Source organism: Gymnoscopelus microlampas (assembly GCF_963454915.1).
Source record: "Gymnoscopelus microlampas genome assembly, chromosome: 19".
Taxonomy (NCBI): domain Eukaryota; kingdom Metazoa; phylum Chordata; class Actinopteri; order Myctophiformes; family Myctophidae; genus Gymnoscopelus; species Gymnoscopelus microlampas.
Window position 1 is genome coordinate 36,645,939 of NC_139956.1, and position 72,089 is coordinate 36,718,027.

A 72,089-nucleotide genomic window follows, 5' to 3' on the forward strand; every position below is an offset into this window, starting at 1 on the left:
TAATTTGATTGCATCGCTATATGATAATACAGCGGAGGATTTGCACCTTCAAGTCTCGGTACTTACAGTATTGAGCCAGTATATACAGTATACTGTACTTACAGTATTGAGTCATTTTATACAGGACAAGTTATCTATACTGAACAACATCTGAGATGATGTTCGTCAATTTTGTTCTCCTATAGGCCTTTTACACAAATAACTGTTTTTTTCTCTGTTTCAAAGAAGGGGAGCTAAAATGATGTACCAAGTTTCTTTCTTTCTTTCTTTCTTTCTTTCTTTCTTTCTTTCTTTCTTTCTTTCTTTCTTTCTGTCTTTCTGTCTTTCTTTCTTTCTTTCAGGGTGGGGGGTAGTCCATTCTTACTCCATTTCTACTGATAGTTTCTCTTCCTTTCTCTGCTACATCCGAGACTAACACAATGTCACCCACTGTTATTTGCACATAATTATGTGAAATGTATCATCTGCATTTACCCATCCTAACTATTAGGAGCAGTGGGTGATATTAATACATTTAGCCATCCTAACTATTTGGAGCAGTGGATGTTATTAATACATTTACCCATCCTAACTATTGCAGTGTATTGCTCAGGGACACATAGACTCTGAATATGATGACGTTTGAATAAACCTTCTAAACTCTGTTTCATCTAGTAGTGAAAAATTCAACCTCCAAAAGGTGGTGCTAGAGTACTACTATCATTTACATGGTGTTAACAAATCTCCATGACAAGAGAGATTAATGCTCAAATGTGTACAAACAGTAATTCTGTTACTTCTGTTGAGTTAAAAATAATAATAATTCAATGTGAGAATAGTATGTATTTATAATCTGCTATATGCCCATGACCTATACTAACATTGATAAAAGATGTCTTGCATGATTATAAACATACTGTATGAGAGCATTATCTCATGAATGTGTTTATAATGCCTACAGACATAACAATAATGAATGTGTATATCACCTGTAATGCTAGTGCTTTACATTAAATATATTAAATATTGGAAGAGAACAATTATTAAGAGGAAAATCTTAACCAAAAAATAAAAATAGCATTTGATGTATTGAATACTTTATTAACTGTTGGCAAATAGTACAGTGGTATGATTTTACAATGATGCTACAAGAATAACACAAAACCCCCTATAGGGGCTTGTTTTCATTGTGGTCCTGTAGCAGATCTACAACCTCACAACACATTGCCATGAGCTTGTAGATCTGCTATTTTCCGATATCCAAAGTATAAAATAGGGCTTAAGTGGTTATGTAAAGCACATAATCAATCAATAAGAAAGTTAAATGGCAAATAAAATGAAATACAATGCTTAAAACTGGTGAGAAATAGATGAGAACTGCACTGTTTTAAGACAACAGAACACACATGATATTAATCTACATGAAACATGGTATTAAAATGGAACAGATGGCTGTTAGATTAATGTTATTCACATTCTAATAGGCTCCCTTTAACTAAATAATGAAAATGTGAATATAAATTGTAATATAATGTCTACAGTGCATATTGGGTAGAACTGCAGGGCAGACAAACCAAAGCAAACACACAAACTACCACATGTAAACACAGCCATCATGTAGCTGTACCAACACACCAGCTAACTGTTACATGGTGAATATGATGCTCTCAGCACACAACTCTTTCACAGATCCAGTTGTTCTTAGAGATAGAACACGTTGCATCGCTCCATCCTCTGCTAGGAGCGGAAGACTGAGACCCATCATAATACTCAACACAGTCTGTTTCTGTATTAAGGTACATGCCTTTTTCAGGGTCCCTGCGTTCATGTTCAATATCAGGCTGACCAGGGATCCAGTACCTGTAGAAGTAGGAACATATAATTATAACAATACTTTTACAAGGATGGTGTTTGACTCAAAATCATTTGTTTTTTAATCATGACTTCATTTTATATTCAGTGGTTTTCAAACATATTCATTGCTTAATTAGCCGATCTACAAGCTCACAACATCACAATGTGTTGTAAGCTTGTACATCGGCTATTTTTGCCACTTTTGAAAATGTGTGGGATAAATGAATGAATGAATAGTTAAAATATTTGTTTGTATATATGTTTTAGGATTATGAAATCAGTGCACACAAAGTACTGATATAGTAAATAAAATAAAGATTATAATTAGCCATATATTTAATATATTTCAGTAATAATGAGTGGTTGCCACAAAATCCCAAGGTTCACCTGGATCTCATGACCAGTGTTGGTTATAATTACTCAGGAACAGTATTAAATTACTAGCTACTTATTACTCCTTAGTAATTATATAAGTTATTAGTTGGTATCAAGAGGTATCAATAAGTTATTAGTTGGTAATAATAAACAGGAAGCATCATGCTGCCGCCTTATGTTTGGCTGCCACACGGCTGCAGGAGTTTGCTGTTTCTTGATTGTTTCAAGCCAGCAGATGGCACTGTTGGGACTGCTGATGCACTAGAGCAGTGGTTCTCAACCAGTGGTCCAGGGACCACCAGTGGTCCTTGAGGGGGTTCCAGGTGGTCCCCAGCTAAATGATGGCGAGTTAGAAACCAAATGGACCATTATTAGATCGGTAACTCTTGAACGTGTAAAATGAAACCAAATGGACCCATAAGGGTCCATTTGGTTTCATTTTACACGTTCAAGAGTTACATTATTGTTAAACATCTGCATTACTTAATTTACAAGAAGTCTACACAAATAGAATATGTACAAGAATTGTTATTTTTGATCAATGTTTGCCTGTTATCTCTCCTACAATACCAATCAATACAGCATGGATGGAATTGTGGAGAAAATCTTATCCAATGATAACAAAATATTCAAAGTTTTGGGTCTGACAGTCCAAATCTCATCAAACGGTGGTCCGTTGCTCAAATGCCAAATAAAAATGGACCTTGATATGAAAAGGGTTGAAAACCACTGCACTAGAGGGGTAGAGGTGCTGCATGACGATATGTGAGTTATTTTATTCATTTTGTATTTAATAACTTCAAAACGTAATAATCTGAGCAGTGACATCATGTTTTGAAAAGCAGCAGATCAATTTAACAGTTGTTGGGCTACCAGTTGTTTGCTAACAGTATACAACTAGTAGATGATTATATAACTGGTTAGATAAACCTACTAGACTATAGTATCATTTATACCAAACTAGAAGCAAAGCTTCACAATCAGGCTGTATTCCATATGAACAACAATATAAATGGTTGGCTACTTCTAGAGCATAAATACTGAAAGGTATTATCATGTAGCCTTTAGCATTATGATTTGATATGGTAGGTATAGAGGTGAAAATAACATCCAATATGCATCTGGTAGTGGAGGATAAGCTCCGTTATGACTTTTCTCTATTGTCCAGTTCAATAGTCATTATGTTCACATTTTTAATAAAGGTCTACTGTACCTTACCTGATTACCCTAGCAATTATAATTACAGCATGTATAACCTATTCATTTTAAGATAGCTACACATTACATGTCGTAGGGATGTTAACATGAAGTCAGTTATTAGCCAATTATTATTATTATTATTACATTTATTATTAAATAATGATAATACTAATACATTTTGTTTAACTGCCTGTTTAAACACATTCTAAAGGGTCTCAAAAGAGACAATTCAAAACGTTAAAAATAAAACCTATAGTAGCGTACTCTTTTCCAAAAGGGAGGGGGTTGTAGTCCAACAAATGACAGCGACGACGAGCATAAGGACAACTTCTACAATAGATTGCAGAGCATCCTGGAACAACTGAAAAGTAAGGACATCAACATCCTCATGGGGGACTTCAATGCGAAGATTGGAGGAGACAACACAGGATACGAAGAAGTGATGGGAAAGCAAGGGTTAGGGGAGATGAGTAAGAATGGAGAGAGGTTCTTGGACACCTGTGCCCTGAACAACCTAGTTATTGGAGGAAGTGTCTTTCCCCACAAGAGGATACACAAGGCAACCTGGATTTCACCGGACGGGGTGACCGAAAACCAGATTGACCACTTCTGCATAAACAGGACATTCAGGAGATCAATGCAGGGTGTACGAGCAAGGAGGGGAGCAGATGTGGCATCAGATCACCAACTCGTAGTTGCCACACTAAAGCTGAAGCTGAAGAAACACTGGACACAGACGACAACATCGAGACAGAAGTTTAACGTCTGCCTCTTGAAAGACACAGAGAAAAGGATGGAGTACACACTGACTCTAAAGAACAGATTTGAAGCCTTACAAGAACTGAACAGTGAAGAAGAACATACACTAGATAGATGGGGAAAGATACAAGAGGCCATCATAACAACCTGTCAGGAAGTGCTCGGACCAAAGAAGAGGCAGCAGAAAGACTGGATATCACCAGAAACGCTGCTCAAGGTCCTGGAGAGGAGACAAAAGAAGTCCAAAATGAACAACTGCCGAACACGGGCAACGAAGACAAAAGCCCAGAAGGAATACTCGGAGAGCAATAAACAGGTGAAGAAAAGTGCCAGAAAAGACAAAAGGGACTTCATCGACAGCTTGGCCAAAGAAGCGGAAGAGGCAGCAGGGAAAGGAAACATGGCGGACCTGTACAACATCACCAAGAAACTGTCAGGCAGGAGTAGCAAACCAGAGCGACCAGTGAAAAACAAGGAAGGGAATACAAGCAAAGAACCACAACAACAACAGGAAAGATGGGCAGAGTACTTTGAGGAGCTCCTGAATAGACCGACACCATCAAACCCTCCGGATATTCAAGCAGCGGAGGCAGACCTTCTCATCCACTGTGGAATCCCAACCAAGCTAGAAATTAAGAAAGCCATCACTCAACTGAAAAACGGAAAGTCGACGGGACCAGATAACATCCAAGCAGAGGCACTGAGGGCAGACATAGATGCTTCGGTAGAGATGTTACATCCACTGTTAAAGGAGACCTGGGAGAAAGGGGAAATTCCAACAGACTGGAAGGAAGGATACCTGGTCAAACTCCCCAAGAAAGGAGACCTCAGTCAGTGCCATAACTACAGGGGAATCATGCTGCTCTCAGTGCCAGGAAAAATATTCAACAGGATTCTCCTGGAACGAATAAAGAAAGCTGTGGACCCACTGCTAAGAGACCAACAAGCAGGGTTCCGGCAGAATAGATCCTGTGTCGACCAAATTACAACTCTCCGTATCATAGTTGAGCAATCAGTGGAATGGAACTCTCCGCTCTACATCAATTTCATAGATTACGAGAAGGCGTTTGATAGTGTTGACAGAGACACCCTCTGGAAACTGCTCAGACACTATGGCATCCCAGAAAAACTGGTCAACTTGATAAGGAACTCCTATGAAGGGATGACATGCAGAGTCATCCATGGAGGTCAGCTCACTCGAAGCTTCCACGTGAAGACTGGAGTCAGGCAGGGCTGTCTACTGTCCCCTTTCCTCTTCCTCTTAGCCATCGATTGGATAATGAAGGTCACAACAACACAGAGGAGACACGGGATCCAGTGGACAATGACATCACAGCTGGATGACCTAGACTTTGCGGATGACATCGCTCTGCTCTTGCATAGTCAAAAGCAGATGCAAGAGAAGACAAGAGTGCTGGCAGACACCTCATCACAAGTTGGCCTCACCATCCATAAAGGGAAAACAAGAATCCTCAAGGTCAATATAACAAACAGAGACCCAGTGATGCTGGAGGGAACAGCACTTGAGGAAGTAAAAGCCTTTACATACTTAGGCAGTGTCATAGACAGTCAGGGCGGCACGGATGCAGACGTCAGAGCCAGAATCGGCAAGGCAAGAGCCGCATTCATCCAACTAAAGAACATCTGGAGCTCTAAAGAAATCAGCCAGCGGACAAAGCTCAGACTCTTCAGCTCAAACGTCAAGCCAGTACTACTGTACGGATCAGAGACGTGGAGGACAACAAAGACCACAACTATGAAGGTACAAACATTCATAAACAGCTGCCTGAGGAGGATCCTGAGCATTCGCTGGCCAGACACCATCAGCAATATCGATCTCTGGCAGAGAGCGGGTCTACCACCAGTGGAAGAGGAGATTAAGAGAAGAAGGTGGGGATGGATTGGCCACACACTCCGGAAGCCCATTACCAGCATCATGAGACAAGCCCTTAGATGGAACCCGCAAGGCAAAAGAAAGAGGGGAAGGCCAAAGAACACCTGGCGCAGGGACCTTGAGACTGACATCAAGCAGTGTGGACTGACATGGAAAGAGCTGGAAAAGAAGGCCCAGGATGGAGGACTCTGGCGGACTGTAGTCAACGGCCTATGCTCCATGAAAAAGAGCGATAGGCATAAGTAAGGGGTTTGTAGGCCTATGGGTCAGAAGACCGTGCACGTTGGTGTGAGTGCACGTCTGGTTTTGTGCACACTTTGTGTGCTACTAGGAGTGTGATGTTGGATGAGACAACTAACTAGATAGGCTAGAAAACATTGCAGAGCATATGCTGTGTAAAGTTCAAACTATATCACACATACGTCTGTCATTAAATTAAATCACCAGATGCAACGTGTTGTGAGCTTGATCGGCAATGATACCATCATTAGACTTAATGAATTCACTTACTATATTAATATAATAAGTATTATATGACGGGTGACGACAATGACAAGACGTGGAGGATAAAACGTTGAGTTTGCAATCAGCGTCCAACTAACACGTTATGGATTATAATAACCTACTTTCAATATAAGCTACCATTTTATGCAGAAATCCTCCCAGTGTCCGATGACAGAGCAAGGAGGAGAGAGTCGGGTAGGAAAGAACACCTCCCCATAGCATTTAAACAGCGTCTTCAAGCAGATGATATTATCAGACAGATCAAACTCATAACTAAAACACTGGGGTCAATGCTAATTTACTTGGGGGATGCAGTGTTAATTTACAAAGAAGTATAAAAAGTCAAAATATGGAGATACTGCCAGACAGTTAAAAAATAATTATCCTTACAGAAGGAGTCAAAAACTTCCTAAAAGCAGCACTAAACACAATGAAGCCCCTCAAACATGCACATACAACGTGTATAATGGACAACTATGTTTGTATCTTTGACTGAAATAAACTAATGATGACTTGCAAATGTTGAAAGTATTCCTGTATGTGTGTACTATACATGCCTGGCAGTGGCTTCATGTTTGAGCTACACACTGACCTGCCCCAGACCATATATCCACAGATCTGCACATAGGCTGCGTCATTGATCAATTGATTGATTGAATACTTTATTAACACGATTGTTAACAGTACAGGTAGTACAGTCAAAGGTTATGCTAAAAGGATAACACTAGAAGCCCGTAGGGGGTTGTTTCCATTGTGGTCCATTGTACTCAATTCATCAGTAACTTCATCAGTACTGCGCTCGTAACTTTGCGTGATGGTGCATGTTTAAAAAGAACAGTTCTACAAGCTAATCATATGTAGCATCGCAAAGTGTTGGTAGCTTGTAGATATGGTAAAATGAAGATGATAAGTCTTACGTTGGTGTGGTCAGTGGCGTTCCATCTACCCACTGGAACGATCCTTCGCTGTCTCTGTCGGTCAAACCCAGCCATATCCTCTTGTTGAAACTGGCAACAAAGTCCTGGACAGAAAAGCTGCTGGTTACTGATATACAAACTGTACAATAGATTTGTGTCTCCACTAAGTGGAATAGGATACAATGCACACATGTGTATGCACACATGCATGAAGCCATGCACACATGCAAACATACAAGCATGCACAAACACGCACGCACGCACGCACGCACGCACACACACACACACACACACACACACACATCAGTACACGCACGCACGCGCACACACACACACACACACACACACACACACACACACACACACACACACACACACACACACACACACACACACACACACACACACACACACACACACACACACACACACACACTCAAACGCGCACGCACACACACACACGCACACACACACACACACACGCACACGCACACACTACCTGTTTTTCTTTGCTCTTTATGACAATCAGGTCAGATTGTCTGTCTCTACACCACTGTCTGCTCTCCTCCCAGGTTTTCATCTCAGTAGAGATGTAATAACAACCTCTGTCAAATTTCTGCCATCCAGGTGATTCTAACAACAACAAATAAAGTTAGCCATTTTTTGTTATTTACTTTGTAATATATTATGAACAACAAGATATAACAACAATGAAGAAATAGTGATGTCTCACTCACCACAGCTCTGTCTGCTGCAGAGCTGGTTAAAACTGGTCTGTAGCTGCTCTTTCTGTTTAGTCAGGTGGTTATATCTAGTCATCAACTGGTCAGAACTGTACTGTAGCTGCTCTTTCTGTTTAGTCAGGTGGTTATATCTAGTCATCAACTGGTCAAAACTGTTCTGTAGCTGCTCTTTCTGTTTAGTCAGTTGGCTATGTCTGGTCTGTAGCTGGTCAAAACTAGTCTGTAACTGATCTTTCTGATCAGTCAGTTGGCTATGTCTGGTCTGTAGCTGATCAAAACTGGTCTGTAACTGATCTTTCTGTTTAGTCAGTTGGCTATGTCTGGTCTGTAGCTGATCAAAACTAGTCTGTATCTGGTTATGTCTGGTCTGCAGCTGGTCAAAACTAGCCTGTAGCTGATCTTTCTGCTTAATCAGTTGGTTATGTCTGGTCTGTAGGTGGTCAAAACTAGTCTGTAGCCGGTCTTTCTGTTTAGTCAGGTTACTCTGGCTGGTCTGTAGCTGGTCAAAACCATTCTGTAACTGATCTTTCTGTTTAGTCAGTTGGCTATGTCTGCTCTGTAACTGGTCAAAATTAGTCTGTAGTTGGTTATGTCTGGTCTCTAGCTGGTCAAAACTAGTCTTTAGCTGGTCTTTCTGTTTATTCAGGTTACTATGGCTTGTCTTTAGCTGGTCAAAATTAGTCAGTAGTTGGTCTTTCTGTTTATTCAGGTTACTATGGCTTGTCTCTAGCTGGTCAAAACGAGTCTGTAGCTGGTCTTTCTGTTTAGTCAGGTTACTATGGCTGGTCTGTAGCTGGTCAAAATTAGTCAGTAGTTGGTCTTTCTGTTCAGTCAAGTTGTTATATCTGGCCTGTAACTTGATAAAACTGGTATGACACTGCTCTTTCTCTTCATTTGGGCTATTATGTCTGGTCTGTAACTGGTCAAAACTGGTCTTTAATTGGGCTCTCTCTTCAGTCAGGTTATTGTTCCTGGCCTGTAGTTGGTTGTAACTGGCCACTAGTTGCTCTCTCTCCACCATGTTAGACTGATCTGTATGGAAACAATATTTACAAAATGTGAGATCCACTATTTAAAGGTACGGTAAGTGATTTACTTTGGTTAAAATAAGTGTTAAATAGCTCTATATTCTGATATATTCATTGCTATAGAGTGTTTGTTCAGTAAAAGGAGTCTCCCATGTATCTGCAGCTCTTTATTAAACAGAAAATGCATTTTCAGTGCTCTCTCCTGATTGGCTTAAATGTTGTCACCTACCTGAAAATGTACTATATTCTGTTAACTAAAGAGTTGGAGAGACCCCTGTGACCGAACAAACGCTCTGTAGCAATGATTACTATCAGAATATAGTACTTTAACCTTTTTAACAAAAACATATATATATATATCACTTACCCTACCTTTAAATAAATGCCAAAAGTCAATTGCTATCATTAAAGTGTATATGTTATGGAAGCATATGTATCAGTCATAAAAAGTAAATAATATATATCCTGGAAAATGTATTTACAAAACACTTGGTCAGTGGTTGGCACTGTTGCTGCAAACAGAAAGAAAGTCCTGGATTCAAACCAGACTGAGGTCTTTCTGTGTGGAGTTTTTATGTTCTAGAAACAAACAATAAAGCATATCCAAAGGTCAGACTCAGAATCCAAAAATCTGTCTGCACACAGGGCCATGTTCCAAAGCTTAAAGAGGTGGTGCCATGGTTTTGCACTTTTTCTGTTTTCCATGTGTCTATGAGGTTGATAGAACTTCATTAAGCCCCCTGGTGATGTTTTTATGGTGTTTTATGTCTTCTCTGACTATTTTGAGTTTCTTCCTGGAGGCTGAAACCTTGAGGGTCAAACGTGCCAATAGAAAAACAGCGCTTTAATGACACAGTAAAAATATACCCTCCCCCTCATTATCATAACACAACAGGTGTGGGCATGAGGAGGGGGAGGGACTAGGACAGGTGGGTGGTGCTAAGGTGGTGGAGGAGTTGCTAAGGTGAGAACCAGGTATACTTAATGAGCTGGAGGCGTGTCCACATAAAAACATAATTTTAACACTTTCTGTACACTTTGTTTTTTTAAATCTTCCTCCTAGTATAACCATAATACCTGATGATTATGTTTTAGGGGGAGAAAAATCACTGAAAATCACGGCACCCTGTCTTTAAAGATGTATTTGTTCCTTTACACCATCATTGGATGTGACTATTCGAGCCATTACCGGCTCATTATCAGTCTGATGAAAAGCTGGTAGGGCTAGAATCGTCACGTCCAATGATGGTGTAAAGGAACCAATACATCTTAATGGCCAATCCACACAAATGCATTTACTTGCAACAAAACCTTTTTAAGGCCAGTCCACACCAATGCAATACTTGCAACTGTCATTTTGCAAGGAGTTGCAAGGAGTTGCATTGGTGTGGACTGGCCTCTAAGCTTTGGAGCATGACCCAGTGTGCAGACTTTATTATTTTTGGAGTTTGCATGTTCTCCCAGTGTTCACTTGTGTTTCCTCCCACACCAAAACACATGCATGTATTAGGGACAAACTCCTGCCAGTGCCCTTGAGCAAGGCACTGGCCTTAGAGCTGGAGCTGCATGGTATTCCCTGGGTTCTGCTTAGTGGCTGCATGCTCACTGCTCCCAGAAGTTACAATGGATCAAATGCAGAGGATGCATTTTCACACAGGGATAGAATAAAGTATACCTTAACTTGAATGTTGTATGATGTGGGTGTCCTACATATTAATCAGTGGATATCAATATCATTGAAAATGCACTGATCCGAACATTGTCTCTGGCCACACCCAAACTGTCAACCCTCCTCTCACCAACACCATGTGACCATGAGAGTTGAATACAATCTGGGCCCTATCTTATCCCTTATGCCTATAATCTTATTAGGCTTTTATTCGTTGTTTCGGTACATTTTAAAATTGTGAAAATAGCTGATACAAGCTCAGATGTCAATTTTAATTTCAACAATCCAACCATATCGATATGCAAACAGCAATATATCGTACCTATCGTTTGAGATCGCATCGTATTGTTTTGCAATGCAAATAATCGATTGTACTTGTGTATGTTAAGCAATTTTAAGAATAAATTAAGAAATTTCAAGAAAAAAAATTAGGAAGAGGGGTTTAATTATTTCTATTCTACCTACGACTGAAAAATCTGATTGTGAAATCGTTGAATCATTGAATTATGATTGATTTGATCATCACAGATATTACCCATTTGGTATCACTTTACTTAAAGTTTGCGTCTGTAATGCATTATAATAACATTTATAACGCATTATAATGCACTTATAAGGCATAATAACACTTGTTATAGATTTTATAATTATGGGTAACAACTTACAACAAGGGTTATGATGTATTATAACTTATAATAAAATAATTCATAAATGCTAGTCATAATGCATTATAAACTCAGTGAAACAGCACATTATCACTATCAGGTACTGCTTTACTTAAAGGTCTTGTTTATAATGCATTACAATGCAGTTATAATGCTTCATAACACCTGTTATACATGTTTATAATTAAGCATAACAACTTCTAACAAAGACACTTTATAACTAACTAAGTTAATGTAGCTATAGTGTAGGCTACTGTTCCACTGAGCTTGTAATGCATTATGACCAGCACTTATAATATGTTATAAAAGTTGTAATAAGTTGTAATAATTTATAACAAGTGTTATAATGCCTTATAAGTGCATTATAATGCGTTATAAATGTGATTATAATTCATTAGACACGACCTTTAAGTAAAGTGTTACCAAACAGGGTAATAAAATGCATTATTATTATACTTGACTTACAGAGATAGAGTGGTACTGCAATGTTGAGGAGAGCTAGAACAGCACAAAGCAATCCAACACCGACTCCAACCCGGCTGCACCGTCTTATGTCTGGAGCACACACACACACACACACACACACACACACACACACACACACACACACACACACACACACACACACACACACACACACACACACACACACACACACACACACACACACACACACACACACACAGTGAAGGATTGAGTGAGATCTGTTCAAATCTTTGGTTCTCGTTTAAAAAAAGTATTTTGTGAGAGTGTTATTCATAATCTAGTAACATCTCTTACCAGGCTGTGATATCATCTGTAGATCTTTCTCCTGAGCTGTAGGATCTTCATTCATTACATCGTCTAGCTTTTGGAGCTCATAATGTCCACGTGCACCCATTTCTACATGTATGACTTTAATTCTTCTTGCAGGTAGTTGACATGTTCCCCCTCTTCCGAACACACTGAACAAGTGTGGTCCTTCTTTTATTCATGTGCCTCTCTTCCTCTTTTATTTTGGTTTGTTCCACCCTCACGTTTAAAAAATGCTTTGTTGCAAAAACCTAATGAAAAGTGTGATCGTGCGAGATCAGTCTGTGACTGGAAAACCTATTTGTCTCATCAGCAACAACTTCAGCTGATGATGAACTGAGAAAAAGAAGGAACTGAAATCTCAACCTGGATCAAGTGGTGTATCAAGTGCTGTGACCATCAATATTTTAAAAGTAATCTTTGCATCCTTATTTGATGTGCATAATACAGTTTATCTTACCTTTATTATTCATATTACGCTATTGAAATATTAGGGTTGTTGTTGTTTTTAAATACAACTATTGACTTATTTTAAGTAGCAGCCTTTGATAATCAGTAGTATTTTCACTGTCTGGTGGTCGAATACTTTATAGCAGGGGTCTTCAACGTTGTTCAGGCCAAGGACCAAGGCCAAGGAGAGAGAGATGATGCAGGGACCCCCATTACATATTGTATTGGATGATTATGTTGCAGATTAAACCTTTTCATTTCATAGATAGGTTTCATAGATAGCACTATCATCAGTGTTGAATTCATGTTAATGTGTATTTTCAGACCGTTAACCACTTAAACCCTCAATACTTATTAAACTTGTACTTGATATTCTCTTTTCCCCCCTACACCAAACCTCTTTAACGAAAATAGCCAATATACAAGCTCATAATGCATCGCAGCGTGAGGCGTTGTGAGCTTGTAGATCTGCTATTTTCGGCTAATGTTCCCCTCAGAAAAGGAATTCTAGGGTTCAAGTGGTTAATGTAGAAAAAAAGTTCCTATCACACAAATATTTGATGGCCCACGTGTAATAACTCTGAGGACCCTTAGGGGTCCCGGACCCCCTGTTGTAGAATCCTGCTTTATATAATAGATTGCTTTATTGGCAACAATCAAAAGCACAGTATCAACAACCAAAAGCGCCAAATTGGTTTAAACACAAAAAAAGCCAAAGCTTGTCTCCATTGTGGTCCATTATAAAACATCAACACCCAACAGACTACAGTATTCAAACAACAAAACGGCTGGTGCTAGATCTCACCAGCCTTGGACAACGGTATCCTGTGCCTGAAAAGGTTGTTCACTCCTGACCTTGAACATGAGTTCTAAAACATTCTTGTCTTGGGACCCAAAAGATAAATCTATGTGTCTTCCTGGATTCCAACCTCACAAAAATAATGAATCGCCATAACATCTCAATTAGTCAACTATCAATTAAGACAATAAGCTTGTCTTGTTTGTCTTGAACTGAAATGTGCATTTATTATGTATCGAAATGCATTAGTTTTCACACACACACACACACACACACACACACACACACACACACACACACACACACACACACACACACACACACACACACACACACACACACACACACACACACACACACACACACACACACACACACACACACACACACACACACACACACACACACACACACACACACACACACACACACACACACACACACACACACACACACACACACACACACACACACACACACACACACACACAGAGAGAGCAGCAGCAGCCTCAGCAGCTATAAAACAGTTCCTGAAAATCGGACATTGACCCTAAATTCTCTCTCTCTCTCTCTCTCTCTCTCTCTCTCTCTCTCTCTCTCTCTCTCTCTCTCTCTCTCTCTCTCTCTCTCTCTCACACACACAGCAAAAACATTTCTGTGATATTGACCCCAACTTCCTCTTCCAGTGTGAGAACAGACAGTGTCTCTTGAAGGTTTCTTGCTCAGGGAGAACCCTCGTGTCTTTCCTGATGCTGAGGTTGGATGCTTTGTTTGGAGGTTTCGGTTTAACCACTTGAACCCTAGTGTCCCTATTCTGGTGAGAGTATTATATGAAAATAGCAGATCGACAAGCTAGAGTGTAAACATCAGGGGCCTAGTATAGAGCCCTGCAGGGACTCCGGTCAACTACAGTGTTTAAGTTTTTATGACCCCCTTTTGAAGACCCCTGCTTTATAGAACAGATGACTCTATTGGCAACAATCGAAATCGCAGTATCAACAACCAAAGGCGCCGAATTGGTAAACACAAAAAAAAGCTGAAGCTTTTTCCATTGTGGTCCATTATAAAACATCCAACACCCAACAGACTACAGTATTCAAACAACCAAACGGCTGGTGCTAGATCTCACCAGCCTTGGAAAATGGTTAAGTAGATCCTGTGCCTGCAAAGGTTGTTCACCCTTGACCTAGGCTAGAACTGTTTTAGAAGAATTCTAAAACATTCTTGTCTTGGGACCCAAAAGCTAAATCTGGTGTCTTGCTGGATTCCAACCTCACAAAAATAATGTTTTTTTTAATAACATCTCAATTAGTCAGTTATCAATTATACAAATAACCCCGTCTTGTTTGTCTTGAACTGAAATGTGCATATGCATCGAAATGCATAAACGCACGCACGCACGCACGCACGCACGCACGCACGCACGCACGCACGCACGCACACACACACACACACACACACACACACACACACACACACACACACACACACACACACACACACACACACACACACACACACACACACACACACACACACACACACACACACACACACACACACACACACACACACACACAGCAGCTATAAAATAGTTCCTGAAAATCGGACATTGACCCTAAATTCCCTCTCTTTCTCACACACCAAGGTTATTATAGTTAACGAAAACGAACAAAATAACGAAAACTGAACTAAATAAAAACTATAATAATAATAAAAAAACGATAACTAACTGAAACTGTATTTGTGTGTTTACAAAACTAACTAAAAGGAACTGAAATGATATTCAAAATGCCCTTCGTTTTAGTTTTTCTCTATATTTATCAGCATTTTGGATTTAAATTAATTCGATTCATTTCCCCTACCAGTTTTACGGCAGTTGCGGGCACCGTACAGCACCATGTGCGGTCCTCTGACGGGTAACCGGAAGACTAGCCCCAAAACACGCTCGCCCCCCATTTTTTTCGCTGACCAGCGGTTCTTGTATTCTTGTATTTGTTTTACTGAGGATAAGGTTAGGAATAAGGTTAGGTTTAGGCACAGTTTACTGAATTTTCGGAATACCAGGTGAATATTACCGTATTTAACCTGGAGCGACTGTGTTTTGGGGCGAGCTTTTTGGTATTCCTCTCACTACGCTTGTTGTTTACATTCTGCACCGTGCGCAGCACTGACGTTACTCTGGCATAATGGCGACGCCGAAAGTTGGGAGAAAGCGGCACAGTCCTATATGGGATTTATTGGAATACGACAGAGAGAAAGACAATAGCAAGTGCCTGGTGGAAACGGGTGATACAATATGTGGAGCACGATCCTCAAGATTAACAAGACATTTTTTCTTGACTGAAAGTACACCCATCTCTCTCTCTCACCCACACACGCACACGCACACGCACGCACGCACGCACCAACACACACTCATTTATAGAAATTCATTTGTTATACACGCACGCACGCACGCACGACAGCCAAAGGCCGGAGTGTTTGCTCCTGTCTGTCCGCCTGTGTGTCCATGTGTCCGTGTCAGTGTGTGTGTCTGTGAACAATAGTTTGACCGAATGCCATGAAACTTTGCACGCAATCAGCCTCATGATGGTATTCAACACCATTGGTGAAAAGCAAAACAAAATACGTTGATGACATGAAGAATTTCATATATATAAATCTATATACAGTAAATGAAACTGCATGTGTTGTCATCAGCATTTTAGAAGTCCTAAACTTTCTTTAGAATTGATCTTGCCTTTATTACTAATTTTAAACATTTTACTGATTCTTTGTTCACAGTACTTTAATTAGAAGTGTATAATAAGAAATCAAAGTCATGGTGGTTTTCAGTGTCTGGTGAAGGTAAATCTTCCCTGTAAGTAGATCTTGTGCCTGAAAACACTGACCTAGAGTTATTTTTCAGCTGGGGACCCTGGATCCCAAAAGCTAAATCTGGTGTCTCCCTGGAATCCAAACATACATAAGGAATTGTCATAACATCTTATTAGTGTACTATCAATAATGACAAATAGGCCTAATTGACATTTCCATAATTATGTATAGAAGTGCATTCATTAAACACAGTCACATACACAGGTGCGCACGCATGCACACGGTGAGTATTTTTCTCAAAAATAATCTTATTATCATTGCTGGCTTGTAATGGAGTTGGTAGGTACAACTGAGGTTCGGGAGGTTGGACTAAGGAGAAGACAACCAAACACAACTATAACCAGCCACTGGCAACTCCACCCCGTGCCAACCACTCGCCTATCTCCAATAAAGCTGACAACTCCTCCCCTGCCAATCACTGGGGTATTGAAACCAAACTTAAAAAAATAGCGGTGTGCATAGTTTCCAGTAACCCTCCCTCCCTCCCTCTTCTTTTATACCTATGCTATTCTCCAGGTTCCAGGCGGGGTCCCTCAACCTACCTCAGTACAGTTTCAAGCCTTGCACCCCCAAGCCAAAGTATCTGGGTACACGACCCCCCCGGAACCTCCTTCCTTGGCCACACCCCCTCCTAATCACACCTGCCATCCCACGTCCACTGCTCTTGACCATCTAAGCCGCACACTCCACGCTTGCGTGTAGCGATGACCTCAGATGAGTACGCCGGCACTCACCTCCATGCCCTTAGCCATTTAAGCCGCACACTCCAACCTTTTTCTGTGGGGGGGGGGGGGCACATAATGTAATTTGATGATAGGTCTGAATGTGAACCCCAACCAATCATATCAGAGGAGAGGTGCAGTGCAGCAGGAATTACCCTGGCAGCATATCTTGGTCCAGGTGTGTAACCTGTTTAGTACTAGAGTATTACTACTGTTAAACCACAGTTAATGAGACGAGATGAGACAACATTATTGAGTTTGGGAAGAGATATTAAGAGACAAAAGCCATACGATACGAGCTAGGCTGAAGTATCAACTAATTACATGAGTCTTTTTTCATAAAAATGGTTGTTAAAGCTAAGACGGACACTTCACCTCCTATCGTGTGTGTGTGTGTGTGTGTGTGTGTGTGTGTGTGTGTGTGTGTGTGTGTGTGTGTGTGTGTGTGTGTGTGTGTGTGTGTGTGTGTGCAAGCAACTAGCAACAAATGGGTAAGAAAGGGAACTTGGAAAGACGCTTTCTTTTTTTTTTTCTTTAAACAATATATTTATTTGGCATTTTCAGGTATATAACACAACAATATGGCAATTGTAGTAAATGTCTATAATAAAACAACAAACAAAAATAAAGCAAAAAGACAACACATAGCAATCATACATATACATAGCATCTGGCATGGAAGAAAAAAAAAGGAACTGAAATATGTATGTATGTACAGTACATGAAACTGCAAGTGCTGTCATCAGCACTTTAGAAGTCTCACACTTTCTTCAGAAGTACTCTTACTCTCACCTCAACCCATGACCATAGACAGGAACAACACCCTTGACCTTTGGACACACTGCCACACTACCACTTGAGCTATACTGTAGCTCCTTCAAGCCTGATGGTGTCTGTTGAAGATGATAAACTCTTGCCTTCTGTCATGAACCAAGCCCCTGTTTTACTAACACTAAGATCAGTGGTTCAAACTTGGTATTCAATTCATAAACATATAAAGTAGCAGCAACAGTTCAATATCATCACAAAATACAGAAAAAACACTATATGTACAGTGTGAAAGGGGGGGGGTACACCCCATGCCACGCATGTGATGCGCCCATTTATACTCCATACTCCAGGGTTTATTCAATAAACAACCTTAAAGGTTCTATGACATTCATTTTCACTTTTTTTTATTTTTTATGTTTTTTGGGGGGTTTTATGACCTCAATTACACCCAAAAAATCTGAACTTTGAACATTCAGTGGATTTTATGTGGTCTGGGGTTTTCTGAATAATTAGGCTGAAAAGTAATCTGAGCTTGGCCCTTCGGCAGTGAGGTCACAGCGGATTAATCCCGCCCACTCTCCTCCTCGGGGGGGGGGGCGGAGCAGAGGCGATGATTGACAGGCAAAATCCCTCACCAGCGACACCCGCAGGCAAAGATTTCTTTTTTCATTGCAGTTGAAAAGGCTTTAGAAATGTGAGAGAAAAACACCTGCCATGGATCAATGGAGTGGATTTTTTTGTTAAAACTTTCTATACACGTTTGAAGAACCATGACGAAGACTTTTAATGTGTGGTAAAACTGAACGTCATGAAACCTTTAAACCTGTGTGTGTGTGTGTGTGTGTGTGTGTGTGTGTGTGTGTGTGTGTGTGTGTGTGTGTGTGTGTGTGTGTGTGTGTGTGTGTGTGTGTGTGTGTGTGTGTGTGTGTGTCACTGTTAATTTTTACAGCAAATTTTGATTTAGTCTTAATCTAAATGGTGTGTAGTTTTAGTCCTATTTTAGTCTGCTGAAAATTGTTTAGTCTCAGTCTTTTGAATAACACACCATCTTAGTCTTAGTCTAAATTAACACGTGTGTGCGTGTGTGTGTGTGTGTGTGTGTGTGTGTGTGTGTGTGTGTGTGTGTGTGTGTGTGTGTGTGTGTGTGTGTGTGTGTGTGTGTGTGTGTGTGTGTGTGTGTGTGTGTGTGTGTGTGTGTGTGTGTGTGTGTGTGTGTGTGTGTGTGTGACACTGACTTAATATTAGCCTACCAATTAATGGGCCATTTTCAGCACTACAAGTTATTAGTTTTATTTTTGAAGAATCTTAGCATTACGTTTTGAGGGGCGGGTATGGCCAGCAGTGGTCTCTAAAAGGGGCACACGGGTGGTGCAGTGGTAAAGTGCCTGCCAACCACTGCAGAGGTTGTGGGTTAAAATCCAGCATGGTGCATCCGGCTTTGTCGAGTGTCTACGCAAACACAATTGGCCCGTGTTCCGGGGATGAAAGCCGGGCGGGGAGGGTGATATTTGTCACTGCCCGCACACACATACTGCGGGCAGTGTGTCATTTCTCTAGAATAGATCTACATACCACTAGACCCTCTGTACTTAAAACAGACCTGAGTTGGCACTGGTGCGTTCTTTATTTCCGCCTCTACACCAAATATCTTTGAGCTTGTAGATTATCTGTAGATTAATTCATTAACAACATATTAAAATCAGATTTGGCTTGTGGCAATAGTTGTTTGTTGTTTTGTTTGGTTGTTTGTTTGTTGGTTGTTCATTGTTTTTGATGTAAAGGGTCCTTGGGTTCATGAAAGGCGCCACAGTATATACATTCAAGCTATAATTAAGAGTGGTTGCTCCTTGGGCATCTAGTACGGCTGCTTCATGGGTAAAGTCTCCCTAGGGAGGTCTTCAGGGCTCGAGTCCCGCTGGGAGGAGACCCCAGGCGGACCATGGACCACATGGTTAGGGCTATCACAATTTACAAATTTTACTTGACGATTATTTGTCACACAAATAATTGTGATTAACGATTTAATTGTGTTTTTGACATTGAACATTGCAACAGATGAATACACATTTTATTTCTGTTTGCCTTATAGGCTTCATAATCAAAAATTGCAGGGTAGATATGACAAATAATTAAATATACAAATAAATTATTGACATAATAATTTTATACATGTAAAAAATAACAGAAATAGCCGATCTGCTATTTCTGCTTTTTTATATTTGAAAATGTATGAACATTTTTCAGCATGGGAACGATTATGGCGATAATGTAAAAAATGATTGCGATTATCTCAAATAATTGTGATTAGATGATTATGTAATAATTGTGACAGGCCTACACATGGGTATTATATATCTCTACTCCAGTCTTGGAACACCTCAGAATCTCCCAGTATGAAGTACTGTAGCTAACATGACCCGGGAAAGAGAAGACTGGAACTCTCTGATAATCAAATAATGTCATTTGATTGCAGCGCTAAATGATAATACATATAATAATACATAATATTATATAAATGTAGCACTGGCCCTTTAAGGAAAGTGCATAAGAGGGGTGGCCAGGTTTGTGGCCTCCTATCTAGCCAGAAGCCTGGTTTGAGTGTTTGTGAGAGAGACCTGGAGGTATGAGGGGTACAGACTAATTCTCGGTAAGACAATCTGAAACAAATGACAAGGTTTTTATAACTCATTGTAGTATATGTATAAGAGTTTAGATAGGCTGACAATATTAGGCCTGTTGTTAATTATACTAATCTGTACTTCCAGAAGCCTCCAGGTCCTTTGAGTAGCAGTACTCTGTGGCTGTGCAGGCCTTTATCAATTGGAGCCATGAGCATACATTGACTATTTGGGTATGTTTGTTATTTTTCTGTATTTTGTCATCTTGCTATAGGAGCCTGATGAATTGTTGGAGGGTTGGTCTAATGTTTTATTATTTGATTTTTGTAGGAGCTGAACTAACTAATCACTGTTTTTCCCAACGTGCCATATATATATATATATATATATATATATATATGGCACGTTATATATATATATATATATATATATATATATATGGCACGTTATATATATATATATATATATATATATATATATATATATATATATATATATATATATATATATATATATATATGGCACGTTGGGAAAAACAGTGATTAGTTAGTTCAGCTCCTACAAAAAAAAAAAAAAAAAAAAATATATATATATATATATATATATATATATATATATATACATATACATATACATATACATATACATATACATATACATACACATACACACACATACACACATACACACATACATGCACACACACATGCACACATACTGTACACACACACATACACACACACACACACACACACACACACACACACACACACTATTTAGACTGAGTGCAATAGGGTTGACTGAGGACAGAGCTATACTGGGCCATTAAGTAGCATTGCATGATTTTGACTTTGGTTTTGCTTATTTGTAGTTTGTTTTGATTTGCTTATTTGCTGGTTTGCTTTTGGTTACTTATTGTCTCCGCCAGGAGAGTTTGTTTTCACTTTCTGAAACTGGGACTAACATTGGTCAAGCCTCACATGACACGTGACAATACGGTGAAATAGTGTGATCTGATTGGCTAGTGACGTATAGCGGCCTATAAAGACATGTGTCACTTTGAAAGAGTCTGTGCCTCTTTCAAAGTGAGGTAAGACAGGAATAATCACGAAATGGCTGAGAAATGGCGGATACTGTAACAATTGGATAGGACACTTACACAGACAGGACGGATAGGACACTTACATAGACAGGACGGATAGGACACTTATACAGACAGGACGGATAGGACACGTATACAGACAGGACGGATAGGACACTTATACAGACAGGACGGATAGGACAGTTATACAGACGGATAGGACACTTGTGTCACTATGACACAGTAACATGTTCTATTTTTTGTAAGAATTAGAACATTCCCAACATTCCCAACACAAGTCTGCTGGCGGAGACTTGTGCTCCGAGGAGCACTTTTTCTAGTTTACTTTATTTTCTTCTGGTTTTGCATTATTTGGATTTGATTTGTTTAATTTCTGTATATTTAGTTTAGAGGCCCCGAAGCCCTTGCCCTTATTGCCCCTTTGCTTCTTGAATTTAGTCCCTTTTGCAGAACTCTAATACTAACCGCTTTATTTGTTTCTGTATTTCAACCTGACTATTTTTATACCAACTGTTGAATAAACTTGACACATTTGATACATCAGCCTCTGGTTCTGTTAATTCTGAACCCGTACCTTCCTGGGGACCCTTACCTTGTTCAGTCCTATATATATATCTATATATATATACAGTATATGGTTAATGTGTTTAAAGGATCCCTCACTCCTATATGTGTGGGTGGCGTAGTCATTGCTTTTCCTAGCCCTGCTACTTATGATACAGCGGAAGATGTGTACCTTCAGGTCTCTGTACGTCTTACAGTATTGAGTCAGTACATACAGTACAAGTTATCTACATTGTACTTACAGTATTGAGTCAGTATCAATACAAGTTACTCAGTAACTTGTACTGATAAAAGTAACTGTTACTGTATCTATACTGTACTTGCAGTATTGAGTCAGTATATACAGTAAGTTATCTATACTGTACTTACAGTATTGAGCCAGTTTATACAGTACAAGTTATCTATACTGAACAACTTCTGAGATTATGTTGGTAATTTTGCAGAAATGTCTTTGTTTTCCTGGAATATAGGCCTTTTACACAAACTGTGTTTTTCCTGTTTCAAAGAAGGGGAGCACAAATTATGTACTATCACTAAGTTACTAAGTTTGTTTGTTTGTTTGTTTGTTTGTTTGTTTGTTTGTTTGTTTGTTTGTTTTAGTGTGGGGCAGGGGGTCCATTCCTAGCAGAGGGTGACCCATCCTAACTATTAGGAGCAGTGTATTGCTCAGGGACACTACTTAAGACACATAGACTGATTTACTGTAAGTATGCAATGTTTGGTGACAGAAGTCTGTTTTTCTGTTGCTGTTTTCATTCAAATCTCTGTCTTAAAAATGTCACTAAGTAGGCTATGTAGTCTCAAAGGAAAAGGGGACAGGACAGGGGAAAGTTGAGGAAAACTGATACTGTTTTCTAATCTTTGAAATTCATCTTCTAATTGATGCTGCTCTCTCATGTAGTTTAGTTTTTGCTGCTGATGTATAATCAATAATATGTCCTCTCAGCACAGCCTACCAGGTGTTCTATTAAACTATAAGTACTGCTGAGGTATAATCAATAATATGTGCTCTCAGCACAGCCTACCAGGTGTTCTATTAAACTATAGACTACTGTTCAACTTCTGTTTGAATAAACTTCTAAACTCTGTTTCATCCTGTAGTGAAACATTCACCCACCACAAGGTGGTGCTAGAGTACTGCTATCATTTACAATTCAAGTTGTTAACAAAGATCAATGCTCCATGAGAGATTAATGTGTAAAATATTCACTTTTGAATTGAGTGACCACAACCCCCTCCAACTCTGGTGGATATTGAACAAACGGATGCTTTGAGAACCTTAACGTAACATTCTGCGTAGTACAAACGTTCTTCTGTATACTTTTCAGAGATAAAATATAATAATAACCCGAGAATAATATTTATGTATAATCTGCAATATGCCCACAACCTATAGGGCTACTTTATAAACGGCGATATATGCTGTTTTGCATGATCATAAAAAATACTGTATATGAGAGCATTGTCTCATGAATGTGTTTAGAATGTAATAATAATAATAATAATAATAATAATAATAATAATAATAATAATAATAATAAAAATAAAAAAATACCACTTGTAAGCAACTGTGTATATCACCTGTAATACAAAACCTGTAGCAAGTGCTTTACATTAAAACATATTAGAATGGGAAAAAAATGATTAAGAGGTGTAACGAAGAAGTCCTCCGTTACTTATATTTGGGTGTTCGGGCAAAAGAGTCCCCAGGGTGCCCGAGCACCATATATGGGTTTGGACTGGACCACAGTAGAAGAGAGAGGGGGGTTTTATGTTGTGTATTGGAAGCTGCTAATAATGTGATAATGTTTGTTTTGCAATAGGGTGCTTAAGTTATATGTATTTACCAGGGGTATTGATGCAGATGTTTAATGGAATGTGTGGTTTAGATTTGTTGCATGTTTGAGGTAACCTGCAACATGGTTGAACCCACAATTGATTGACTGACACTTGATTGGCTCAGCTGAGTATAAAAGGCTGCCAGAAACAATCACACTCAGCTTTAGTTTTAGTTTTAGGACATGGTGGAGCTGCCGACCACCATGTCACCTTATGCTGCTGATGCTCTTATCCTGTCTGTGCACTTTGGCTGAATAAAAGCACCTTTGGTTGCAATCTACCTCCTGACTCTGTGCTGTTTCCAGCCACTTATCAGGCCAGTCCTTTACAAGAGGAAAATCTTAACCAAAAAATGACAATAGTATTTTTGAATACTTTATTAACAGTTTGCAAATATTACAGTGGTATGATTTTTCAATGATGCTAAAAGGATAACACAAAAAACCCTAGGAGCTTGTTTTCATTGCGATCATGTAGATCTACAACCTCACAACACATTGTGATGAGCTTGTAGATCTGCTATTTTATAGTAGCCAAAGTATAAAATAGGGCTTAAGTGGTTATGTAAAGCACATAATCAATAAGAAAGTTAAATGGCAAATAAAATGAAACACAATGCTTAATACTGGTGAGAAATAGATGAGACCTGCACTGTTTTAAGACAACAGAACAAACATTATATGAATCTACATGAAACATGGTATTAAAATGGAACAGATGGCTGTTAGATTAATGTTATTCACATTCTATAGGCTCCCTTTAACTAAATAATGAAAATATGAATATAAATTGTAATATAATGTCTACAGTGCATATTGGGTAGAACTGCAAGGCAGACAAACCAAAGCAAACACACAAACTACCACATGTAAACACAGTCATCATGTAGCTGTACCAACACACCAGCTAACTGATACATGGTGAACATGATGGTTTCAGCACAGAGCTCTTTCACAGATCCAGTAGTCGACAGCGTTAGAACACGTGAGGTCGTTCCATCCTTTGGTAGAAGTGTCAGAATGAGACCCATCATAATACTCAACACAGTCTGTTTCTGCATTAGGGTAATGGCCATTTGCACGGTCATTGCCTTCAAGATGAGGCTCACCAGGCTGCCAGTACCTGTAGAAGCAGGAACATATAATTAATAAAATACTTTTACAAGGATGTTTTTTCACTCCAAATCGTTCGTTTTTTAATCATCACCTCAATTTATATTCAGTGGTTTTCAAACGTTTTCATTGCTAAATTAGCCGATCTACAAGCTCACAACATGTTGCATTGCAATGTGTTGTAAGCTTGTAGATCGGCTATTTTTGCCACTTGAAAATGTGTGGGATAAATGGATGAATGAAAGAATAAATAGTGACATTATTTATTTTAGGATTGAGAAATGAGTGCACACAAAGTACTGATAAATAAAATCAAATAAAATAAAGTCTATAATTAGCCTATATTTCATATATTTCACTAATAAAAATGTTCAAGGTTCACCTGGATCTCATAACCAGTGTTGGTTATAATTACTCAGGAATAGTAATAAATTACTAGCTACTTATTATTCCTTAATAATTATATAAGTTATTAGTTGGTATCAAACAGGCTGCGCATGCAGCCCAGTGGAGCAGTAGCCTATTGATGCGCGTGAAGTGCCTTGCTGGCTGCAGGAATTTGCTGTGTCTTGACTATTTCAAGCCAGTAGATGGCACTGTTGGGACTGCTGATGCACTAGAGCAGTGGTTCTCAACCAGTGGTCCGGGGACCACCAGTGGTCCTTGAGGGGGTTCCAGGTGGTCCCCAGCTAAATGATGGAGAGTTGGTAACCAAATGGACCCTTATTAGATCTATAACACTTGAACGTGTAAAATTAAACCAAATGGACCCTTACAGGTCCATTTGGTTTCATTTTAAACTCTCAATAGTTAAATTATTGTTAAACATCTGCATTACTTAATTTACAAGAAGTCTACACAATAGAAAATGTAGAAGAATTGTTATTTTTGATCAACGTTTGCCTGTTATTTCTCCTACGATACCAACATCAATACAGCATGGATGGAATTGTGGAGAAAATCTTATCCAATGATAACAAAATATTCAAAGTTTTGGGTCTGACAGTCTAAATCTCATGAAACGGTGGTCCGTTGCTCAAATGCCGAATAAAAATGTACCTTGATATGAAAAGGGTTGAAAACCACTGCACTAGAGGGGTAGATGTGTTGCATGACGATATGTGAGTTATTTTATTCATTTTGTATTTAATAACTTCATAACGTAATAATCTGAGCAGTGACATCATGTTTTGAAAAGCAGCAGATCAATTTAACAGTTGTTGGGCTACCAGTTGTTTGCTAACAGTATATAACAAGTAAGACGCGCGAACGCCGGAAGCGAACGCAGCTCGAAAATAACAATAAGAAGAATAGAAAGGAATGAGCAATTACTTGCCATCCGGCCTGAAATATGCACAAATGACATGGAATTCTTAGATATCCCAATAGATGAACTCGTGTAGATGCTTGTAGATGTGTTATTTTTGACTGTCGCTGCTATATTTTTCTCAGAGGAGTGTAATTAGTCACCCAGGGGCACAGGCGAATTTCAGCCACACTGTAGTGCATGCAGGCAATGAGAGCGTGACTCACATGGGGGCAGCCAATGAGAGCGTGAGTGACATGGGGGCGCGGCTGCACACATACTGCACACAGACAGACAGACACACAAGCCGAGCCGAGTGTCATAGTATGCTCCACTTGGTCGGAAGCGCCTCCTTCCGCGTTCGCAACTAGTAGATGATTATATAACTGGGAAACCTACTAGAATATGGTATCATTTATACCATATGAACAACAATATAAATGGTAGGCTACTTCTACAGTAGCATAAATACTGAAAGGTATTATCATGTAGCCTATAGCATTATGATTTGATATGGTAGGTATAGGGCTGAAAATAACATCCAATATGCATCTGGTAGTGGAGGATAAGCTCCGTTATGACTTGTCTCTATTGTTCAGTTCAATAGTCATTATGTTCACATTTTTAATAAAGGTCTACTGTACCTTATCTGATTACCCTAGCAATTATAATTACATTATGTATAACCTATTCATTTTAAGATAGCTACACATTTACATGTCACCATTATTAGACTTTATGAATTCACTTACTATATTAATATAATAAGTATTATATGATGAGTGACGACAATGACAAGACATGGAGGATAAAACGTTGACTGTTTGCAATCAGCGTCCAACTAACACGTTATGGATTATAACAGCCTACTTTCAATATAGGCTACCATTTTATGCAGAAATCCTCCCAGTGTCAGATGACAGAGCAAGGAGGAAAGAATTGGGTAGGAAAGAACATCTCCCCATAGCATTTAAACAGCGTCTTCAAGCAGATGATATTATCAGAGAGATCAAACTCATAACTAAAACACTGGGGTCAATGTTAATTTACATGGGGGATGCAGTGTTAATTTACAAAGAAGTATAAAAAGTCAAAATATGGAGATACTGCCAGACAGTTAGAAAATAATTATCCTTACAGAGGAGTCAAAAACCTCCTAAAAGCAGTACTAAACACAATGAAGCCTCTCAAACATGCATACACAACGTGTATAATGGACAACTATGTTTGTATCTTTGACTGAAATAAACTAATGATGATACTTGCAAATGTTGAAAGTATTCCTGTATGTGTGTACTTTATACATGCCTGGCAGTGGCTTCATGTTTGAGCTACACACTGACCAGCCCCAGACCATATATCAACAGATCTGCACATAGGCTGCGTCATTGATCGATTGATTGATTGAATACTTTATTAACACGATTGTTAACAGTACAGGTAGTACAGTCAAAGGTTATGCTAAAAGGATAACACTAGAAGCCCCTAGGGGGTTGTTTCCATTGTGGTCCATTGTACTCAATTCATCAGTAACTTCATCAGTACTGCATTCGTAACTTTGCTTGATGGTGCATGTTTAAAACAGTTCTACAAGCTAATCATAATGTAGCATCGCAAAGTGTTGATAGCTTGTAGATATGGTAAAATGAAGATTATCAGTCTTACGTTGGTGTGGTCAGTGGCGTTCCATCTACCCACTGGAAAGATCCTTCTCTGTCTCTGTCGGTCAAACCCAGCCATATCCTCTTGTTGAAACTGGCAACAAAGTCCTGCACAGAAAAGCTGCTGGTTACTGATGTACAAACTGTACAATAGATTTGTGTCTCCACTAAGTGGAATAGGATACAACGCACACATGTGTATGCACACATGCATGAAGCCATGCACACATGCAAACATACAATCATGCACAAACACACACACGCACGCACGGACGCACGGATGCACGCACACACACACGCACACACACACACACACACACACACGCACACACACATACAGTACACACACATGCACGCACGCGCGCACGCACGCACACACTCAAACGCACACACACACACGCACACGCACACGCACACACACGCACACGCACACGCACACGCACACGCACACGCACACACACACACACACGCACAAACCTGTTTTTCTTTGCTCTTTATGACAATCAGGTCTGATTGGTTGTCTCTACACCACTGTCTGCTCTGCTCCCAGGTTTTCTTCTCAGTAGAGATGTAATAACAACCTCTGTCAAATTTCTGCCATCCAGGTGATTCTAACAACAAATAAAGTTAGCCATTTTTTGTTATTTATTTTGTAATATATTATGAACAACAAGATATAACAATGAAGAAATAGTGATGTCTCACTCACCACAGCTCTGTCTGCTGCAGAGCTGGTCAGAACTGTTCTGTAGCTGCTCTTTCTGTTTAGTCAGGTGGTTCAACTGGTCAAAACTGGTCTGTAATTTGACTAGCTCTACAGTCAGGTTGTTGTACCATTGGTCTCTCTCCACCATGTGGGACTGATCTGTGAGGACATTTTCAAATTGCGTGATTTAAAACAAATTGCAAGTCTACAAAATGACATAGCAAGCAAGCCAACATAAGAGGCTATTATTCATAAGTAAATAATATACACAAATGTATTTACAAAGCACACGCTCAAAACAGATGGGGTCTTTCTATGGGGAGTTTGTATGGTCTCCCAGTGTTCACTTGTGTTTCCTCCCACACCAAAACACATGCATGTTATACAAACTCCTTTCAGTGCCCTTAAAGCAAGGCACTGGCCTTAGAGCTGGAGCTGGTCCCTGGGTTATGCTCAGTGGCTGACCACTGCTCCCAATAGTAAGGGTGGGTCAAATGCAGAGGGTGAATTTACTCATGGGGATGCAATGAAGTATAACTTAATTTAGACACACAGAATAATCTGCGTGTCCTTCTTATTAATCCATTGATATCAATATCATTGCAAATACACTTGGTGTTCAGCACTTTGTCTCTGGCCACATCCCTCCTCTCACCAACACCATGTGACCGTGAGAGTTGAATACTCTTTAACACAGTTTAATGAGTTCACCAGAGTGGTAAAAGATCTATTTCAACTAAGGAATGAGGACCACTACATTCAACTTAATTCAATATGCACCACATGTTGTGGAACAGCACCACCACAGACTGATTCTTCTCACTACTCCTACGTACTGTACCTATATGAGCACTCATCCTTGCATTATAAAAGCCACAGAAAAAAGCAGATCTACAAAGAAGAAGAAAAAAACTAACAAACACAATAGGGTGCCTATAGTGCCTACCCACTATGTGCTTGCCCCCCTAATCTTACTATCGTGACTACTAATTGACGCATGGATGAGCCCTGACAGCACATGGTTGATGCTACAGACTCCAAATTTCGCACACAGATAGCTCAGACCTTTGCCTACGATCTTAGCTAGGCCTCGACCCGACCCGATATGCGGTTTTCCGGAACCAACGCGAAAGGTTCGGAATCTCCATATGCGGAGTCCTGACTACTAATCCCAACAATACAATCAGAGAGCCGTGCGCCTTTGGAACCTCAACCACTAAGGAACAACTCACGGCCAAAGCACTGCTCCATTTCCCTCCCAACTTGCTACAAAAATCACTCATGCAAAAGTATATAATTCTACTTAATTTACAACCTTCACATGTGCCTCATTTTAAAATAATCATAAAGTGTCATAAAGTGTCTGCTCCAAATTTACTTCCGGGTGGTCAATCTCACCTGCCAATCACTTCTCGCACAAGCGCTGACTCATTGTGACATCACACCATAAAGGGCTCTGACATCACGTGGCATACGTGTCAGATGAAAGTATAAGCCGGCTTCTAAGCTAAGTCCAGCACTCTTGACAGACCTCTGCATGCTTCTAAGCTAAGTCCAGCACTCTTGACAGACCTCTGCATATAGTCTATAAGCAGCTCTCAAAAAAATGAGTACTCCAGAAAAGCTACCAAAGCTAAACCCCGGTGAAGGAGAAATAATTCGTAACAACTTGGTACTTCTAAATTACAAAAAAGAAAAGAGCAACAAAGCGTGGGACTGGGATGATGACTTGAATGATGCAGATTTATGTAGGCTGCTATTCTGCTTAAAGAAGAAACAAACAAAAAGCGACAGAGATATATGCCATATATGGGCATAAAAGGACACATACAAACAGATACATAGATCCCCATATATGGGCATGAAAGGGAAACAGACAGACAGATCCAGAGATCTCCATAATAAAGTCAAAACGGGTCCAATGACAACAGGTATAATGGGGTTTGCATTAAAGGGGGAACCGGCACTGTGTCTGCAACACAGTCGAAGGCACAGACAGATACAGAGATCTCCATTATGGGCATAAAGGGACACAGACAACCAGATACAGAGATCTCCATATATGGGCATAAAACTATGACAGGGGATCAGATGGGACAGTCAACATCTGCTGGCCAGACAGGAGGAGCAGACGGAGGAGGAGACAGTGTTCCTGATGTCCCTGACGTTGTTATTTTTGCACCAGGAGACCAGACACAACCTCGAGACATTGTTCTGTACAGAACTCCAGCTGATGCACCTAATCACAAACAAACTACACATATCAATTCACTCCACCCTATGTATGACCCAGCTGCCTATCCCTTGATCTTGCCATATGGAGATGCTGGCTTCAGCATCGACAATCCCATCCTCAAGGTTAATGCAAATTCAGCCAGAGGCAAAGTCACTCTTCAGGAGTTCTTCAGATTCCATCTACAACAAAGAACTAATTCTTTCAACACCCTTCTGAAGTCAGGGAGACTTTCTCAAGAATACTTCTGTGATCAATACTCCAAAATTGAAAGTTGCCGGATGAAATTCTACAGGAGTAGGGAACAACAAGACAAGTACAGGGCCCACCAGTATTCAGGTCTGGATGATGCCCTAACTGCACAGCAAGCACAGCCAGGACAGACTGAGGCCACCAGGATTGGTCAACAGATAATTCTTCCAGGCTCACACACTGGTAGCCCCAGATACCAATTCAAGCGCTTTCAAGATGCCCTTGCCATAGCAGCCAGATATAGAAGGTTTGACCTCTTCATTACCATGACGTCAAACGCAAGGAGTGAAGGTGTACTGAGTAACATCTTTCCAGGACAGCAGCCCACTGACAGACCAGACATTGTTAACAAAGTTTTCAAAAGGAGTTTGGATGAGCTCCTCCACGACACAAAGCTCGGCGTCTTTGGGAAGATGAAGGCTAGAATACACACTATTGAAGGACAGATGAGAGGACTGAAACATGCCCACATACTGCTACTCCTACATGAGATTTTGACTGTCGATGACATTGATCAAATAATTAGAGCAGACATACCTGACAAACAAAAGGAGCCAGAGCTGTATGAGCTGGTGTGTCGATTCATGCTACATGGACCCTGTGGCCCGGCCTACCCTAACAGCCCCTGCATGGTCAATGGTATCTGTACTAAGAAATTCCCTAAAAACTTCTGTGCCAACACACGACTGCCTCATGATGGTCATGGCTACCCAGAGTACAGACGGCCCATTGTCGGTCACACCCATAAGAAGAATGACTTTCTGTTTGACAGCAGGTGGGTCGTTCCTTACAACGCTTGGGTCCTACTTAAATATAAATGCCACATCAATGTTGAATTTGTTGGCTCCTTCCGTACCATCAAGTACCTGTACTAATACGTCCATAAAGGTGTTGATGTTGGCACTCTCGATATTGAAGACAGGGATGAGATCTCCAGATTCATCAATGCCAGTGTTATGTTGAATCCCTGATCATAACCTCAAATTGAAAGTAGGCGCACCAGTCAAGCTGCTTAGAAACCTGCAATCAGGTCCTGACCGCACTCTCAAGAATGGCACCAGAATGGTGGTAATGCAAATGATGGACAGAGTCATTGAGTGTGAGATTGCAGTAGGCACAAACAGGGGTGAAACAATCTTCCTACCAAGAATACCTCACTATGACAGAGGTGAGCTTCCCTTCACCTTCATTAGACGACAGTTCCCTATCCGCTTAGCATTCTCTGTTACAATCAATAAGGGTCAGGGCCAAGAGAATGAACGAGTTGGCATCTACTTGCCTAAACCTGTGTTCGCTCATGGCCAACTCTACACAGCCTTCTCTAGAGGAAAGAGAGCCAGCGCTGTAAAAGTTTTCATTGTGGATAATGACAAGGGCATTACTGACAACATTGTTTATAGCGAACTCCTTTAGGATAATGGGCATAAATGGACACAGACAGACACAGAGATCTCCATATACGGGCATAAAAGGGACACACCCAGACACATACAGAGATGTCCATATATCACAGACACAGATAGCTCCATATATGGGCATAAATGCACACACAGATGGGCATAAATGGACACAGGCAAACAGATGGCCAAAACGGGTCCTATGACAACAGGTATAATGGGGTTTGATTTAAAGGGTGGAGCATTCATTCCCTATTTACATCGTTCCTGTGTAGGCCGGTCCCCGACTAGACCCTCGGCAACCCGAAGGGCTAGACGCTCGGCCGCCCAAAGGGCGGCCGAGCTTCTATATATACTATATAATTGACAAAAGCTCCGAAGTTCGGCAGCGATTCGCAAGCACAGGATCACTCCACATGCCTCCAAGACCCGTCACAGACTGCTGATCAGAGCTATGGCTATGTTTTAGGCATCCTACCCCACCTCGATCAGTGATCGGACTCTCGGTTTGATTGATTCTCTGATTCGCCTATCAGACCCTCAGCCTGATCTGGCAGGTTGCCATAGCAACCAGATATAGGAAGTCTGACCTCTTTATCACATGACCGAGGTTGGGAGGTTGGGAGGATGTGACTAGAGCTAAATTCCATTCCCCAAAGCTCAGTCACTCGCTCACTCTCCTCGCTTCCTCCACTCGCGCCTAAGCCCCGCCCCTGCGAGGAGCCGAGGATTATTTGCGAGGACGGAGTGGTCAAGCGGTTGCCCTCAAAGGATCGGACTGCACTCAGTGTCATCTCAAAGCGACGGCAAATTCCGCGATCACTTATGACGTCTCAAACAGCTGGACCAGAGCATAGAGGTATAATATAACGGGACCAGAGCCGTGGATGAAAATATGCATTTATAGAATAATATGCAGGTATAGAATAATACAGAATATAAGAATAGACAATTCATCAATGTGGATGGCCACATTGTTATCTTTATAGTTAACATTTCGTGCAAAGCCAATTATTCCTGAAATAGTGAACGAAGCGCCAGGATGAGCAAACTTACATTTATGAATTAAATCCTGACTCGTCCCTCTTTTTGCTCGTAGGCCTACAGTCCCCTGATCCCCCAACCCCCGCAGCAATCCCGCACGGGACTGCTGCTTATAACAGCCACCATATATTACAGAGTATGTCTGACTCTGAATTACATCATTCATGCAGGGTGGCCATACGTCCTCTTTTACCCGGACATGTGCTCTTCTTTTTTCAAATGAGAGTTTGGGTGATATCCCTCCCCCCCACTTCTGGGACGAAGAAAAAAGGAAAAAACTCAGACGATTTTGTGATTTTGCTTGATATTGTTTGATGGCGAAATAAATCATGACTGATAGACATGAAAGAAGACCCTTCACAGCTAATAGAGAATTTTAAATTTTAAGAATCGGTTCAGAATTGAATGAGTACGGCTTTAGTTAAATAGCGTAAAGTGTCCTCTTTTGGGGAATTCAGAATATAGTCACCCTATATTCAGTCTAAATATAAATACAATACATTATTTTAAACATAATCTTTGTCACAGTAATTTATAGTAGTCCATGCACTGCATTGAGGCATGCACGGAGAGAAATTAACTATCCGCTTTTAAGACAGAATAAGTGTGCACAATATATTACAATGTATATACTTGTTTAAATGCTTTACAACGCAATAAAGCCAGTGGCTTGTTGCGTCTTTTCAGTTAATTTACACTGTGTGTGTGTGTGTGTGTGTGTGTGTGTGTGTGTGTGTGTGTGTGTGTGTGTGTGTGTGTGTGTGTGTGTGTGAGAGATGCGCAACGAGTGATCGGCGGGGGCGAAGGGGGGGGCAGCCGGTATTTTCGGCATGGTTTCGGGTTTCAAGCATTGTTTGTGTGGCCACATGTGGAGGAGGACCATGTATACGTCACGGGAGAAGGGAAAAAAACAAAAAAACGTGTACACGTGATGCGGAAGTCTGCTGCGGAGGAGCTGTGGAGAGTGGTCGAGCGTACACTCGATGTACACTCGCTCAATGCGGAAGTGGAGAGCCTCCTCGCCTCCTCCACTCGACTCCACTCGCCTCCTCCAAGAAGCACATGAACAATTGGACCCCGACTACTTCCGGTTCGAAGTCGGAGTGACCGAGTGGGAGTGAGCGAGTGGCCGAGATTTTCGGTATTGGAATTTAGCTTAGAGGTTAGGGCCGCAAAGCAAAGCCGGGAGGGAGGAGAGGGGAGGAGAGGAGCCGAGAGGAGAGGCCAGAGAGGCCGGACTTCGCATGACGTGTGTGCAGAGCTATAATTAGACAATATAGTTTAAACTGAACTATTTTAATTAACTTTGAGCCAAGAGGAGGAAATTTACTATTTAGAAGGGATGACAAAGGAAATGTTTGAAGACTATGATGAATTAGAGCGCTGCAATAGTGTCTTGACTTTGAGCCACACAAATGCCAGGCAGGTAGAAAGAGAAGAATTGGAACAATATAAGGTTGGGGCCTAAATGTGAGGGCCGCGAAGCATCTCCTCACGCCAGGCTTTGGCGTTTTGGGTCTCTTGACCTGTATTTGTTAAACTCGATGTGAGGGCCACAAAGCGGCTGCCAACATTATCTATTTACACTACTACTTATTTATCTCACAAAATTGAGGATCAGCACAAATTGAGGATCACCACAGCATTGGTAATTATTTAATTATTTTTCAGCCCACACTAAAATCCTAATGCAATAGATATAAAATGTATCATTTGCAAGCTATTTAGACAAGGAATAGGCTATACTTCAATGAAGTTGACCTGTAGACAGCATTTAGGTGGACTGCCAAAACGTTTTTGGATCGAGTGGAGTTTATTTTGTGCCGCAGCGTGATGCGTTGTGATCTTGTAGATCAGTTATGTTTGGTGCGCGACACGGCTCACAACCAAGTATAAATCAGGTGTACCAAGCTAGCGTGGCATGAAAACACATAGGCCTAGTGTTGTGTCTATGGAGATCCAAGAGTCTCATTCAAATTCATTCATTGTATGGATTAGACATATGTTGGATCATCATAGATACATAACAAAATATAATAAAATACTTTGTTTCTTAAACTTACAGAGGTAGAGTGGAACAGCAATGTTGAGGAGAACTAGAACAGCACAAAGCAATCCAACTCTGACTCCAATCCGCCTGTGCCGTCTTATCTCTGGAGGACACGCACGCACACACACACGCACGCACGCACGCACGCACGCACGCACGCACACGCACACGCACATGCACACGCACACACACACACACGTACACACACACACACACACACACACACACACACACACACACACACACACACACACACACACACAATCAGTGAGATCAGTTAACAATCTTAAAATGTCCTGTTTAAATAGTATTTTGGGGTGATTTTTAGTTTTAGTAACATCTCTTACCAGACTGCAGGATATTCTGTAGATCTCTCTCCTTCGCTGTAGGCCTGGTCTTCATCTCAGCATCTTCGCAGGTTGCATCGTCTATCGTTTGGAGTTCAAGGTTATCATAAATGTTAGCTGCAGCCATTTCTACCCTTGTGATTCAATTCTTCTCGCAGGCAGTTGACATTCTCCACCTCCTCACTACGCTCTGAATTAAGGAGAAGAGCGGTCACTCTTTTATTCATGTTTCTCTCTTCCTCTTTTATTTTGGTTTGTTCCGCCCACATTTAGATTTTCTTTTTTCATTGCAACAAGTATTAAATAAATACATATGCATAGGTTTTATGAAATGATGATGACATGATGAGTGAGTGCATTGGTGTCAGTGATGTCTGGAGGAGAGGTTATATTCTTTACATTATATCTGTGATGTAAAGGAACAGCATAGATATGTAAAGCTTTCTCACAAACAGTGACATGTACTCTAAATGCTGCTAAAATGATCATATTAGCTTGATGAGAGCACAAACAACTTTGACCCAACACAGGAACTATTGTTATTATATGTTGTCTTTGGATCCTGGCAAGGTCCTGGCATCTATCCTGGGCATCACCAACTCAGCATAATGAGTATCATGGCTTTGGCAAATCTACTGGCTGATGGTAGATTTAGCGCTCCACCTCAGCAATCCATCTCTCGCTATCGTTTTAGAGTCTAAAGACAGTGGTGGAAACTGTACTCACATTTCTTACTTATCTAAAAGTATCAATTCTGTAATGGATATACTATGTTACAAGCAGGGCCGTGTTTATGCACAGGCAATGTAGGCACATGCCTATGTCTTGTCGGGGGGGGGGCCCGAAAAATGCCCCCCAAAAAAAAAAAAAAAAAAATTAAAACTTTTTTTTTTTTTTTTTTTTTTTATTAAATAACATAAGCCTAACCTAACCCTAACCCTAACCCTAAAACCGAAATAAAGTAACAAAGAAACGCCCAAAAACGGCCACAATCCGCGAAATAACCGCAAAATTTCGCGCGCGCGCGCTTCGCGCGCGCGCATGGGTCGCGCACATGCACGCGCGCTGCGCGCGCGTGCATGTGCGCTGGGGGGGGGGGGGCCCGAAAACTGTCCGTTGCCTAGTGCGCATTTTGACATTAACACGGCCCTGGTTACAAGTAAAAAAGTCCGGAATTCTTGACTTGAGTAGAAGTACAAAAGTATTGGCATCAAAATATACATAAATTACCAGAAGTATAAAGTACTCATTATGCAGAATGTCCTATATCTACAAGTTTTCAAATGTATAAACGTCTTTTGAAAATAGCAGATCTAGAAGCTCACAATGTGCTGTACAATGCATTGTGAGCTTGTAGATCTGCTATTTTCAAATGGCCAAAATGTATATAGGGCTGAAGTGGTTCATTTTTTAATCATAATAAAGATTTCCAAAGTAACTAGTAACTAAAGTTTTCAAATAATTGTAGTGGAGTAAAAGTACAATATTTGACCCTGAGATGTAGTGGAGTAGAAGTAAAAGTAATGGCTGGGCCATAGTGTGACGGTCCAGGCACTCTAGGCTGCAATGCCAGCCTGTCCCGAGTTCGACTCCCGATCCCGACGATCTTTGCTGCGTCTCACCCTCCCATCTCTCTCCCCATTTCCTGTCAGCCAGTGAAACACTTAATATTTACACACCAATTTCAGCTCTGACTTTTAGGTGAATGACAGACAAGTATTTAAAGATTCTGAAACTGTGTTTGACGCATGTTTTAACGCATGTTTGACCAAAATAAAATGACATGCCGCTTTGCTCCCCTGTAAAGTGTGCAACTGTGGGATGAACACTTACTTGCTGCAATGGAGCATGAATTACAAATGGTCCACTAGTTTCTAAAAAGTAATCTTGGTTGTCAATGTTCTGTAGTATTGCTTGTATATGGGTGTCTGTCAGCAGAAAATATAATATCACAGACCAGGCAAACATTAAAGGTACATGTCAACTGACTAAACTAAACCATGTACAAATTATAAATAGTAAATAGGTAAATATTGCACATCCCACATGTGCCCATTTCTTGTAATGTATATGGGCTTCCATGTACGCTTTGTCTTTCCTTGTCATTTCACCTCAAATTTGATGTATTTCCAACAGTAGTCATACTGTTTTCTGGCCTTTCTGGCAAAAGTCAAGTCAAATCGTTGTCCAATCATGCTCAGGTTTGCTGGTCTGAATGTGAACCCCATCCAATCATATCAGGGGAGAGGTGCAGAGCAGCAGGAATGACCCTGGCAGCATATCTTGGTTCAGGTGTGTAACCTGTTTAGTACTAGAGTATTAATGTTAAACCACAGCTAATGAGACGAGATGCGACATCATTATTGAGAATGAGTTTGGGAAGAGACATAAGAGACAAAAGCCATACAATGTCCATGCAGAATAGACAGCTGCACAGTGATGGCTGAAATCTCAACTAGCAACATGAAAGTCTTTTTTCATAAATATGGTTAAAGTTAAGACGGACACTTCACCTCCTATCGCGTGTGTGAAGAGAGGAACTGGACACAGCAAGGGAACTTGGAAAGACGCTTTCTGTCAAACCACAAATCATCTGACAATACGATTTCCAAGAAAAAAAAGAGGAATTGAAATCTCAACCATAATGTATTTATGTACAGTACATGAAACTGCAAGTGCTGTCATCAGCATTTTAGAAGACTCACACTTTCTTCAGAATTACTCTTGCCTTTATTATTCATATTATTGACTAGGAAAACTGTGTTTTCCGGGAATAGACCTATTACACAAGGACTTGTTTTTCTGTGTTCCTATAAGAGGAAGTACAACTGTGAGGTACTTTTCACTTACCAAGAAATTGCTGTGTTTTTTTCAGTTTTTTTCTCGTTTCTTTTTTTTCTTTCTCTTTTATTTGTATTGATTTTTTTTTTTTGCGGGGGGGGGGTCACATAATGTAATTTGATGGTAGCATACATTCTTGGGAGGACAGCTAGCTGAACTAACTTGGGGTTGGGGGGGGGGGACTCACGTATGTGCCCTCTCAACCACCTACACTCTCATTATTTGTATGAATGGCACTTTTCTGAGAAATGCAAAAGTGCTAAGAAAGTAAGGATGTACCTTGAGAGTTACCTTAACAGAGTTTTTTATTGAAGGACAGGAAGGGAATCTGCCAGAATATGTCATTTTGTGGCAAAAAAAGTATTCAATGACAGCATGGAGTTCAGTAAAATGAGAAGACACCAGGAAACTATTGGTGGAGCGAATTACATTTTTCAAGAGGAATAAGCAGTTGCACCCTCAGTAAGATCCACAGACAGACATCAGAAAAGCATTTGAGAGAGCAGCCAGTGATTTATACAGAGACACAGAGTCTTAATTCCAGTGTTCGCTATTAACCACTTGAAACCAGCATCACTCGGGGGGTACATTTAGCCAATATAGGCATAGCCAATCTACAAGCTCACAACGCATTGCACCGCGACACGGTGTGAGATCGGCAAAGAGTAGTGCAACAAATGAGTTAAATGTGTTATGTTAGCAGTCTTGGTTGTCACTGCTCTGTAGTATCGCTTGTAGGGTGTCTGTCACCTGTAAAAGAGAATATAATATCACAGACCAGGCAAACAATAGTAAATAGGTCTATATTGCACATCCCACATATGCCCATTGCTTGTATATGGGCTTGCTGTTATCCTTTGTCTTTCCTTGTCATTTCACCTAAAATGTGATGTATTTCCAAAATACTCATGCTGTTTTCTGGCCTTTCTGGACTAAAGTCAAGCCAAATCGTTGTTCAATCATGTTCTGGTTTGCTGGTCTGAATGTGAACCCCAACCAATCAAATCAGGAGAAAGGTGCAGCGCAACAGGAATGACCCTGGCAGCATATCTTGGTCCAGGTGTGTAACCCTAACCTGTTTAGTACTAGGGTATTACTGTTAAACCACAGCTAATGAGACGAGATGAGACAACATTATTGAGAATGAGTTTGGGAAGAGACATTAAGAGACAACAGCCATACAATGTCCATGCAGAATGGACAACTGCACAGTGATGGCTGAAATCTCAACTAGCAACATGACTTTGTCTTTATTCATAAAGATGGTTAAAGTTAATACGGACACTTCACCTCCTATTGTGTGTGTGAAGAGAGGAACTGGTCACAGCTTTGTCCCACTAGAAACATTTAGATGAAGAAAGGGAACTTGGAAAGACGCTTTCTGACAAACCACAAATCATCTGACAATACGATTTCCAAGAAAGAAAAGGAACCGAAATGTCAACCATAATGTATTTATGTACAGTACATGAAACTGCAAGTGCTGTCATCAGCATATTAGAAGTCTCACACTTTTTTCAGAATTACTCTTGCCTTTATTATTCATATTATTGACTTATTCTATAGGTTTTTATTATTAAATAATTTACTTATATTTGCATTATATCTGATTATAAGTCTGTACGTGAGTTGTAAAAGCAGCAACAGATGGGTAAGAAAGGGAACTTGGAAAGACGCTTTCTGACAAACCACGAATCATCTAAAAAAACATTTCCAAGAAAAAAAAGGAACTGAAAGATTAACCCTGTATTTTGTACAGTACATGAAACTGCAAGTGCTGTCATCAGCACTTTAGAAGTCTCACACTTTCTTCAGAATTACTCTTACTCTCACCCAAGACCATAGACAGGAATCAAATCCTTGACCTTTGGACACACTGCCAAACTACCACTTGAGCTATAGCTCCATCAAGCCTGATGGTGTCTGTTGAAGATGATAAACTCTTGCCTTCTGTCATGAACCAAGCCCCTGTTTCACTAACACTAAGATCAGTGGTTCAAATTTGGTATTCAATTCATAAACATATAAAGTAGCACCAACAGTTCAATATCATCACAAAATACAGAAAAAACACTATATGTACAGAGTCTGAAAGAGGGGGGGGTGTGGGTGAGAGTCAAAGGACGGGGGAGGGGGGCACACCCCATGCCAAGCATGTGACGCGCCCATTAATATACTCCAGGGTTTATTCAATAAACAACCTTAAACCTGTGTGTGTGTGTGTGTGTGTGTGTGTGTGTGTGTGTGTGTGTGTGTGTGTGTGTGTGTGTGTGTGTGTGTGTGTGTGTGTGTGTGTGTGTGTGTGTGTGTGTGTGTGTGTGTGTGTGTGTGCGTGCGTGTGTATGACAGCAAATTTTGATTTAGTCTTTTGAATAACACACCATTTAGTTTTAGTCCTATTTTAGTCTGCTGAAAATTGTTTAGTCTTAGTCTAGTCTAGTCGACTAAATATCAAAATATTTTAGTCTTAGTCTTAGTCTAAATTAACACTGGTGTGTGTGTGTGTGTGTGTGTGTGTGTGTGTGTGTGTGTGTGTGTGTGTGTGTGTGTGTGTGTGTGTGTGTGTGTGTGTGTGTGTGTGTGTGTGTGTGTGTGTGTGTGTGTGTGTGTGTGTGTGTGTGTGTGTGTGTGTGTGTGCGTGCGTGTGTATGACAGCAAATTTTGATTTAGTCTTTTGAATAACACACCATTTAGTTTTAGTCCTATTTTAGTCTGCTGAAAATTGTTTAGTCTTAGTCTAGTCTAGTCGACTAAATATCAAAATATTTTAGTCTTAGTCTTAGTCTAAATTAACACTGGTGTGTGTGTGTGTGTGTGTGTGTGTGTGTGTGTGTGTGTGTGTGTGTGTGTGTGTGTGTGTGTGTGTGTGTGTGTGTGTGTGTGTGTGTGTGTGTGTGTGTGTGTGTGTGTGTGTGTGTGTGTGTGTGTGTGTGTGTGTGCGCGCGCGTGCGTTCGTGGGTGAATGTGTGTGTGTGTGTGTGTGTGTATGTGAGAGTGAGTGAGTGTGTGTGAGTGAGTGACACTGACTTATTATTAGCCTACCAATTAATGGGCCATTTTCCAAGTTTTCTCTAAAAGGGAACTTGGAAAGACCCTTTCTGTGAAACCACAGATCATTTGACAAGACGTTTCCAGCCAACAAGGAACCGAGAAAAAGAAGAAAGGAACTGTCATTTTAGAAGTCCTTTGGAATTGATCTTGCCTTTATTATTCATATTAAACTTCTGACTCAATGCTAGGGGTTTTATGATTAAATTATTGACGTATTCCTAACCCTATGTTCACTAAGATACTAAGGATCTATCCATTTTTTGTCAGACGAATCTGTACTCGTTTATGTGCAATAAATTGACGGTGAGGAGTTGAAACAAGGCATTCTAATAACTGCCAATCTGTCCACAGCAACAACAGGTCAAGATATTTTCGTAGCTGTGGATTCGTATATCTGTCATTCAACAATCTGTCCTACAAGAATGGTGTTGTATGCTGCACTGAACCTCCACCTACATATCATCATGCAGAGCAAAGATGCTTTCGAAGCATGTGGGCCAACTGATGTACAGAATTGGTAAATTGTCCAAAGGGGAACTGGAACAATTTTCAAACACACTGAGTCACGATAGGGAAATGGAAATGTACATGCTTTAGGTTAGGTTTAGGCATAGTGATGATGCAACAGTAAGGTGGCACTAGGTGAGTCTATGTACAGAGTTTACCGGACACATGGACTGTGTCCGAAATCACTCCTAATTCAAAAGGTCAAGGTCAAGCTTTCTGTCTTGTGAGGGGCACACCGCACACGGGTGGTGCAGTGGTAAAGTGCCTGCCAACCACTGCAGAGGTTGTGGGTTCAAATCCAGCATGGTGCATCCGGCTTTGTCGAGTGTCTACACTAACACAATTGGCCCGTGTTCTGGGGATGAAAGCCGGGCGGGGAGGGTGATATTTGTCACTGCCCGCACGTGCTGTGTGCAGTGTGTCATTTCTCTAGAATAGATCTATATACCACTTAGACTCTACACCAAATATCTTTGAGCTTGTAGATTATCTGTAGATTAATTAATTAACAACATATTAAAATCAGATTTGGCTTGTGGCAAATAGTTGTTTGTTGTTTTGTTTGTTTGGTTGTTTGTTTGTTTGTTGGTTGTTCATTGTTTTTGATGTAAAGGGTCCTTGGGTTCATGAAAGGCGCTACAGTAGCCTATATACATTCAAGCTATAATTAATTGCTCCTTGGGCATCTAGTACGGATGATTCATGGGTAAAGTATTCCTAGGGAGGTCTTCAGGGCTCCAGTCCCGCTGGGAGGAGACCCCAGGCGGACCATGGACCACATGGGTAGGGTTGTCACGATTTACACATTTTACTTGACGATTCATTGTCACACAAATAATTGTGATTAACGATTTAATTGTGTTTTTGACATTGAACATTGCAACATACTGTATGAATACACATTTTATTTCTGTTTGCCTTATAGGCTTCATAATCAAAAAGTGCACAGGGTAGATATGACAAAGAATTAAATATACAAATAAATTATTGACATATTTAATAATTTTATACATGCAAAAATAACAGAAATAGCCGATCTGCTATTTTTCCTTTTTTCATATTTGAAAATGTATGAACATTTTTCAACATTTAAACGATTATGGCGATAATGTAAAAAAAATATTGTGATTATCTCAAATAATTGTGATTAGACGATTATGTAATAATTGTGACAGGCCTACATGGGTATTATATATCTCTACTCCAGTCTTGGATCACCTCGGAATCTCCCAGTATGAAGTACAGTAGCTAACATGACCCGGGAAAGAGAAGACTGGAACTCTCTGATAATCAAATAATGTAATTTGATTGCAGCGCTAAATGATAATACATATAATAATATATAATATTATATAAATATAATATATATAATATGATGCAGCGGAAGATGTGTACCTTCAGGTCTCTGTACTTACAGTATTGAGTCAGTATATACAGTACAAGTTATCTATACTGTACTTACAGTATTGAGTCAGTATATACAGTACAAGTTATCTACTGTATGTACAGTATTGAGTCAGTATATACAGTACAAGTTAACTACACTGTACTTACAGTATTGAGCCAGTTTATACAGTACAAGTTATCTATACTGAACAACTTCTGAGATTTTGTTGGTAATTTTGCAGAAATGTCTGTTTTCCTGGAATAGGCCTGTTACACAAATTACAGTTTTTTTCCTGTTTCAAAGAAGGGGAGCACAAATGATGTACTATCACTAAGTTACTAAGTTTGTTTGTTTGTTTGTTTGTTTGTTTGTTGTTTCTTTCTTTCTTTCTTTCTTTCTTTCTTTCTTTCTTTCTTTCTTTTAGTGTGGGGGAGGGGGTCCATTCCTAGCAGAGGGTGATATGAATACATTTACCCATCATATTAGGAGCAGTGTATTGCTCAGGGACACTTTGACACATAGACTGGGTGCCTCTGAATGTGATGATGTAAATAAAGATTTAAGTCTGCAATGTTTGCTGACAGAAGTCTGTTTTTCTGATGCTGTTTTCATTCAAATCTCTGTCTTAAAAATGTCACTAAGTAGGCTATGTAGGCTAAAAGAAAAAAGGGACAGGACAGGGGAAAGTTTAGGATAACTGATACTGTTTTTTTAATCTTTGAAATTCATCTTCTAATTGATGCTGCTCTCTCATATAGTTTAGTTTTTGCTGCTGATGTATAATCAATAATATGTCCTCTCAGCACAGCCTACCAGGTGTTCTATTCAACTATAAGTACTGTTCAACTTCTGTTTGAATAAACTTTCTAAACTCTGTTTCATCTAGTAGTGAAACATTCACCCACCACAAGGTGGTGATAGAGTACCTCTATCATTTCCAATTCAAGTTGTTAACAAAGATCAATGCTCCATGAGAGATCAATGCTCAAATGAGTACAAACAGAAATGATGTATACTTCTGTTTTCAGAGTTAAAAAATAATAATTCAACATGAGAATAGTATTCATGTATAATCTGCAATACATCCACGACCTATACTTTATAAACATTGATATAAGCTCTCTTGCATAATTATAAACACACTGTATGAGAGCATTGTCTCATGAATGTGTTTAGAAGGCTTTACAGACATAGCAATAATAATGATCATGATGGTGATGATAATGATAATGATAACACTGTACTACTACTAATAAGGCAACTGTTTATACAGGCTATGTCACCTGAAATACAAAACGTGTAGCTAGTGCTTTACAATAAAAAAAATATTAGAAGAAGAAAAATTAAGATTGATTAAGAGGAAAATCTTAACCAAAAAAATAAAATTGCATTTAATGTATTGAATACTTTATTAACAGTTTGCAAATAGTACAGTGGTATGATTTTACAATGATGCTAAAAGGATAACATGAAAAGCCCTTGGGGCTCGTTTTCATTGTGGTCCTGCAGATACAACCTCACATTGTGATGAGCTTGTAGATCTGCTATTTTCCAATAGCCCAAGTATAACATAGGACTTAAGTGGTTATGTAAAGCACATAATCAATCAATAAGAAAGTTAAATGGCAAATGAAATGAAATACAATGCTTAATACTGGTGAGAAATAGATGCATAACTTATTTTGTAGGCTACTGTTTTAAGAATACAACAGAACAAACATTATATTAATCTACATTAAAATGGAACAGATGGCTGTTAGATTAATGTTAGTAATTAAAATATGAATATAAATTGTAACATAATGTCTACAGTGCATACTGGGTAGAACTACAAGGCGGACAAACCAAAGCAAACACACAAACCACATGTAAACACAGCCATCATGTAGCTGTACCAACACGCCAGCTAACTGATACATGGTGGTTTCAGCACACAACTCTTTCACAGATCCAGTATTTGATACTGGCAGAACACCGTATGTCGTTCCATCCTCTCATAGAAGATCCATTGAAATACTCAACACAGTCTGTTTCTGCATTAAGGTAAAGGCCTTGTTCAGGGTCATTGCTTTCAGCATCAGGCTCACCTGGGATCCAGTCCCTGTAGAAGTAGGAATATATACTTACAATACTTTTACAAGGATGGTGTTTCACTCTAAATCCTTAGTTTTTGAATCATCAGGTGAAAAAACATTTTATTTATTTATTCATCCCCCCACACACAGTATTGGAATTTACTGATAAATAATCTAGGACAGCTTTAATTAGCGCTGCATTCTGCACAACTCTGCTTCATTAAAACATCCATATTACAAAAGTTAAATAATATAAAATAAAACAGTACATTTAAAGTCGTTTTTATTTTTTATTTTTTTATTACTTACATTTTCATCCCACGATTTTGTAACCCCATTTTTTACACCCAGTGCCAATTGTCTATGTAATCCTGGGCACTACCTTCCCTCTGCCAACCTAGGGAGGCCAGGGCCGGGCTCATGCCTCCTTCAATGCATGAGAGCCAACCATAGACTGTAAAAAAGAATGGACAAAGCCACTCCCCTGCTTTCTACAGAACGAAAATGAAGCCGATAGTTCAGGAACATGCATTCCTCCATCGTTAATATATACAGTTGGCCACGCCGGAACTCAAACGCTATTGGTTGAGACCAGACACGTGACCAGCGAACCGGAAAACACCCCCAAAAATGCTATTGGTTGGGTATCTTGTCAATCAAGAGCGGGGGCGGGGAATGAATGCTATTGGTTTTGTAGGTTGTCAATCAAATCATCCCGCCCCTCCTGGAGCATAGCCTACTTTATCGTCAATTTTAGAATAAATGGGACCATAATTTAGCAAAACGCATATCATGATGATTGAAAGGAGACTTTAAACTAGCGACTGGAAGCATATAGAATTTATGACAATTTTTATTACGGTAAGAAAATCTAGTCTAAAGTTTGTCAAAAACCCATTCACTTGCGCTAAAATAAATTCTTTCTGACACTTCAGGTCGGCGCAGGGTAAAACAGCGCCACTCTGGCCATTCATAAGCTTCCGTGTTGGCCTCATCGTAAATATCCAAGCCTTGCCCCTTGGAGCCAACAGACCTTCTTGTCACCTGACAGGGAGGAGTTTCCCCGGTAGGACGTAGCGCGTGGAAGGAACACGTTATTCTAACCAGTTCCCTTCCCCTCCATCAGGCGCCCCGGCTGACCAGGGGGTGACGGTATAGTACATTTAAAGTAGTTTTTAACTGCCTATTCAAAAACGTTCTAAACTATGGTTTAAACATGGTTTGCACGTCTGGTTGTGTGTGCAATTTGTGTGCTGCTAGGAGTGTGATGTTGGATGAGACAACTAACTAGATAGGCTATTAGAAAACAGTGCAGTGACATGCTGCGTAAAGTTTATACTATATCACACATACGTCTGTCATTAAATTAAATCACCCGATGCTATATGCGTTGTGAGCTGCGTTGTGTCGGCAATGACACCATCATTACACTTTATGGATTCACTTACTATATTAAAGTATTATATGACGGGTGACAACAACGACAAGATGTGGAAGATAAAACGTTGACTTGCTTGCAATCAGCGTCCAACTAACACGTTATGGATTATATCAGCCTACTTTCAATATAGGCAGTGTCCGATGACAGAACAAGGAGGAGAGAGTCGGGTAGGAAAGAAGACCTCCCCATAGCATTTAAACAGCGTCTTCAAGCAGATGATATTATCCGACAGATCAAATCTAAAAACTAAAACATTGGGGTCTTTATGGCCAAACATTTGCAGCCCCTTGCAGTCATGTGGGACGCAGGATTTCAGCATAATGATTAAGATAGGCCTAAATATAAAGGATATATTTAAAAACAAAATGTAATAAATTGACAAAAATCATTTAGATGTTGTTTTCATGAATTGAAATTTAGGAGTTAGGGGTTGGGACAGCCACCTCCCAATATGAAGTAACATATAAAGTATATTTTTTATATATTACATTTTGTACTATCTCAATTAATGTATTGTGATTAAATAGATCATAAGATGATATTAGTACACATGTAAGGTCTGACTACTTAATTGTTTTTCATAATAATGTTTTCATTGTGGGACTGCAATTTCAACCAATTCGGTAGAATGGTCCATATATACAGTAGGCTTATAAAATCATATCGTTTTTTATATCTAGAAATCTGTAAAATGCAAATCTTTCTGTGTCAAACATTCCATGAGGACTTTTGTAACACGTTTGAAGATTTGTTGTTATGGTTTCCATAGCAATAAGCCTCAACGGGTAATCTCAGAAGTACTGTAGGACAGTGGTTCTCAAAGTGGGGTCCGGGGACTCCCAGGGCCCCTTGGGGGGGGTTCCAAGGGGTCCCCAGCTAAATTAGTTAATAGTATCACAATCATCTTATCCACTTCATCCATATTTTATACGTTGCAGATATACAAGCTTGTACGTCTGATATTTTTGAACATTTTAGAAAAATCCCAAAGACGTTTGGAAGATTTTGAATATTTTTGAATTATGTGGGGGGTGTCATCTTTTAAATCTCCTCTGAAAACCTACTTTAATTTGTTTATTTGATTGTCTTTTATCCATGCTTATTACCTACTGTGCCTTTTAATGTTTGTTTTTATTGATATTCATTGAATTTTCTCTCTACTGGTTTTCTTTTGAATGTTTTGTCTTGTTTTTAATTAAGCAATTTGTAACCACTTTTCGAAAAGTGCTTTGAAATAATGTTTTTATTATTAATGTTTTAAAATCTTTTTTTATGTATAGTTTTTATTTTTACATTTTAGTCTTTTTAAAGTGCTTTGTAAGTTGTTGTTTTTTAAGTTCTATACAAATAAAGTTTATTATCATTATTATTATGACCAATCTATTCCTTTCTATCTAATTATCTTATAATCAGTGAATGCAGGGTAAGAGATTTATACAAGGCACAATATTCACTAATAAATGCAGGGTAACTGTGTGTAAATGTGACATGTTATTAATCAACAAGGGCTATCGCCTTCAACGTCCCCCCAATTTTAAGTGAGGTTTTGCATCTGCAACCCGATGTGATGTTAGGCTAGTCTACCGTAAGGGTTTCGTTAGAACAAATGTGTTCTTTATTAGGCCTTTATTTAATGTTATTTCCACTTACTTCAAGTTACTTTACATGTAATTTCAACAGAACTGTACTGTAAATTGTACATCAGCCATTCTGGGCTAACTTCATGACCCATTATACTTCTGCCTACCTTTTTGCTTTATAAAAAATATTTTGTTGTTATTAGGAACAAATTACCTCTCATTACCACAGAACTGTACCGTAAATTGTACACCAGCTATTCCGTGCTAACGTCATGACACATTATACTTCTGCCTACATTTTTGCTTAATACAAATTAATATGTTGTTATTAGATGCTTTTATTTTTCTTACTTCTAAAAATAGACTAAGAAGTCATTCATATGACCAGACCACAGACCAAAAAAAGTCACTACAAATGGTACTACCAATTAACTCTAAATTGCCTGAAACGTACTCCTAACAGGTTTTTGGGGGGACGATTTTGGCCTCCACACTTAGTGATTTTTTCGGATTTAACTTTCGTTCCGGTAGTGACCCATTGGTGAAAAAATAAATTTACTAAGTCCAGAGCTCGATGAATGTTAGGGACCAAAAAAAGTCACTACAAATGGTACTACCAATCAACTCTAAATTGCCTGAAACATACTCCTAACAGGTTTTTGGGGGGACGATTTTGGCCTCCACACTTAGTGATTTTTTCGGATTTAACTTTCGTTTCGGTAGTGACCAACTTTCGTTTCGGTAGTGACCCAATGGTGGAAAAATAAATTTACTAAGTCCAGAGCTCGATGAATGTTAGGGACCAAAAAAAGTCACTACAAATGGTACTACCAATCAACTCTAAATTGCCTGAAACATACTCCTAACAGGTTTTTGGGGGGACGATTTTGGCCTCCACACTTAGTGATTTTTTCGGATTTAACTTTCGTTTCGGTAGTGACCAACTTTCGTTTCGGTAGTGACCCAATGGTGGAAAAATAAATTTACTAAGTCCAGAGCTCGATGAATGTTAGGGACCAAAAAAAGTCACTACAAATGGTACTACCAATCAACTCTAAATTGCCTGAAAAGTACTCCTAACAGTTTTTTGGGGGGACGATTTTGGCCTCCACACTTAGTGATTTTTTCGGATTTAACTTTCGTTTCGGTAGTGACCCAATGGTGAAAAAATGAATTTACTAAGTCCAGAGCTCGATGAATGTTAGGGACCAAAAAAAGTCACTACAAATGGTACTCAAAAGGGGAGGCATACGTAAGTCCGACATCCCATTACTCCGACTACGTGGCTTCCGCGTGCGGTTAAGGTTAGGGTTCGGGTTAGGTATAGGGTTAGTATAGTAAACGTCGGAGGCATGCGCTGTCGGAGGAATGGTCTGTCGGACTAACGTATTGCACCCATTTGTAGTGACTTTTTTTGGTCCCTAACATTCATCGAGCTCTGGACTTAGTAAATGTATTTTTTCACCATTGGGTCACTATACCGAAACGAAAGTTGGTCACTACCGAAACGAAAGTTAAATCCGAAAAAATCACTAAGTGTGGAGGCCAAAATCGTCCCTCAAAAACCTGTTAGGAGTACTTTTCAGTGGGGATTTAACTTTCGTTTCGGTAGTGACCAACTTTTGTTTCGGTATAGAGCGTCGCAGTTCCCGCCCACTTCCAGTTGCCGGAAGTAAATACTCAATGCATTTATCCCATTGACTTTTCCGAAAATATTTATATAAATTAATTTAAGCCTAGAATCAAGCTATCCAGGATCCTGGTGAATCATGACCATAAAACGTTTGATTCTGTGAAAAAACTTTTTTGAAAACGGCAAAACAAAGGGTATTTATTAAACATAGTATATCATATCATTAAATATAAAATTTTAAAAATCACAGAAAAAAAGGTTTTATGGTCATGATTCACCAGAATCCTGGATGGCTTGATTCTAGGCTTAAATTCATTGATATAAATATTTTTGGAAAAGTCAATGGGAAAAATGCATTGAGTATTTACTTCCGGCACCCGGATTCTGCGCAACTGCGATGCTCTATAGTGACCCAATGGTGAAAAAATAAATTTACTAAGTCCAGAGCTCGATGAATGTTAGGGACCAAAAAAAGTCACTGCAAATGGTACTGCCAATCAACTCTAAATTGCCTGAAACATACTCCTAACAGGTTTTTGGGGGGACGATTTTGGCCTCCACACTTAGTGATTTTTTCGGATTTAACTTTCGTTTCGGTAGTGACCAACTTTCGTTTCGGTAGTGACCCAATGGTGAAAAAAAAAATGTACTAATTCCAGAGCTCGATGAATGTTAGGGACCAAAAAAAGTCACTACAAATGGTACTACCAATCAACTCTAAATTGCCTGAAACGTACTCCTAACAGGTTTTTGGGGGGACGATTTTGGCCTCCACACTTAGTGATTTTTTCGGATTTAACTTTCGTTTCGGTAGTGACCAACTTTCGTTTCGGTATAGTGACCCAATGGTGAAAAAATACATTTACTAAGTCCAGAGCTCGATGAATGTTAGGGACCAAAAAAAGTCACTACAAATGGTACTACCAATCAACTCTAAATTGCCTGAAAAGTACTCCTAACAGGTTTTTGGGGGGACAATTTTGGCCTCCACACTTAGTGATTTTTTCGGATTTAACTTTCGTTTCGGTAGTGACCAACTTTCGTTTCGGTAGTGACCCAATGGTGAAAAAATAAATGTACTAATTCCAGAGCTCGATGAATGTTAGGGACCAAAAAAAGTCACTACAAATGGTACTACCAATCAACTCTAAATTGCCTGAAACGTACTCCTAACAGGTTTTTGGGGGGACGATTTTGGCCTCCACACTTAGTGATTTTTTCGGATTTAACTTTCGTTTCGGTAGTGACTAACTTTCGTTTCGGTAGTGACCCAATGGTGAAAAAATAAATGTACTAAGTCCAGAGCTCGATGAATGTTAGGGACCAAAAAAAGTCACTACAAATGGTACTACCAATCAACTCTAAATTGCCTGAAAAGTACTCCTAACAGGTTTTTGGGGGGACAATTTTGGCCTCCACACTTAGTGATTTTTTCGGATTTAACTTTCGTTTCGGTAGTGACCAACTTTCGTTTCGGTATAGTGACCCAATGGTGAAAAAATACATTTACTAAGTCCAGAGCTCGATGAATGTTAGGGACCAAAAAAAGTCACTACAAATGGTCTACCAATCAACTCTAAATTGCCTGAAACGTACTCCTAACAGGTTTTTGGGGGGACGATTTTGGCCTCCACACTTAATGATTTTTTCGGATTTAACTTTCGTTTCGGTAGTGACTAACTTTCGTTTCGGTAGTGACCCAATGGTGAAAAAATAAATGTACTAAGTCCAGAGCTCGATGAATGTTAGGGACCAAAAAAAGTCACTACAAATGGTACTACCAATCAACTCTAAATTGCCTGAAAAGTACTCCTAACAGGTTTTTGGGGGGACAATTTTGGCCTCCACACTTAGTGATTTTTTCGGATTTAACTTTCGTTTCGGTAGTGACCCATTGGTGAAAAAATAAATGTTAGGGACCAAAAAAAGTCACTACAAATGGTCTACCAATCAACTCTAAATTGCCTGAAACGTACTCCTAACAGGTTTTTGGGGGGACGATTTTGGCCTCCACACTTAATGATTTTTTCGGATTTAACTTTCGTTTCGGTAGTGACCAACTTTCGTTTCGGTAGTGACCCAATGGTGAAAAAATAAATTTACTAAGTCCAGAGTTCGATGAATGTTAGGGACCAAAAAAAGTCACTACAAATGGTACTTAAAAGTACTCCTGACAGGTTTTTGAGGGACAATTTTGGCCTCCACACTTAGTGATTTTTTCGGATTTAACTTTCGTTTCGGTAGTGACCAACTTTCGTTTCGGTATAGTGACCCAATGGTGAAAAAATACATTTACTAAGTCCAGAGCTCGATGAATGTTAGGGACCAAAAAAAGTCACTACAAATGGTCTACCAATCAACTCTAAATTGCCTGAAACGTACTCCTAACAGGTTTTTGGGGGGACGATTTTGGCCTCCACACTTAATGATTTTTTCGGATTTAACTTTCGTTTCGGTAGTGACTAACTTTCGTTTCGGTAGTGACCCAATGGTGAAAAAATAAATGTACTAAGTCCAGAGCTCGATGAATGTTAGGGACCAAAAAAAGTCACTACAAATGGTACTACCAATCAACTCTAAATTGCCTGAAAAGTACTCCTAACAGGTTTTTGGGGGGACAATTTTGGCCTCCACACTTAGTGATTTTTTCGGATTTAACTTTCGTTTCGGTAGTGACCAACTTTCGTTTCGGTATAGTGACCCAATGGTGAAAAAATACATTTACTAAGTCCAGAGCTCGATGAATGTTAGGGACCAAAAAAAGTCACTACAAATGGTCTACCAATCAACTCTAAATTGCCTGAAACGTACTCCTAACAGGTTTTTGGGGGGACGATTTTGGCCTCCACACTTAATGATTTTTTCGGATTTAACTTTCGTTTCGGTAGTGACCCAATGGTGAAAAAATAAATTTACTAAGTCCAGAGTTCGATGAATGTTAGGGACCAAAAAAAGTCACTACAAATGGTACTTAAAAGTACTCCTGACAGGTTTTTGAGGGACGATTTTGGCCTCCACACTTAGTGATTTTTTCGGATTTAACTTTCGTTTCGGTAGTGACCCATTGGTGAAAAAATAAATGTACTAAGTCCAGAGCTCGATGAATGTTAGGGACCAAAAAAAGTCACTACAAATGGTACTACCAATCAACTCTAAATTGCCTGAAACATACTCCTAACAGGTTTTTGGGGGGACGATTTTGGCCTCTACACTTAGTGATTTTTTCGGATTTAACTTTCGTTTCGGTAGTGACCCATTGGTGGAAAAATAAATGTACTAAGTCCAGAGCTCGATGAATGATAGGGACCAAAAAAAGTCACTACAAATGGTACTACCAATCAACTCTAAATTGCCTGAAACGTACCCCTAACAGGTTTTTTGGGGGGGGATTTTGGCCTCCACACTTGATTTTTTCTCAATCTCAAGCATGCATGTCCACAGTAAGGTGGAATTTTTGAACTGTGAATGGAGTTTCTAGGTGAAAGTGTTTTTTTGAGGTCCCAAAACCTTCCATCCGCCTCCATCATAAATCTCTGAACTTTTAAAGGAGTACAATTCTAAAACTATGCAACATTTCAAAGATTCCTTTTCAGGCAAACATGTCCACAGTAAGATGAACATTTTAAAGTATGAATGAGGTTACTAGGCGTAAGTATGTAGTTGTAAGCCTGCCTTTAAATGTCCATTGCCGCATTAACAATGCATGGGGCGCTTAAAGTTAAATATCTCCAAAACTACAAATGATTTCAAAGAAAAAAATCTCAAGCATGCATGTCCACAGTAAGGTGGAAGTTTTGAACTGTGAATGGAGTTTCTAGGTGAAAGTGTTTTTTTGAGGTCCCAAAACCTTCCATCCGCCTCCATTATACATTTCTGAACTTTTAAAGGAGTACAATTCTAAAACTATGCAACATTTCAAAGATTCCTTTTCAGGCAAACATGTCCACAGTAAGATGAACATTTTAAAGTATGAATGAGGTTACTAGGCGTAAGTATGTAGTTGTAAGCCTGCCTTTAAATGTCCATTGCCACATTAACAATGCACGGGACGCTTAAAGTTAAATATCTCCAAAACTACAAATGATTTCAAAGAAAAAGATTTCAAGCATGCATGTCCACAGTAAGGTGGAAGTTTTGAACTGTGAATGGAGTTTCTAGGTGAAAGTGTTTTTTTGAGGTCCCAAAACCTTCCATCCGCCTCCATTATAAATCTCTGAACTTTTAAAGGAGTACAATTCTAAAACTATGCAACATTTCAAAGATTCCTTTTCAGGCAAACATGTCCACAGTAAGATGAACATTTTAAAGTATGAATGAGGTTACTAGGCGTAAGTATGTAGTTGTAAGCCTGCCTTTAAATGTCCATTGCCGCATTAACAATGCATGGGGCGCTTAAAGTTAAATATCTCCAAAACTACAAATGATTTCAAAGAAAAAATCACAAGCATGCATGCCCACAGTAAGGTGGACGTTTTGAACTGTGAATGGAGTTTCTAGGTGAAAGTGTTTTTTTGAGGTCCCAAAACCTTCCATCCGCCTCCATAAATCTCTGAACTTTTAAAGGAGTACAATTCTAAAACTATGCAACATTTCAAAGATTCCTTTTCAGGCAAACATGTCCACAGTAAGATGAACATTTTAAAGTATGAATGAGGTTACTAGGCTTAAGTATGTAGTTGTAAGCCTGCCTTTAAATGTCCATTGCCGCATTAACAATGCATGGGGCGCTTAAAGTTAAATATCTCCAAAACTACAAATGATTTCAAAGAAAAAATCTCAACTATGCATGTCCACAGTAAGGTGGAATTTTTGAACTGTGAATGGAGTTTCTAGGTGAAAGTGTTTTTCTTAGGTCCCAAAACCTTCCTTCCGCCTCCATTATAAATCTCTGAACTTTTAAAGGAGTACAATTCTAAAACTATGCAACATTTCAAAGATTCCTTTTCAGGCAAACATGTCCACAGTAAGATGAACATTTTAAAGTATGATTGAGGTTACTAGGCGTAAGTATGTAGTTGTAAGCCTGCCTTTAAATGTCCATTGGCGCATTAACAATGCACGGGACGCTTAAAGTTAAATATCTCCAAAACTACAAATGATTTCAAAGAAAAAAATCTCAAGCATGCATGTCCACAGTAAGGTGGAAGTTTTGAACTGTGAATGGAGTTTCTAGGTGAAAGTGTTTTTTTGAGGTCCCAAAACCTTCCATCCGCCTCCATTATAAATCTCTGAACTTTTAAAGGAGTACAATTCTAAAACTATGCAACATTTCAAATATTCCTTTTCAGGCAAACATGTCCACAGTAAGATGAACATTTTAAAGTATTAATGAGGTTACTAGGCGTAGGTATGTAGTTGTAAGCCTGCCTTTAAATGTCCATTGCCGCATTAACAATGCATGGGGCGCTTAAAGTTAAATATCTCCAAAACTACAAATGATTTCAAAGAAAAAATCTCAAGCATGCATGTCGGTCAGGGGATCTTAGAATAATCTCACATTCTATTCCATTCACATTCACATTCTATTAATTCTAACGGTCCTTCTGGTCGATCGACACGGTCACGACTTTTTTCTGTTCTGGCCCCACAGTGGTGGAATGAACTTCCCACTGATGTCAGGACAGCAGAGTCACTGCCCATCTTTCGCCGCAGGCTGAAACCCCACCTCTTCAGGAAACACTACCCTTCCTCTTTGCCTGGCCTACTTGTTGTTAACTAGTTGTAGGAACTATTGTTGTATTGTTGTATTGGATCTATTAGCTCGTGCTCATTTGATTTGGCTATTTTATCTCATGTGTTTATGAAAGTAGATAGCTGATTTATTGCACTTTTACCTTAGCGCTAGGTATACTCTTGGTTGCTTGTTTTTACAGGAAATGCACTTAAGACCTCTGGTGATTAGTAGTTTCGTTCCCTACCTATGTTGAATACACTTATTGTAAGTCGCTTTGGATAAAAGCGTCTGCTAAATGACTGTAATGTAATGTAATGTAATGTCTATTCCAATTCACTTTTTAAACAATTATTTTACTGATTTTCCTTTCAGACCCCAAATTAGATATTGCTCAATTTTTCAAATATTCACTTCCAATTTGAAGCTCAGATTATACTAAGATCCCCCGGACCCTGTGAAGGTATCTTAGTATAATCTGAGATTCAATTCGAATTCACTTCTCAAGTCTATCTTACTGATTTTCGTTTCAGAACCTAAATAAAACATTGCTTGTTTCTGTCTGCTTCTGTGATGTATGTCCTGTCATGTACTTTGTGTAATGTATTGTGTATGTCCTGCCTGTATCTTGAACGGTGACGTCATGGACACAAAGCAAATTTCGGTGAAAGCTGACAATAAAGTTGTATCGTATCGTATCGTATCGTATTGCTTCATTTTTTCAATTTTCTATCCCACCAAAAAATCAGGAAAATGCTCCATTTTTCTGATATTCTGCTTAGTAATTTGGCTTCTTTTGATTTGGGACTGACACTGAGAAAAGCTCAAAATAGTTTTTATTTTTCAAATCTTTCATCCCAGAATAAAAATAAAAGAATGTCTTTGCCATTTTTCCAATTTTCTAGCCTACCCAAAAAAATCAGGAAAACGATTCGTTTCGGTAAAATTTATTTTACCGAAACGAAAGTTAAATCCGAAAAAATCACTAAGTGTGGAGGCCAAAATCGTCCCCCCAAAAACCTGTTAGGAGTACGTTTCAGGCAATTTAGAGTTGATTGGTAATTTTCGTTTCGGTAAAATTTATTTTACCGAAACGAAAGTTTTTTTTTTTTTTTTAAGATATTTTTGGGGCTTTTTTTTGCCTTTATTGATAGATGACAGTACTGCCCTGCCAAGCCAAAGAGCAGTAACTACGTTTTTGGACACACCGACTTATTTGGGTTGCCCAAAGGTCAAATTAGCCATTGTGATGTTGGGGGATAAACAATTACCTCAAGAACAGATGTACAATTAGTGTAATATCACTTATATGCCAATATCTCATTTGGCTGACCAGTTGAATCACTTTTAAACCCATTTTTCAGTGATTTTTGTTTTCGTAGTTACTGCACTCTGCCTTGGCAGGGCAGAGTAGACTGACAGGAAATGGGGAGAGATATGGGGGGGTGACACGCAGCAAAGGTCGTCGGGATCGGGAGTCGAACCCGCGACACGCTGTCAGGCTAGCATTGCAGCCTAGGGTGCCTGGACCGCCACGCTGCGGCCCAGGCCACCGAAACGAAAGTTAAATCCGAAAAAATCACTAAGTGTGGAGGCCAAAATCGTCCCCCCAAAAACCTGTTAGGAGTACGTTTCAGGCAATTTAGAGTTGATTGGTAATTTTCGTTTCGGTAAAATTTATTTTACCGAAACGAAAGTTAAATCCGAAAAAATCACTAAGTGTGGAGGCCAAAATCGTCCCCCCAAAAACCTGTTAGGAGTACGTTTCAGGCAATTTAGAGTTGATTGGTAATTTTCGTTTCGGTAAAATTTATTTTACCGAAACGAAAGTTAAATCCGAAAAAATCACTAAGTGTGGAGGCCAAAATCGTCCCCCCAAAAACCTGTTAGGAGTACGTTTCAGGCAATTTAGAGTTGATTGATAATTTTCGTTTCGGTAAAATTTATTTTACCGAAACGAAAGTTAAATCCGAAAAAATCACTAAGTGTGGAGGCCAAAATCGTCCCCTCAAAAACCTGTTAGGAGTACGTTTCAGGCAATTTAGAGTTGATTGGTAGTACTTTGTAGTGACTTTTTTTGGTCCCTAACATTCATCGAGCTCTGGACTTAGTAAATTTATTTTTTCACCATTGTGTCACTACCGAAACGAAAGTTTGTCACTACCGAAACGAAAGTTAAATCCGAAAAAAACACTAATTGTGGAAGCCAAAATCGTCCCCCCAAAAACCTGTTAGGAGTACGTTTCAGGCTATTTAGAGTTGATTGGTAATTTTCGTTTCGGTAAACTAACCTGTTACCTGCGGCTCACTAGTCAGTGACTCTATCCATTCACCTACAGCTGTTTCCTTGGAATCTGTGGTTCTGAAAAAGTATGAATGAGGTTACTAGGCGTAAGTATGTAGTTGTAAGCCTGCCTTTAAATGTCCATTGCCACATTAACAATGCACGGGACGCTTAAAGTTAAATATCTCCAAAACTACAAATGATTTCAAAGAAAAAGATTTCAAGCATGCATGTCCACAGTAAGGTGGAAGTTTTGAACTGTGAATGGAGTTTCTAGGTGAAAGTGTTTTTTTGAGGTCCCAAAACCTTCCATCCGCCTCCATTATAAATCTCTGAACTTTTAAAGGAGTACAATTCTAAAACTATGCAACATTTCAAAGATTCCTTTTCAGGCAAACATGTCCACAGTAAGATGAACATTTTAAAGTATGAATGAGGTTACTAGGCGTAAGTATGTAGTTGTAAGCCTGCCTTTAAATGTCCATTGCCGCATTAACAATGCATGGGGCGCTTAAAGTTAAATATCTCCAAAACTACAAATGATTTCAAAGAAAAAATCACAAGCATGCATGCCCACAGTAAGGTGGACGTTTTGAACTGTGAATGGAGTTTCTAGGTGAAAGTGTTTTTTTGAGGTCCCAAAACCTTCCATCCGCCTCCATAAATCTCTGAACTTTTAAAGGAGTACAATTCTAAAACTATGCAACATTTCAAAGATTCCTTTTCAGGCAAACATGTCCACAGTAAGATGAACATTTTAAAGTATGAATGAGGTTACTAGGCTTAAGTATGTAGTTGTAAGCCTGCCTTTAAATGTCCATTGCCGCATTAACAATGCATGGGGCGCTTAAAGTTAAATATCTCCAAAACTACAAATGATTTCAAAGAAAAAATCTCAACTATGCATGTCCACAGTAAGGTGGAATTTTTGAACTGTGAATGGAGTTTCTAGGTGAAAGTGTTTTTCTTAGGTCCCAAAACCTTCCTTCCGCCTCCATTATAAATCTCTGAACTTTTAAAGGAGTACAATTCTAAAACTATGCAACATTTCAAAGATTCCTTTTCAGGCAAACATGTCCACAGTAAGATGAACATTTTAAAGTATGATTGAGGTTACTAGGCGTAAGTATGTAGTTGTAAGCCTACCTTTAAATGTCCATTGGCGCATTAACAATGCACGGGACGCTTAAAGTTAAATATCTCCAAAACTACAAATGATTTCAAAGAAAAAAATCTCAAGCATGCATGTCCACAGTAAGGTGGAAGTTTTGAACTGTGAATGGAGTTTCTAGGTGAAAGTGTTTTTTTGAGGTCCCAAAACCTTCCATCCGCCTCCATTATAAATCTCTGAACTTTTAAAGGAGTACAATTCTAAAACTATGCAACATTTCAAATATTCCTTTTCAGGCAAACATGTCCACAGTAAGATGAACATTTTAAAGTATTAATGAGGTTACTAGGCGTAGGTATGTAGTTGTAAGCCTGCCTTTAAATGTCCATTGCCGCATTAACAATGCATGGGGCGCTTAAAGTTAAATATCTCCAAAACTACAAATGATTTCAAAGAAAAAATCTCAAGCATGCATGTCGGTCAGGGGATCTTAGAATAATCTCACATTCTATTCCATTCACATTCACATTCTATTAATTCTAACGGTCCTTCTGGTCGATCGACACGGTCACGACTTTTTTCTGTTCTGGCCCCACAGTGGTGGAATGAACTTCCCACTGATGTCAGGACAGCAGAGTCACTGCCCATCTTTCGCCGCAGGCTGAAACCCCACCTCTTCAGGAAACACTACCCTTCCTCTTTGCCTGGCCTACTTGTTGTTAACTAGTTGTAGGAACTATTGTTGTATTGTTGTATTGGATCTATTAGCTCGTGCTCATTTGATTTGGCTATTTTATCTCATGTGTTTATGAAAGTAGATAGCTGATTTATTGCACTTCTACCTTAGCGCTAGGTATACTCTTGGTTGCTTGTTTTTACAGGAAATGCACTTAAGACCTCTGGTGATTAGTAGTTTCGTTCCCTACCTATGTTGAATACACTTATTGTAAGTCGCTTTGGATAAAAGCGTCTGCTAAATGACTGTAATGTAATGTAATGTAATGTCTATTCCAATTCACTTTTTAAACAATTATTTTACTGATTTTCCTTTCAGACCCCAAATTAGATATTGCTCAATTTTTCAAATATTCACTTCCAATTTGAAGCTCAGATTATACTAAGATCCCCCGGACCCTGTGAAGGTATCTTAGTATAATCTGAGATTCAATTCGAATTCACTTCTCAAGTCTATCTTACTGATTTTCGTTTCAGAACCTAAATAAAACATTGCTTGTTTCTGTCTGCTTCTGTGATGTATGTCCTGTAATGTACTTTGTGTAATGTATTGTGTATGTCCTGCCTGTATCTTGAACGGTGACGTCATGGACACAAAGCAAATTTCGGTGAAAGCTGACAATAAAGTTGTATCGTATCGTATCGTATCGTATTGCTTCATTTTTTCAATTTTCTATCCCACCAAAAAATCAGGAAAATGCTCCATTTTTCTGATATTCTGCTTAGTAATTTGGCTTCTTTTGATTTGGGACTGACACTGAGAAAAGCTCAAAATAGTTTTTATTTTTCAAATCTTTCATCCCAGAATAAAAATAAAAGAATGTCTTTGCCATTTTTCCAATTTTCTAGCCTACCCAAAAAAATCAGGAAAACGATTCGTTTCGGTAAAATTTATTTTACCGAAACGAAAGTTAAATCCGAAAAAATCACTAAGTGTGGAGGCCAAAATCGTCCCCCCAAAAACCTGTTAGGAGTACGTTTCAGGCAATTTAGAGTTGATTGGTAATTTTCGTTTCGGTAAAATTTATTTTACCGAAACGAAAGTTTTTTTTTTTTTTTTAAGATATTTTTGGGGCTTTTTTTTGCCTTTATTGATAGATGACAGTAGACTGACAGGAAATGGGGAGAGATATGGGGGGGTGACACGCAGCAAAGGTCGTCGGGATCGGGAGTCGAACCCGCGACACGCTGTCAGGCTAGCATTGCAGCCTAGGGTGCCTGGACCGCCACGCTGCGGCCCAGGCCACCGAAACGAAAGTTAAATCCGAAAAAATCACTAAGTGTGGAGGCCAAAATCGTCCCCCCAAAAACCTGTTAGGAGTACGTTTCAGGCAATTTAGAGTTGATTGGTAATTTTCGTTTCGGTAAAATTTATTTTACCGAAACGAAAGTTTTTTTTTTTTTTTTAAGATATTTTTGGGGCTTTTTTTTGCCTTTATTGATAGATGACAGTAGACTGACAGGAAATGGGGAGAGATATGGGGGGGTGACACGCAGCAAAGGTCGTCGGGATCGGGAGTCGAACCCGCGACACGCTGTCAGGCTAGCATTGCAGCCTAGGGTGCCTGGACCGCCACGCTGCGGCCCAGGCCACCGAAACGAAAGTTAAATCCGAAAAAATCACTAAGTGTGGAGGCCAAAATCGTCCCCCCAAAAACCTGTTAGGAGTACGTTTCAGGCAATTTAGAGTTGATTGGTAATTTTCGTTTCGGTAAAATTTATTTTACCGAAACGAAAGTTAAATCCGAAAAAATCACTAAGTGTGGAGGCCAAAATCGTCCCCCCAAAAACCTGTTAGGAGTACGTTTCAGGCAATTTAGAGTTGATTGGTAATTTTCGTTTCGGTAAAATTTATTTTACCGAAACGAAAGTTAAATCCGAAAAAATCACTAAGTGTGGAGGCCAAAATCGTCCCCCCAAAAACCTGTTAGGAGTACGTTTCAGGCAATTTAGAGTTGATTGATAATTTTCGTTTCGGTAAAATTTATTTTACCGAAACGAAAGTTAAATCCGAAAAAATCACTAAGTGTGGAGGCCAAAATCGTCCCCTCAAAAACCTGTTAGGAGTACGTTTCAGGCAATTTAGAGTTGATTGGTAGTACTTTGTAGTGACTTTTTTTGGTCCCTAACATTCATCGAGCTCTGGACTTAGTAAATTTATTTTTTCACCATTGTGTCACTACCGAAACGAAAGTTTGTCACTACCGAAACGAAAGTTAAATCCGAAAAAAACACTAATTGTGGAAGCCAAAATCGTCCCCCCAAAAACCTGTTAGGAGTACGTTTCAGGCTATTTAGAGTTGATTGGTAATTTTCGTTTCGGTAAACTAACCTGTTACCTGCGGCTCACTAGTCAGTGACTCTATCCATTCACCTACAGCTGTTTCCTTGGAATCTGTGGTTCTGAAACGTTTTGTTGTCAACCCCCCAAATTGACATGTATTTGGGCAGTGGACCCCAATGTGAAAAGATGTAGTGTCAGGGCCCCCCATGAAAAAGATTTATATTTATGCTGTAACACATTTTTTTAAAAGTTATTTGTCTTGTTTGTTGTTCAAGTCAAAGCACCAGGAAGGCTGTACTTGTCAGCCATCTGTTAGCTCAATGGGTTGAGACGCAGTATACATGATCCAGAGGCCATGAGTTCAAATCCCATTGATGTCTTTCCTATGATTCTTTCCTTTGCAGACTGGCTTCCAGAAGATCAAGTGAAAACTACCAGGAAGGTTGTACTTGTCAGCCATCTGTTAGCTCAATAGGTTGAGACGCAGTATTCATGATCCAGATGCCATGAGTTCAAATCCCATTGATGTCTTTCCTATGATTCTTTCCTTTGCAGACTGGCTTCCAGAAGATCAACTGAAAACTACCAGGAAGGCTGTACTTGTCAGCCATCTGTTAGCTCAATGGGTTGAGACGCAGTATACATGATCCAGAGGCCATGAGTTCAAATCCCACTGGTGTCTTTACTGTGATGCTTTCCTTTGCAGACTAACTTCTAGAAAAACAAGTTAAAACCACCAGGAAACCTGTAACTCTCAGCCAACAGCTTAGCTCAACTGGTAGAGCGTCTGTCCGATAACATGACTTGACTTGACTTGAGTGGGTTCGATTCCCACTCCGAGTCATGTGTCCCCGGTAACTTGGGGCAACGGATAAATTGACTGATATCCTAGCGTGAAATAGGAATGTTGGCCCTACTCTGGGCCCTACTCCTACTTCTCCCCCTACTCTGGGCCCTACTCCTACTCCTCCCCCTACTCTGGGCCTACTCTGGGCCCTAATTTACCGGGGACTTGACGTTAGTGGGAATCGAACCCAGGACCGCTCGGTCCTGGGTTGTACTGGATTTGAACCAGCACACTCCTACAAGTTATTCTACGGATATCAGTCAATTTATCCGTTGCCCCAAGTTACCGGGGACACTTGACTCGAGTGGGAATCGAACCCACTCAAGTCAAGTCAAGTCATGTTATTGGACAGACGCTCTACCAGTCGAGCTATGCTGTTGGCTGAGAGTTACAGGTTTCCTGGTGGTTTTAACTTGTTTTCATGAAGTTAGTCTGCAAAGGGAAGCATCACTAAGGATATCAGTCAATTTATCCGTTGCCCCAAGATACCGGGGACACTTGACTCGAGTGGGAATCGAACCCACTCAAGTCAAGTCAAGTCAGGTTATTGGACAGACGCTCTACCAGTTGAGCTATGCTGTAGGCTGAGAGTTACAGGTTTCCTGGTGGTTTTAACTTGTTTTTCTAGAAGTTAGTCTGCAAAGGGAAGCATCACTAAGGATATCAGTCAATTTATCCGTTGCCCCAAGTTACCGGGGACACTTGACTCGAGTGGGAATCGAACCCACTCAAGTCAAGTCAAGTCATGTTATTGGACAGACGCTCTACCAGTCGAGCTATGCTGTTGGCTGAGAGTTACAGGTTTCCTGGTGGTTTTAACTTGTTTTCTAGAAGTTAGTCTGCAAAGGGAAGCATCACGAAGGATATCAGTCAATTTATCCGTTGCCCCAAGTTACCGGGGACACTTGACTCGAGTGGGAATCGAACCCACTCAAGTCAAGTCAAGTCATGTTATTGGACAGACGCTCTACCAGTCGAGCTATGCTGTTGGCTGAGAGTTACAGGTTTCCTGGTGGTTTTAACTTGTTTTCTAGAAGTTATTCTGCAAAGGGAAGCATCACGAAGGATATCAGTCAATTTATCCGTTGCCCCAAGTTACCGGGGACACATGACTCGGAGTGGGAATCGAACCCACTCAAGTCAAGTCAAGTCATTGGACAGACGCTCTACCAGTTGAGCTATGCTGTTGGCTGAGAGTTACAGGTTTCCTGGTGCTTTTAACTTGTTTTTCTAGAAGTTATTCTGCCAAGGGAAGCATCACGAAGGATATCAGTCAATTTATCCGTTGCCCCAAGTTACCGGGGACACATGACTCGGAGTGGGAATCGAACCCACTCAAGTCAAGTCAAGTTATCGGACAGACGCTCTACCAGTTGAGCTAAGCTGTTGGCTGAGAGTTACAGGTTTCCTGGTGGTTTTAACTTGTTTTTCTAGAAGTTAGTCTGCAAAGGAAAGCATCACAGTAAAGACACCAGTGGGATTTGAACTCATGGCCTCTGGATCATGTATACTGCGTCTCAACCCATTGAGCTAACAGATGGCTGACAAGTACAGCCTTCCTGGTAGTTTTCAGTTGATCTTCTGGAAGCCAGTCTGCAAAGGAAAGAATCATAGGAAAGACATCAATGGGATTTGAACTCATGGCCTCTGGATCATGTATACTGCGTCTCAACCCATTGAGCTAACAGTTGGGTGACAAATATAGCCTTCCTGGTAGTTATCACTTGATCTTCTGGAAGCCAGTCTGCAAAGGAAAGAATCATAGGAAAGACATCAATGGGATTTGAACTCATGGCCTCTGGATCATGAATACTGCGTCTCAACCCATTGAGCTAACAGATGGCTGACAAGTACAGCCTTCCTGGTAGTTTTCAGTTGATCTTCTGGAAGCCAGTCTGCAAAGGAAAGAATCATAGGAAAGACATCAATGGGATTTGAACTCATGGCCTCTGGATCATGTATACTGCGTCTCAACCAATTGAGCTAACAGTTGGATGACAAATATAGCCTTCCTGGTAGTTTTCACTTGATCTTCTGGAAGCCAGTCTGCAAAGGAAAGAATCATAGGAAAGACATCAATGGGATTTGAACTCATGGCCTCTGGATCATGAATACTGCGTCTCAACCCATTGAGCTAACAGATGGCTGACAAGTACAGCCTTCCTGGTGCTTTGACTTGAACAACAAACAAGACAAATAACTTTTAAAAAAATGTGTTACAGCATAAATATAAATCTTTTTCATGGGGGGCCCTGACACTACATCTTTTCACATTGGGGTCCACTGCCCAAATACATGTCAATTTGGGGGGTTGACAACAAAACGTTTCAGAACCACAGATTCCAAGGAAACAGCTGTAGGTGAATGGATAGAGTCACTGACTAGTGAGCCGCAGGTAACAGGTTAGTTTACCGAAACGAAAATTACCAATCAACTCTAAATAGCCTGAAACGTACTCCTAACAGGTTTTTGGGGGGACGATTTTGGCTTCCACAATTAGTGTTTTTTTCGGATTTAACTTTCGTTTCGGTAGTGACAAACTTTCGTTTCGGTAGTGACACAATGGTGAAAAAATAAATTTACTAAGTCCAGAGCTCGATGAATGTTAGGGACCAAAAAAAGTCACTACAAAGTACTACCAATCAACTCTAAATTGCCTGAAACGTACTCCTAACAGGTTTTTGAGGGGACGATTTTGGCCTCCACACTTAGTGATTTTTTCGGATTTAACTTTCGTTTCGGTAAAATAAATTTTACCGAAACGAAAATTATCAATCAACTCTAAATTGCCTGAAACGTACTCCTAACAGGTTTTTGGGGGGACGATTTTGGCCTCCACACTTAGTGATTTTTTCGGATTTAACTTTCGTTTCGGTAAAATAAATTTTACCGAAACGAAAATTACCAATCAACTCTAAATTGCCTGAAACGTACTCCTAACAGGTTTTTGCCTGGGCCGCAGCGTGGCGGTCCAGGCACCCTAGGCTGCAATGCTAGCCTGACAGCGTGTCGCGGGTTCGACTCCCGATCCCGACGACCTTTGCTGCGTGTCACCCCCCCATATCTCTCCCCATTTCCTGTCAGTCTACTGTCATCTATCAATAAAGGCAAAAAAAAGCCCCAAAAATATCCTAAAAAAAAAAAAAAAACTTTCTTTTCGGTAAAATAAATTTTACCGAAACGAAAATTACCAATCAACTCTAAATTGCCTGAAACGTACTCCTAACAGGTTTTTGGGGGGACGATTTTGGCCTCCACACTTAGTGATTTTTTCGGATTTAACTTTCGTTTCGGTAAAATAAATTTTACCGAAACGAATCGTTTTCCTGATTTTTTTGGGTAGGCTAGAAAATTGGAAAAATGGCAAAGACATTCTTTTATTTTTATTCTGGGATGAAAGATTTGAAAAATAAAAACTATTTTGAGCTTTTCTCAGTGTCAGTCCCAAATCAAAAGAAGCCAAAATACTAAGCAGAATATCAGAAAAATGGAGCATTTTCCTGATTTTTTGGTGGGATAGAAAATTGAAAAAATGAAGCAATACGATACGATACGATACGATACAACTTTATTGTCAGCTTTCACCGAAATTTGCTTTGTGTCCATGACGTCACCGTTCAAGATACAGGCAGGACATACACAATACATTACACAAAGTACATTACAGGACATACATCACAGAAGCAGACAGAAACAAGCAATGTTTTATTTAGGTTCTGAAACGAAAATCAGTAAGATAGACTTGAGAAGTGAATTCGAATTGAATCTCAGATTATACTAAGATACCTTCACAGGGTCAGGGGATCTTAGTATAATCTGAGCTTCAAATTGGAAGTGAATATTTGAAAAATTGAGCGATATCTAATTTGGGGTCTGAAAGGAAAATCAGTAAAATAATTGTTTAAAAAGTGAATTGGACTGAAATGTGAGATTATACTAAGATCCCCTGACCCATGTCCACAGTAAGGTGGAATTTTTGAATTGTGAATGGAGTTTCTAGGTGGGTTTTTTTTAGGTCCCAAAACCTTCCATCCGCCTCCATTATAAATCTCTGAACTTTTAAGGAGTCTATAGGACTACCCTCTCGGACAAAATGACAGCTGCAGAGCTATCCAATACCCTACATGGCCATGAGTCTCCTCTTCTCTTCCCTTCTCTCTCTGTTTTATTCTTTCAGATATGCCAGTATGGATTAGATTCAAATTGGGACAATTTAACTCAGGAACAATTAATTCAACAAAAACCTAAGAAAAAGACAATCTAAACATGAACAAATAAAAACAAAAACAAGTAAAGAAAGATACTTTAAAATAGTCATTCATGAATGGTCTTTAGTTGCTTAAAATAAAGGGGGTCCCCTGTAGAGCATCAACATTTAAACCTCTTTAAACCTATTTGACAATATATTCAAACATAGCCAATCTAAAAGCTCATGGTATTGTCTTAACATTTAGAAAAATCTGGAATAATCTTGAGGGAGCCCTGGCACAAAATATTTTGAGAGGGGGGTCCACGGCTAAATACATACATTCCAAAGATAAAGAATTAAAAATATTAACAGAATATGGGTCAGTTGTTCTGACATGGTGCTGGCCATTCATAAGCATTCAATAATTATGTGCACTGTTATTGAGAAACACTCATTAAGTATGATATAAAACCAGTTTGATGTATAAAATATGTAACATGGTACAGCAAGATGTTAACAAGACTGTTCCAAAGTCATTTGAACATAATAATATACCGGTATAACATGGAACAACAGATGTTCTTAACAAAATAAACTGTTTATGGGGCACAGTGGTGCAGTCGGTTGCGCTGTCGCCTCAGAGCTAGAAGATCCTGGTTTCAATTCCCACCGGGGATGCTGTGTGTGTCCTCTCCTCTGCGTCATCTCAGTGCCCATACCCCTGGTGGGGTTAGCTTAAGGGCCTTTCTGTGTGGAGTTTGCATGTTGTCCCCTAGAGTAGGTTAGTCCCCTTAAAGCCAGAGTGGATTCACAATGACAGTGTTTATTTTTCCTTAAGTGTTTGTAAACACTCACCTTCTGAATATAATGGCCTATAAGTCATTTTTTTGTTATAGTTTTTCAATAAACAGACTGTACTGAAACAAATATAGAATATGGTCATCATATCAACACCAGATCATCATGGGGCCCAGGTCAATGATGACATCAGCACACACAAGATATCATAAATTTTTAATAAAAAAGGCTCAGATTCAATGCCACAAGACTCAAAAGTCACAAGACTCACAGATTGACATTGGGGTGACACCCAACCCAATCACCAGAGAAAAAACCTTATGGTTGTACATTTCTGCAAAATGTACAACCTTTTCTCCACGTTTCAATTAGCACAGACAGACACTATTGATTATTTTCTTATTATCATTCTAACGATTACTTTATTAATATATCGAATAATCGTAAGTGTGATTTACATATATATATAACATATCGATTATGTTATTATACTTTGTCACACAAGGGCGTCATGTAAACATTGTGAAAATAGCAGACCTACAAGCTCACAAGAGCTGTGAAGTTTTAGATCTATTTATTCACTATTTTGGACTTTTTTATTCGTTTTTATTATTTTTTTCTTTCTTTTTGCCTATAATAACATGCCCAAAATATGGATCCATTATTGATTGTTTTATAGAATTATGGTTTATTGTATCAGCAGCGGGCAGGCCCCGAATGAGATAGTCACAGAATAGTGGGCTGAATAATACCTATTGTATTTAAAATAAAATAATAATCTATTGAGTTGACATGGTCTGCAACTACCAACGTTTTTGGGATAAAAAAAAAAACATACATCCTATTTCAATGTTTGATTGTTTTTTTGCGGTTTGCAGACCTTCCAGTGACAAGGTTTTGTGTGGTGAGCAGGCTGTAAGAGCAGTTGAACAGCACTGGTCTTGAAGTGTAAACACAAAGGAACAAGACAAAACCATACGAGTGACATATTAAAGCAAGAATGTAAAAAATAAACACTGACTGAGCTTGTCTTGTACAGTACTAATACAACAACATCAATATATCTATGGCCCTGGAAATATTCTACTGTTACTAGGAATGCACACATACCATAGAATTGTTTTGGTTGGGTTTTGTTTTTGTTGTATTTGTCATTAGTAAAAAATATGAGTTAATACATTTTTTTATTTCAATTTTTTACCTATTTTTAGGTAATTTGGACCACAAATGAAAGGTGGTAGTAAAAATAATTGGACTTGGTCTATTCGGTCGCTTCATTTCACAAAGGGAGGGGCAAGCCGGTAATTCAAACTATGCAGATTTTTTTTTTTTTAATGTTTTCAGACAGATATAAGAATATAGCATGCATTTAGCCAAAACAAACAAGAAAGCAAACAAACAGCAAACAACATAATTACCAGCTTGCCTCTCGCAAAATGTCCAAAGATGAAAAAATGGACCAATTCTAATGAATAACTTCTACACCCATCCTTTGTTTGTGGTCCACGTTATTTAATGATAGAACCCAGGTTTAAGAAACTGTAATAGAAATTCCCCTTTAAAGTCCTTCAGTCCTCCATCACACTCTCTTTCAATGAGCTCATTTTCAATCATATAGATTTATGAAACAGCAGATAAACATCGGCTGCTGGCAGTATCGGCTGATAACGATGTATGGCCGATAAATCGGTGCATCCCTAACGGCAGTGGTGTAAAGCAACAGAGTACATGTACTCAAATACTGTACTTAAGTACAATTTTGAGGTATTTTTTACTTTACTGGGGTATTTCCAATTTTCAGTACTTTTACTTCTACTCCACTACATCTCAGAGGCAAATATTTTACTTTTACCAATTATTTGAAAACTTTAGTTACTAGTTACTTTGCAATTATCAATTATTATATTATAAAACATACATTAACCACTTTAGCCCTATTTCATACTGTACATAGGCTATTTGAAAATAGCCGATCTACAAGCTCACAACGCGACGCGTTGTGAGCTTGTAGATCGTCTATTTTCAAATATTTTAGTACTTTTACTTTTGGTACATTTTGATACCAATACTTTCGTACTTTTACTCAAGTACATTTTTAATTCAAGAATTTCACTTGTAACGGAATATTTCTATATTGCAGTATTGATACTTTTACATAAGTAAAATATCTGAGTACTTTTTCCACCACTGCCTAATGCATGCTCTGTCGCACGAAAGAGTCGCGCACCGGAAGTCGCACATCTACAAGCTCACTTGTGAAATTGTCCTTTCGGCTAATTCCCATCAGGGTGTTGCCACGGCGGATCATTTTGTTTGACCATTGTGAGCCTGTAGATCTGAAGAGAGAACTTGTGAACTTGTGAACTTGTGAAGTTGTAATCTCAAAAAGGCACTACTGCCTTAAACATGTAACGGTAAACAGAAGCAAACGGGAGGAAGTGGACTGAAAAGCGACTTTTTTGATTTAATTTCATTTAGTTATCGAATGAGTTCCCAGATTGGTCAGGTTGTAAATAGTTTCTGTCGGGTGGAAACCTCATTATGTCCCAAAACTGTTACTTTTCAGGATTCAAATGAAAAAGCTTCAAACGTAGCAGATCTACAAGCTCAAAACGTGTCGCTTCGAGCTTGTAGATCTGCTACTTTTGATGCTTTTGTGTGACGCTGTCGTATGATCAAGTAGGGCGTTAATTTACAGAAAAAAAATAAAAAATAAAAAAGTACAAATTTGATAGGAGGGTTCTGCCCGACGGCAACGAAACGTGCGATTCTCGGTGCACGGTACGGCGTCGCGAGACAGAGCATGAATCGGGGGGGGGGGGGGGGGGGGGGCTCCGCTACATCCGACTACGACGGGATCCCGTTGGTGGGCTGGGCCGTCGCCGGTCCGATGGAGTCCTGGCGGGAGGATCGGCGCGCCGAGGGTCCGCCCGGCGGGGCGGGGCTCTCCAGCAGCGCCTCCACCGTCTGGGCCAGCCGACACAGACCCTCCTCCTCCAGGATGAGCTGGGCGGGGCACAGCGCCTCCTGGTGGGGGGGAGGGGAGTTGGGGGGGGAGAGGCGGAGTCAGACACCATGCCATGCAGAGGAAAACAGGACGTCGTGCAGAGAGAGAGACGTACTTCAAAAAAAAAAGAACTGGTTCACAATCTAGGGTCCGGGGGGCCGCCAGGGGGTGCAAAGGGGGACCCTCGACACGGTCCGTCATTCTGAGAGGGTACAGATTTTGGACCCCCTGGGGGCCCCCGGACCTGATGTTGGGAACCGGTGCACTAAGTCAGGAGTCTTCAACGTTTTTTTTCTCCCCAAGGACACCCGGCGGAAAGAGAGATGAAGCAGGGACCCCACCCCCACCACATAAGCCACTGAAAACATTGTCATAGATTTCATAGACCCAACACCAAACCTCTTTTGCGCCAAAAA

At 39.7% G+C, this 72,089-nt stretch overlaps 2 protein-coding genes across 2 annotated transcripts in view; both read right to left on the minus strand.

Annotated features, from left to right (window-relative positions):
- Positions 1–24,618: 24,618 nt before the first annotated feature.
- LOC311035417 (CD209 antigen-like protein A) lies at positions 24,619–36,399 on the minus strand. Its single transcript, XM_084043598.1, has 6 exons — positions 36,233–36,399; positions 35,899–35,988; positions 28,913–29,068; positions 28,681–28,814; positions 28,208–28,311; positions 24,619–25,246 (listed from the first exon to the last, which is right to left on the minus strand). Exons 1-6 carry the CDS (start codon positions 36,357–36,359, stop codon positions 25,060–25,062), a joined length of 798 nt encoding a protein of 265 aa, XP_083899724.1. The 5' UTR covers positions 36,360–36,399; the 3' UTR covers positions 24,619–25,059.
- A 34,264-nt stretch (positions 36,400–70,663) lies between these two features.
- The window catches only part of lrch4 (leucine-rich repeats and calponin homology (CH) domain containing 4), an 86,622-nt gene continuing 85,196 nt past the window's right edge, over positions 70,664–72,089 (minus strand). The window contains exon 18 of the mRNA XM_084043593.1: positions 70,664–71,693. Coding sequence (XP_083899719.1) covers positions 71,514–71,693 — 180 coding nt within the window. The 3' untranslated portion in view covers positions 70,664–71,513. The remainder of the gene's footprint in view (positions 71,694–72,089) is intronic.

Coding starts and splice junctions, on each gene's coding strand:
- LOC311035417 (XM_084043598.1), bottom strand. CDS start 36,359: ATGGCTGCAGCTAACATTTATGATAACCTTGAACTCCAAACGATAGAC. Junction 35,989..36,232: donor ACAGAATATCCTGCAGTCTG/GTAAGAGATGTT, acceptor CGTGTCCTCCAG/AGATAAGACGGCACAGGCGG. Junction 29,069..35,898: donor TGCTGTTCCACTCTACCTCT/GTAAGTTTAAGA, acceptor ATGTCCTCACAG/ATCAGTCCCACATGGTGGAG.